This window comes from Cupressus sempervirens, chromosome 3 (genome assembly GCF_028749045.1).
Source record: "Cupressus sempervirens isolate cs-2001-9-10 chromosome 3, ASM2874904v1, whole genome shotgun sequence".
NCBI classification, from domain to species: Eukaryota; Viridiplantae; Streptophyta; class Pinopsida; order Cupressales; family Cupressaceae; genus Cupressus; species Cupressus sempervirens.
The window spans coordinates 711,543,109-711,615,197 of record NC_143120.1 but is presented as its reverse complement, the minus strand read 5'-3'; the positions used below and the strand labels follow the sequence as shown (position 1 = coordinate 711,615,197).

General features: G+C 34.9%; 2 protein-coding genes across 10 annotated transcripts in view; one reads left to right on the top strand and one right to left on the bottom strand.

Moving 5' to 3' along the window:
- HUA1 (floral homeotic protein (HUA1)) overlaps positions 1–17,616 on the top strand; it is a 23,077-nt gene extending 5,461 nt beyond the window's left edge. For all 6 annotated transcript variants that reach the window (XM_089821635.1, XM_089821632.1, XM_089821634.1 and 3 more), the window contains 13 exons: positions 1,935–2,179; positions 6,547–6,609; positions 6,730–6,840; positions 6,944–7,006; positions 7,124–7,357; positions 13,744–13,781; positions 13,936–13,982; positions 14,105–14,169; positions 14,382–14,447; positions 16,358–16,471; positions 16,548–16,697; positions 16,795–16,960; positions 17,184–17,616. In XM_089821635.1, the coding sequence (XP_089677761.1) occupies positions 1,935–2,179; positions 6,547–6,609; positions 6,730–6,840; positions 6,944–7,006; positions 7,124–7,357; positions 13,744–13,781; positions 13,936–13,982; positions 14,105–14,169; positions 14,382–14,447; positions 16,358–16,471; positions 16,548–16,697; positions 16,795–16,960; positions 17,184–17,248 (1,427 nt within the window). In that variant the 3' untranslated portion in view covers positions 17,249–17,616. The remainder of the gene's footprint in view (positions 1–1,934; positions 2,180–6,546; positions 6,610–6,729; positions 6,841–6,943; positions 7,007–7,123; positions 7,358–13,743; positions 13,782–13,935; positions 13,983–14,104; positions 14,170–14,381; positions 14,448–16,357; positions 16,472–16,547; positions 16,698–16,794; positions 16,961–17,183) is intronic.
- A 40,635-nt stretch (positions 17,617–58,251) lies between these two features.
- Positions 58,252–64,762, bottom strand: LOC149568742 (uncharacterized). 4 transcript variants are annotated; one of them, XM_089821627.1, is made up of 5 exons: positions 63,763–64,050; positions 63,518–63,569; positions 61,483–62,359; positions 59,633–59,805; positions 58,252–58,675 (listed from the first exon to the last, which is right to left on the bottom strand). In XM_089821627.1, the coding sequence occupies exons 3-5, from the start codon at positions 62,269–62,271 to the stop codon at positions 58,531–58,533; spliced, it is 1,107 nt and encodes a 368-aa protein (XP_089677753.1). In that variant the 5' UTR covers positions 62,272–62,359; positions 63,518–63,569; positions 63,763–64,050; the 3' UTR covers positions 58,252–58,530. The 4 variants fall into 4 exon arrangements, with proteins under 4 accessions (XP_089677753.1, XP_089677751.1, XP_089677754.1 ...); XM_089821625.1 differs by lacking the exons at positions 63,518–63,569; positions 63,763–64,050 and adding an exon at positions 64,232–64,762; XM_089821628.1 differs by lacking the exon at positions 63,518–63,569 and having other exon boundaries at positions 63,940–64,306.
- Between the last annotated feature and the right edge of the window lie 7,327 nt (positions 64,763–72,089).

Sequence of the window (72,089 nt, the reverse complement as noted above, 5' to 3'; positions counted from 1 at the left end):
AAAAAAACCAATTTGAGGACGGGAAATTCCTGTCTGTGCGTCCCTGTACTGTTCCTGGGACAGGAGCAGGGCAAATTCAGCAGGGGGCACGTCCCCATGGAGCATAGACTTATACAGATATATCATAAATACATGATATGTTCATATTGAAGGTTGTTTCTAAATACTCTGATTTTTTACCATGTATCCCTATCTTATCAAATACATATTGTCCACGAAGTGAAGCAGAAGATTTGGAAATTATTTAAGAATCTGAAGGATTTATTTAGCACTTATTTTATGGCTTTTATTTGTATTTCTTTTAAAGTATTAGTAATATTTAATTATTAAAGGAAGAGCGTGCTTATGTATCTGTTTTTAATGGTACAGAAATTGCTTATTTGATATCTCTTGTAAAACGTGGATTGGAATATGCAGGTTATATTTGATGACAGTTCAATAGTATTCTCAAAGTATCTTGTCATAGAGATTGTAATGCAGAACTAATGAGGATTCTTATAGTAGGACTTACCTAACATTTTTGCTCAGAATTGTAAAAGCCTTTTTTGATGTCATAGTCAGTCACTAAAGTAAAGAATAGAATTTTCAGGCTATAACACATTTCAAAAATTACACTTCATTATGATATTATAAGACTTGCAATGTGTTGCCATAGATGATATAACAGAGTGATTGTGATGAATGTTATCATATAGATTACAATAGAGTTGGTGGATGTTCCAGAACTGTGAGGCAGTGGCAGTTGCCAAAGTAGCGAATTTTTAATTATTTGCTATCCATACAAATTGAGTTGGTGGAAGTTCCAGAACTGTGAGGCATTGGCAGTTGCCAAAGTAGTGAGTTTTTAGTTAGTTACTATCTCATACACAAATGGAAACTTTTGTCTTCAAGGAAGTTTCTTGTACACACACCAACATTTATATTGATAAGACTTGAAATATGGTAGATTCTACAGTAGTTTTTCTATTATTTGTTGTTGTGTTAGCTGTTTGATGTTTTTGGGTTTTGTTTTCCAGAAATCCTCCTATTCCAGTCAAATCTAAAGATTAATAATTTTAACTAACAATTTTATTTATTTGTTTCATTTATAGTTGTTTATCTTTATTGGTTTTGGAGCTGTTTTGTGATATAATTCTATATAGCAGTCACAGGCCTCTATATATTAAATGATTCTATTTAGTATTGAATAAGCGTATGGATTAATAAGTTTATGAATAAAACACAAGTATTCAGTTGCTCCTGTAACTATACATGGATTGATTGCTAGCGTAACAAACAAATCAAGAGGCAATCTTTAGCATGAATTCCACTTGTTTTTGTTTTTCAGTTTCTTTTAAAGTATTAGTAGTGTATTTATTGAGCAGTATCTGCCATAGTATTAATTTTAACTTTTCATGAAGTAGTTTATTATTATAGTCATAGATGTGTACACCGGATATGGATGGAGAGCAAAGTATTACAATACTATCTACAAATGTAGCTTTGGATAATGATAAATTGCAATTTTGCCCTCTTAGGGTATTATGGCTGTAAATATGAATATACCTTATTTTTATTATGTATATTTTGTTCCTTATCTATTAATTATATATACTTAGCGCTAATGCATGGAGTGGAAGCAATTAGAGGTACATAGTTCTACTTATCTGACTGGTTTTTTTCCTGCTGCTGCATTGGTACAATAATACTATTGGATCTTGCTGGATGTCACGCTATACATATATGTTGGTGTATGGCCTTCACCCTACTGTGGTAACTAATTTATTTTTGTATATGTAAATATCTGACCTTTTCTATATCATCTCTTATCGTTTTATGTTACCTGGTTTCATTATTATTATTTATTTCTTTACTTATATATATTATCTACTCTCTATTATGAACATTTCTACCTTATTTTATGTGTCATATTCTTTCTACTATCCCACATATAGTTTCTAATCAGCAAACTTTGGGAGCCTATAACAAATATGGGCAAAATGAGACTTTTTCGTCTTTGAGTGCATTGGCCAAGCGGCCTAGACTGGACAGTTCAAGCGATCTCCCTCTTTACCCTCAGCGACCTGGGGAAAAGGATTGTGCTCACTACATGATAACAAGAACCTGTAAATTTGGAGCTGAGTGCAAGTTTGATCATCCCGCATGGGTTCCGGCTGGTGGAATTCCAGATTGGAAAGAGGTGATTGTTAACTTCTAGTATTGCTTCAATTGTTTTTGAGATTGATACTATTATTTAGTTAATTTTTTTTTATAAATAACAAGTTACAATAACATTGAAGTTGCTGTATGCTACACTTAAATACACATAGGGCTACCATTTCTGTATGTCCGTCACAATTCTGAGATATGAAGCTTGAGGATGGTTGCATAATATATATTTTATTCATTGAGACATCATTTCTGGCACCTGGGATGTGATATACCGTAAATCAAGGGCTTTTTCACCCATATTTACAGACCTTGGGATCATGCATGGGGTCTCCATTTAATGGAATGATCCAATATGGGTCTGATTAGGTTGATAACTGAAATAGTCAATTTAGTTTTGAGCACATAGAATCTAAATGCTCTTTGTTTTATGTAACAAAAGGTGGTTAGACTTAGTTGATATAAATATTATTGGGTTAAATATTGAAATTTCTATTAGTTTTGAAATTTGTCATACTTACCACGTGTCTGGAGCATATATGCTACTGCTAAACTATTAGTCCATTAAGTTTGAAACAGTAAGTGTTGTTTTGAACCTCTGAAATATTGATTTTATTAGTTATACCAGTAACTTCACAAAATTGGGTAAATTATGTTATGAAAATTACAAGTACAGGAAAATTCGGAGTAGAACAAGCACACAACACAGAATTTATGGGGGAAAACCTGGCAAAAATATACCAGCAAAAAACCACGGGCAAATGCCTCTCGATTTTATTTCTCAGGAATTTTCACAGTTCCAACAATGTTCAAAATGTATGAACAAGGCTTCGAGTTGCATATAACAACTGAGTTACAAAGTCCAAATTACAAACCATGTACTAAATTTAGTAAGTACGACTCCTACAACTACATGTAATACATCTGTCAAAATCACTACTTTTGGTAACTCACCAAAATGCGAGTCATAAAATCTTTCTAATATAAATACCTACATGAGCATCTATGATGACTCAACCCCTTTTGATGACAAAACTACAACTAGTGGTTAGCTAGGATGACTTACATTCCAACAAATTATTCATTGGATGTTTGCCTCAGTCATATGCGACACTAGCGCCTATACTTTGCAGTAATGCAAGCAAAGCTTCAGTTTATATAGATGACATTTATTGTCTGTTCTTACAATGGACTTTTTAGGATGAGCAATTTAGAATCTTGGTGTCTTTGTGTCTATTGGATCTAGGTCTTAACTAAACATTATGCACAGTGAATTTGGTCGTATTTGAATTTTTAAAACCTCTTTGGAAAATATAAGTTGATCTTGGTAGGCTTTGCTAGCATTGATCACTTGCTTGTTTTTTTTAAATGCTTGACACCAAGAATATTGTGGCCTTTTTAACTTTCTGCAAAGATGTGGGACTGACTTCAAAAGAAAAGTATCTTGCACCATTAATATGCAATACCAGCTGATGTCAGTATTTTGCGCCATTATTACGCAGTGCCAGCTGATGTCAGATATGATATGCGAAATGCTAGGAAGCTGTTTATAGCAGATATCCCTTTGCCAGCCTGCAAGCTCCTGTCAAGTTGTTATTTGCAAACAGTTAGAGCTGTATATCCATTCTTAACAAGTTATCAAATTTAATAATTTTCAGTTTTCATTAGGAACATTCCTCTAGGGACCAAGTGATGTCCGAGGGGCTTAGGTACTTGTAGGTTTTGCCTTTTTTTCTAGGTCTGAAAAGTCTGCTGTGTTTGGTACGTAAAGCTAAAAAGGAAACCTTTTGATGAAAAAATGCTATGTTCAATGTAGTCTTGGGATGTCGGTTTGGGGATGGCAATGGAATGGTAGTTAGGATGTTGAGCTCTGAGTGGGATAGAGGAGTGTTATCGCTAGTGGGGCTGAGGGACAGTCCCACAAACATTCATGGCAAATGCCATTTTCACAATTCTATCTATTTGTTTTATGCAATACCAAGTCCTCACTGCTTATGAAAGTTAGTGATTTGTAATGAGGCTTAGTTGCCCATTTACAATTTATTGGAGGACTGTTTTTGCAATTAAAGTATTTTACTTTTAAAATTTCAATCTGATTTGGTTTGTTTTGAAGTTATTTTAATATCTGTTTCCCTGCTATCCCAAAGTTTTGGGATCTTTTTATGTTCCAAAGACTGCATCCTCATGCTCTTGCATTTGCTCCATCCTAGAAGCATGGACAAACACTGAATTTTTTTTGAGGTTAGAAGACCTGATTACTTAATAGCAGCATAATCTGACAAGCAACATCAAGCTGCAACATCAAGCTTAATATGAGAGACAAGTATAAACAGTGTTGCCTCTTCTGCTGATGCGTGTTATTCAGGCCTATGTTATGATGTACCCCACTAGATGCCCTGGTACCAGAACATGAATGGTATGGGGAATAAACTGCTATTGGCATAAGATATTTTGATGAATTCTGAGGATAAGCAAGATCAACTTTGTGTCAGTGGGTAGTTGAATGTGAGTGTGATGGTCAGTTACTGTTTATTGGGGCAGGAGGTGATAGGGTGTGTTGTCAAGTTTTGATTGTTGGTAGGTGCACTGTGGATGGGATCCAATGCTTCACTGCCTCTACTGATCCTGTTGTTTTTTTGGCTCTTGACATCTCTGATTCCCTTCTTTGCCCATGCAAATCATAGTATAGATATAATGCTTAGGAGGATGGGCAATTTGAGCTCTGTTTTTTGTAGCTGAAAACCACAATTTCAAGAGTTCCCCAAGAGACCCCTGAACTTACTGATTAATAACATATATATCAAGAGGTCGAAGAGGTCACTTATTTTGACTTGTCAGTTGCAACTCATTTTTCCCGATCCTGAATGTGCATGTGCCTACACATACCTATATATTCTTATGTAAGTATTACTTCAGAATGTGTAGTAATTAATATGCCTACATTTTAATCCACACTTGTATTAATTACCTACCATTTTCATTGTGTAAGTATTTCTTCAAAATTTGTATTAATTAAGTAATCATTATGTAAATTTGGGAAACAATATTGATTACGACTTCTGATCTTGTACAAAGTTTAAATGCTTCCTATCTATGGCATATAGTATCGATTCTTGGCAAATATTTCAATCAACTTATTTCAAGTTTCTGTACATTTTATCAAGGAGTATGTATTGGTTTTGCTTGCTTACTTAAAAGTTACGAAACATTTTTTGGTCATGAATCATATTGGACATGTTTTTTTGTGTCATGATAATATAATTTGGTTCTATTGAACCCATTTTACCAGATTTGTGGGCCAAGCTGTTCGATCAAGGTCAGTTTAATTTAGATTCAAGATGATCCAGTTTGGTGCAGGATACGTCCGTTCAACTGTTTAACAATTTTATATTATTATTTGTTTTAAATTATTTTTTCCATAGTACTTGAATAATCCATTTATGTTCTGTAACCTCCGAAGGCCATGGCTCCTAATGATTCGGTCCCAGGCTGGTAGGCATCTCAGATTGTGATGCTGGATCCAATCCACTGCAAGCACCCATTCTTTGAGACTATATATGTTTTTCTTAAAAAATCATTAATGATTTTATATTGCAATTTGCAACAATATTACTATCTTATATTAGCTATATTTTTATATTATTATATAAAATTTAAATATATTTTATAATTAATTATTATATAGTAGGAATCTTATTAATATTTGTGAGGTTTGTCAAATTTTCTCTTAATGAAATAAAAAATACTAAAAAATATGTATGTTGTTTCTTCTGCAAATTAATGATTTCTACATGATTTTTTGACAGATGAACCTTCTTTTTTCAGATATATGAACCCTAAGCTGGATGTGAACCAGAATTAGTAACATAGTTTTAAACTGACAATCCTAGCATTTGCTATGAATACAGTTTTATAATAACAATCAAAGATTTTGCTTTGAAAATATGGTGTTAAAAACTAGAGGGCCCTTTTTTAAAAACACTTTTGGGACTCTGTGTCTATAAGATTTATAAGCCATAGTCAGCTATTGGCCTATACAGGTGATTTAATTATTGGTATGGTTGGCATGGTTTCTTCACATAGTTTATTCACTTTATTGTATGTATCCATGTGTTGAAATCTAGTTGGTATGAACAATCAGCAATGACAGGGATTATTGTTTTCATTTTGTCTGCTTTACATGTCGCAGGGTAGCCAGAGGCATGATGCTGTATTCATGTGAAATGAACTTTTGCATGGGTCTAGATAGGATCTTAAACTTAAAAAGAAAACAGTGTTTTTGATTATTTCGTTGATTAGGTTGTAAAATCAGCAATCTGCCAATCAATAATCATAGGAATTCTCTCAATATATTGAAATGACTGGATATGTGCCATTTCATTTATTGTGTGGTTACAGGTATCAACTGTTGCCTCAAACAGTGGTCCACCACCGGAGAGACCAGGCGAGTCTGAGTGCCCTGTAAGTTTAGCTGCACTGCATTGAATGCTTGTATTCTAGGATCTGTTCTTGTTTGTAATATTTTTAGAATTTTATTTGCCTATTTTCTTAAATAATTGGATCTCCTACGATGAAACTCAGTACTATATGAAGACTGGCATCTGCAAATTTGGTGCTAAATGCAAGTTTCATCATCCCAAAGATAGGATGGAAACTTCAAAATCATTGGAGCAGAAGGCAGATGGAAGTGAGGTGGGTAGTTTTGAATTTGCATTCTTAGCACTTATATTTATTCTTGGGCTTTGCAAGTTTGGCTTCTTTTTGAACTAAATTGAATTTTGCTGTATGATTTTAGGTGAAAACTGCTGAATCTAATGGTGAGCAATTACCCAATAGGCCAGGAGAGCCTGAGTGTGATGTAAGTATAAGCATACACTAAGTTTATAGTTATTGCCAACTTTTTGTATCATTTTCCTGAATTCATCTGATCTAATTCAACGCTGCTTGTTTCTCTTAATTCCGTTTGTGGATTAAGTATTTCATGAAGACCGGGAGCTGCAAATTTGGCGCAAAGTGCAAATATGACCATCCCAAAGATAAACGGGGATCTGGAAATGCTTCAGATCAGAAGGTTGAAGTTGATGGTGTTCGAACTGGTGTAAAAGATGAATCAGGTGTAGCTGGATCTGTTGATGGAAAAACAGATAAAAAATTTACTCCTGTGAAGCCTGCAATTGGTCAAAACTCTAAGGGCTTACCAATAAGACCTGTAAGTATGTGTTTATATGCATGAGCTGGTCTTACCGTGGGATCTAAGCAATGCCTGACATATTGGATTTTTATATATTTAGATAATTCATAATACGTTGTTACATTTTTCAGGAGGTTCCTAGCAATTGGAAAACCTGTCATTGGACGTACCCCAGGAAATTTTCTAATGTTCCATTTATTGTTGTTGTGGGTTTTTACTTATTGACTTTAACTAAACTTGATTGGGTAACACTGTTGGTTTTTAAATGATTGGAACATTAACCCTGTGTTCACAATAAGTAGTAGGCTGGAGCCAAGATTTTTATTATTAAATTGAGAATTTATAAATATGATTCCATTTAGTGTAAGCACTGGTAGGAAAGAACAGAATAAGAAAACCTCCAGTCTTGCTCAGGACTTGTTTAGTCCGGATTATCAGAATACAAATCCCACACTTTTATATGCTGGTCGGATGCTAAAGAGGATAGTTAATCCTCTTTTCACAAATCTATTGTTATTCAATTATAGTTAGAAATTCTTGTGTTCACAATATGCTTGAAGAACTAACATTACATAGTGTACCCTATTACTAGACAACCAGACAAACCCGGTTTATCACCAGCTAACAACAACAAAATACATCTTAAGACTATCCCTAATACTTGGAGGTAGGCACACTTCTTATCTGCTTTTAAATTACCTTCACAAAAACCTGCAGAAAACAAAAATACACTTCCTCATTTCAGACTTAACAGCACATCATGCAGAGTGAAGCACAATATATTTTACTGAGAAGAGATCAGTACCAGCTGAGAGAGAGAGAGAGAGAGAGAGAGAGAGAGAGAGAGAGGGAGGGAGGGAGGGGTATGTTTTTGACCAAGAGCATATCATAATTTGTAGGCTGCAGGATTGTGAGGTTATCCCTAATATTAGCCTTACCCTATCAAGGTCACATAGAATCTCTGCCTTAAATTACCTCCCTGCTAAGGCTAGCAATATCTGTTTGATTGTTATAAATATGCCTAGCCATTGCAGTGAGCACTTTTGCTATCTCTGGGATGGCCCTAAAACTAATCTTTGCAATTAACAAATTGATTACCTATTCACCTAAAAAGCGCTCACCAAATTACTCTGTTTTTAACATCAACAATCAGCCTGATTGCATCAATCTATACCTCTGCGTCAAACACCTCTGTCTATTACCTACACCCAATTTGATCAGAGTATCCGTGACCAACGACCTTAGAGCCACTAGAAAGGAATTACATCAAATTGTAGGAGGACCAGATAAATAAAAGAAAGATGGACTACTTACTGGAAAATGTTTGGAGAGATGATTAAAGCAAGTTGGCATTCAACAAATGCATTAATTGTCATAATTAAAAGCTCATGTTGTCATTTTGAAACTTCAAAGACGACACATTTTTCAATATATAGAAAATACCCCCATGTCAGCCATATTTGCTTTAAGGAGACATTCACCTAACTAAAATAACTCATGGAAATATATTCCCTACTTGCTAAAGCTTATATTATTTATCATTCTCGATCTGATCCTAAGCAAAAATAAACTACTAACATATAAATAACGAATGATAGGAAATGGGGTCAGCTAAAAAGAAACATGACAGGATAAAATAAGTAGTGTAAGATCCACAAAATATTCACACACACGCACACACACACATATGTATACAAAGGCAAAAGTCCATCATAATATATACATAAAGGCAAGAATCCATTTCTCTATATATATTTATATGTAAGAAAGAAAAAGGAAAAAAATTCGTAAAGGAAGACTATCTTTACAAGGAATATATAATACAATACTCTTTTGTATTTCAAGTGTTCTAGCCATTTTCCTATATGGAAAGCCTATTTTAAACATAAAGGGCTATAACCAAATCATCCATCTTTCGTAAAAGGGATAATTCTGAAGTATGTAGATTACTATCAAGTCTACACTATCTGTAATTGTGTAAGCTACACCATAATCTACTCAAAGCCAAGCTACACTATAATAGTGTAACAAGGGGACTTGCATCCCTCCCAAACTTCAAAGTACCTGTCCTTGAGACATCCCTGCACTGGGTACTTTTGTACACAAGTACCCCCCACCTTGCCATTTCACAACCATGTTGTCATTAGAATGTGTACTTGGATTTCTACTTGAATTTTGATTGTTATTATTGGGTACGTAATATGTTACTATGTTGGCTGTTCAATGGTTCTAGTTCATGTTGCAGTTTTTCTATGTTAAAGTATTTTAATTTGGTATGTTATATTGAAACTTCATTACATAACTAGCATTTCAAGTTCTATATATATACGATACAAAATCCCTCCCTGATGCGTCCTCCCCTTGCTGCCATCCCCCGCTGTCCCGAAAATGAGGTCCATTTCCCCCCCCCCCGTCTTGGAAACTCGTCCTGACATATCCTAGTATTGGAGTAACATTGCAGTATAATCAACCTAGAGCCTTGCCCTTGCCTGATGCCTTGGAATGAGCCTCATTGAAATTGGCCTTGTCATGTTCATTATCACTTTGACCTACTTAATTAGCCAAGAAACATGCAAGGCTTTTCCATTCCTTGCATGACCGAACATACATATTGCTTAGAAGAAAGTGCTAGTTGCTAGTAATAGTTGGAATCTTCTTCGCAAAAGCTGAGTAGTCGTTAATAATTAGAATGGGAGAGACAAAAACTGGATCTTTCCTTACCCCATAATCACTCCCCTTTGAGATGCATAGTTTATTATCTATATGGTCTAGAACATCATCCTGTTCTGTCAAAAGGAAAATTTCAAACAAGCTTTCATAGAGGTAAGCTGCTTTGTCCCTATCAACATGAGGATTATAGCTACAAACATGCTAATCATCTTTGTGTTTGATCTCTTGCCCAACGTCGAGAATTTCTTGCCCAAAACTCTCAATATAGCCCTTAGAATTTTCCTAAGTTTGATCTCTGTTATCTCACCCCTGAAGGATATTTGAGTGAGAGCATCCATTGTTAAAGATAGCCACACAACAGATTTTGAGGAGAAAAAGTTCTCTAGAATCAACCAAAAATTACTCATAATCCTCTAGAGAGACTAGTTTTGTAAATAATTGCCGATGATAATTGTGTGGGAGCCCGCATAAGGCAGATACTCATAACATAACAAGCTTCGAAAAAGGTGAAGATGATACCCTATCAAAGCATATAAATAAATAGATATAAACCTAATCAGAATTAAACTCATATTTATATTATAACAATATTCATATATTCTTATATAAGTAAAAATAGATAAGAGAAATATTCCCACCTATATAATAATCAATGAAAACATAACAAATTGGAAGTATATATGTATATGTATGAGTGTATGTTATATATATAAGTTGGATAAGATAATTCTAATGAATCTCCAACAGGAGACCACAAAGAGGGTCTAAGGGGTTGAAAACTTGCAACGAAGGAACAACCAACAATGGGAACACCAAAAAGTGCCCGAAAAGAGCAACAAAGCAAGAACCCAACAGAAGATTGGAAGCAGAAGCAAGTAGTCCATAAGCAATTTATTAGAAGGAAATTTAGGTTGTTCTTCATGCTTTTTACCCAACCACTAATCTACTTACTATGATAGTCATCCAAGGGGAATATGACAAACCTTAGAACCCATATTATGGTCAACCTCTTTTGCACCATCTTTATGAGACCCCACAACTTCCATAAAGCCCATTTTTTCCTTGGACGAGTCCATATCCTTGTTATTTAGTTTGGTTTCTTGGTTCATTAATATATCTGGATTCGAGTTAGAAATTCAATTTTACAATACACTGTTTGTTAGGGGCATTCACACCCTTAACATTCCATGTAAGAAGCATCATGGCTCCTTGGGAAGGACATTCCCCTTGCCAGCATAGAACAAGTGAGTTTGATTTGGCTTTCAGCAAACCCATTCTTAATTCATAGCTTGGATAAGGATTTCAAACGCCTCTTTTTATTTGGCTTGGCACATTCTGGGATCTCCTTGCTCTCATCTGATTGCACAATGCCTGCGAAGCCCTGCAAAGTCCTGCTACTCACTTTCCCTCTGATTCTGTTCTATCATCATTTTCTCCTCCTATGATCTGGTAGTCAACTTTTTTTGGAGAGTAACTTCTTCCTCATCAGCAATTTTGTGTACATATTTCTCCATAAGATTTTTGATCCCCACATTGCACACATAATTTAAAATAATGCTCACCTCTCCTCCACCTTGTCTTCTATCCTTAATCCTTCGTCCACTTCATTCATCGAATGGCTTTCGTCTTGCAATCTTCTCTCATTTACTGAAGGCAGCAACATGTTAATCTACATATCAATTACTAACTCAGAAGAGGCATCCATAGAAATTTGTTCTTGAGATTGCTTCTCTTATTCCTCAGGTACATATTAACCATCTTAGACTTGTTCTAATCCTTACCAGCTATTTCCCCTTCAACAGTGCTTTCCTCTGCAATCTTGCATTCAAAATTCTCCTTTATATTACCTACTACCTTATCTGATTATTCCCAACTGTCCCTTATATTTACTTTTATACCGTCAATATTATTTGGGGGATTGATAAATGTTTTTTCCTTATTGCTTTCCTCTAAAGTCTCAACAATCTCTCAATCTTCCATCTCTTTAGGTTGGGCAGAATGTCTTTTTTGACATCTGTTCATAGGGCTATTATTCCTGACAACAAATCCCCTATGTGGTCATTGAACCTCATGTTGAGTGGCTGAGCCTGGGGAGGAATCTTGATCAATTCTATTGCTAATTGAGTCCTTAAAACACTGGTTTTATATTACAATTTACAGTTTCAATGTAAGTTCTATAGATTTCAGAGAGTTGATATTATAATAACGTGGGGCCATGTCACCCCCTTTTTGCCACGCACATCGTAGACTTGGACGCACCGGGGACTTGGAGACTCCATTCCTCCGTCCCCAGTGGTGCGACCAGATTCCACCACCTCCTCTGAGGACTGGGGAATGTCCCAGTGTTAACTATTTGCTGTTTTGACTATTTATATTCAATGTTTGATATTCAATTCAATGCAATGTTCAATTATTTACTTGTTTCATCTTTATATCTTATATTGCAATAAATCTTTTCATAACTAGCATTTTATGTACCATATGTATACTATATACAACCCCCCTAGTCCCCACACTGTCGACCCCCTGCCATTACCAAATTAAGGCCCCTCTGCCCCTCTGTCCTGGAAATTTGTCCCCCCGTTCCCCTGTTCCCCTGTCCCCCAGGGTGGTGCAACTATGGTTAATATAAAACCATCTTTGCTGATATAGCACAGTCCGAGTATGAAAACATATCATCCACATATCCTAACAAATTCCCCAACTTATCGCATAATTTCTAAAAAATTAAACCTTAAAAGCTTAAGATCCCGGGGGTTAAAATTCAGATGCCAGTATAAGAAAATAAAATTGTGCTTTTCACAGTATGGGAATTTACTATATAGGAATTAATTTTTTAGTTTAGTGTTATAGGCTAATCAACAAAATGGTCCCGTAACATGTTAATACCTTCCTCTTATCCTGCTACCTCTTATCCTAGAGTCCCGTAGCCACCCCATCTAGCAAAACCTTATAGGTTTTGCAATGTCTATGCATACATACCTTCAATATTGGCATTATTGATTTCATTGGTGCATTTATCATTCTGTTCCACCTCGAGTGTTTATCTGCCTTTTTTGGTCTGATTTGATGATCCCTGGTGAAGCTGGTGGTGCCTTGGTTTCCTTGCCTTCTGGGTTTGAAAGGCATCTCTCTCTTACCATTTCTATTGTATTTGCAATCTCTATAAATTCCATTAGGGTTTTCTTGCAGACAATTATGATTGATTAGATTGTTCTAGGGAGCCAGTTTTAGGAAACCTTCCTCAAGATTTTGCACTAAATGATACTTGTTACATGAACGGGGTGGATATTCCCAGGATTAGCTCAAAACGTGGGAAACTGTAGGGACCATTGATAAATTCTATCAAAACCCCTAGCTCCTGCTTGTCTAGCCTCTTTGGATTTGACAATCTCCTATCCTTGATCAGTATTTGTAGGAGGAAGGGGAGCTCAGCTCCTCTGCAAAATGCAGAAGAATACTAGTGGTAAATAATAATGTTGGTTTTTTGGCTTCCTTGATGAGAAGATTGGGGATTCTGTTTGGAGGTTTTAATATACTTCATAGCCAGTTTTATGGGTCAATGTATGTAAAATGTTGACTCCATTTAGAGATATTTGTTTCTTCGTAACAGTTATCTTTGAAATTCTATATTATTGATTTTATTAGGAACATTGGATGTTATAATAACTATAGAATTAAATTAAATTAAATTATTTTCATCTATAATAATTATAAATTATATAATTTTGCAGGCTGAAACAGACTGTCCTTTTTATGTTAAAACAGGAAGGTAAATCTGTAAATTTTATACTTTCCCTTCGTAGCATATTTTACTGTTTTAATATAATTTGTTAACAATATGCTTAATTTTGATGTTTTTCGAACCAAAATGTTGAACTGGTGTACTTGTAAATTTGACTGGACTATATACTTAATTCATTCAGCTGCAAATACGGAGCGAATTGCCGATTCAATCATCCAGAGAGAACAAGTATGTTATTGTGGAAATAGCAAGGGAGATAATGAAATATATTTTATTTGATTTTCAAGGTTGCTTATTTGCTTTTTTAATGTCTGCAAGGCTTGTCATCTATTGGCTTGTTTTTTTGACAGTAAATCCAACATCTACTGTTGTGCCATTTATTGCCCAGAACCAGCCTTTAGTTGGTTATCCAGGGGTAAGCTAAACCTTTCTATTCGGTTGGTTCTGCTTTTGGTATGACAACTTTTGAATCTAATTTATTCTAATGTAATCTTAGTTTAATCAATCTGCTATTAGTATTATAGATTATTCAGTTGAAGTTTCTGTTTTCCGAGAACCTTTCTTTTGAGGATTATGAAGTGAATGGTATATGATGCTGATCACAATTCTTCTGTACAAATCATTCAGATGCTTCCACAACACCCCTCAGGAGTCAATATTCCCCCCCAGCGCCCTGGACAGCCTGAATGTACAGTAAGTACACTTCTTCAATATTTATTTTGTTTGAGTGGAATAAATATTTGCACTTACGCACTATTACTTGCATTTTGCTCTACATATATAATGAATGATTTTGGTTTTTGGTTGGATGCATGGAACATACAGTCAATTCATTTCTTCCTTTCCTGTTACAACTTAATGATCATTGTTTTGGCATTACTTGAGCTATTGGAGAAATGATTATTTTTGTGAAAACCTCTTGGGCATGAATCCTGATGTGCAACTGCTGTATGGTTGAAAATTTTGCTACATTATTAATTAATGTTATTATTAGGGATTGCTTCTACAATATTCCACGTGTTTTTCAGATTATCATAGCTGATCTTTATTTTATTGTGAATGGAATTCTGCATTGCTTATGTATTCTCGATTTTAATAAGTGACCTGTATGGAACCGAACCTTTCCTTTGATGTCATTGGATGTCCCATTAGAAAGGGGACTGGATGCATAATCTTGCCAGTTTCCAAGGCTTGTAAGGCTTATTGTTTCAAAATATGGTTGAAAATTTTGCTACTTATTAATTAATGTTATTATTAGGGATTGCTTCTACCATATTCCACGTGTTGTTCAGATTATCACAGGTGATCTTTATTTTATTGTGAATAGAATTCTGCATTGCTTATGTATTCTTGATTTTAATGAGTGAATGAAACCTTTCCTTTCCTTTCCTTTCCTTTCCTGTCATTGGATGTCCCATTAGAAAGGGAACTGGATGCATAATCATGCCAGTTTCCAAGGCTTATAATGGTATGATTTCATTTATTCATCAGTGGCCAAACAGAGTAAAATGGATTTCAATGGCTTGGGATTAAAATGTGCAAGTTCTTGGGGACCTAAAAAACTAATTTTTTGTGGTGCATAGCATGTAAACTTCCTACATTAAAACAAACTATTTTGTTTTTAAGCATCAGAGTTTATTTAGAAAACACAAGGTGGGAGTCCTAAAATAGTAAACCATACCACTGTGGATCTGACCCATTATTTTAGGTTTAGATTTGTGCTCCTCTAATGCTTTCATTTAGTCAAAAATTAGAAAAGAAATCTTCTAATACTTTTACTAGTACTAGTACAATTAGTTATACTAATACTAGTACTAGTAAAATCACCAATTTTATTGGGACCCCTGGCTTTTTATATATCCAGATGGAAAATAGTAAAAAAATGTTCTGTAAAAAAATTCTTAACGGTGTCAACTGAACTACAACAATCACTGTTCCGGAAATAAAACAAAGAAAATATAAGAAAATACTGCTAATAATTAATTACCCAAATATCAAATGAGTCACGAGTCATGACATGATGTAGCACACAGCTTTGTCCAGATGAAAAATTCTAAAATTGATGAATAACACTAATAACTTAAATATTAAATGAGTCACAAGCCATGACATGATGTATCATACAGGGTTGTATTATTGTTTCAAAATAGTATTAATAGATATCAATGATCATCGTTAAATTCTGGGGAGCCTGATCTGAAGTCTATTTATATCCTGTGTTTTTTTGCATTTTAATGCAGTTCTCCTTGTTAAAAGGGTTCACATTTACGTATGTGCATTATTTTTGCATTGTTTTAGCTATATGCATGCTAATATCCATCCTTTTCAACCAGTATGTGAATTTTCAAATTCAAGGGTTGGAAAATGGCTTATCTTTGCAATATGTGTTTTCTATTAGTGTTGAAGTTGGTTTCTTTCTAATACATAATATATTTTGCCATTTTTTTCCAAGAATGATCTTGTGAGTTTGGTGTCTTCTTTATGAGGCTCTGTTTCTCTGTATTATTTCTACATGCATGCTCTGTTGTAAGCAGACTGATAAATTCTGTCAAAATACTCTATAATTGTTATCGTGTGCTCAATGCTTGAATGCTTGTATGTAGTTCTATATGAAAACTGGTGAATGCAAGTTTGGGCCATCCTGCAAATTCAATCATCCTTTAATACGGCAGGAACCACATCAAAAGCTGACTCTTGCAGGCCTTCCAAGGCACCAGGTGCGTTTCCTAATCAGAATTTGCTGATGAAGTTTATCATGAATATTTGGCTCATATGATGCACTCTATTTCACAGGGTGAAACTATCTGCTCATTTTATCTGAAAACTGGTATCTGCAAGTTTGGTGCAAACTGTAAATTTGATCACCCCCCTCCAGCAGAACTTGACCCTTCATATGTTCAGCCGACTGTAAAGTTGACACTTGCAGGCTATCCTCGTCGTGAGGTAGTGGCCTAATCAAGCATGTGTGTTTATCTCTTGCACTTCAATTTCTTTGGCTATTTTTGAGTTTGATAATTCTCTGGAAATTCATCTCTTTTAGGGAGAGCTCACTTGTGAGTTCTACATGAAAACTGGAACCTGCAAGTATGGGTCAACCTGCAAATATGATCATCCGCCACCAGGAGAAGCGGTAGCCAAGGCTGTTGCAAAGGCATCGACTAATGGAAATGCTTCAAATGATGAAAATGAATTGGACACAGATCTAGGTAGGATTAATGACCTGTATTTGATATAATTTTGTTTCTGGAATTATATCAAGATAGTGTAACACTCAAATAAATGACTAGTTAACATTGAAAATTTATTGTAAGGAGTTCCAAATTTGTATTTTCATGAAGTTATAGATTGGATTTTCATGAAGGCATTTATCATTGAAAAGCTTTGTGCGATAATATTTCAGCATTTATAAGTAAATTTTGTGTTCATCAGGTAAATCTGAACCTAAACCCGAGGGAGATGCCCAAGATGACGAAGATGAGCAGAATTTGTTATAAGCTAACTAAATTTGGAAGTTGAAGCTGCAGCAGCAGAATTTAGTAAAGTTATCGATTTTGATAGTTGAAGAAGACGGCAAGTCAAACACATTATTAGAAGACTACTTGTTTCATCTATTGTTTAACTAGTCAGTTCACTGGCTGTGGATCTCGTTCATCAATACTCTTGGCTTTTGTGAGATTGGTTGGAAACTGTCTATACGCTAAAATTTTGATGGTGTGTTTTATTTTTTACTCTGATCTAGATGACTTGTTTGTGGTGGATATTTTTGTACCACGGGATACCTTTTAATCATGTATTTCTATATTACATGTATTTATGGTTTAGTTGATTACAAATTGTGTGAATAAAAATCTTGCTTATATAATTTTTGTACTTTATTACGAAATATCTGAATCTAAAAGGTTGTTCTCTGAGCTAGATATATGGGGACAAAGAGTGTCCAACCAAGGGGGGTTCTGTTTGTGGAAATAAAATGATATCACCACGAGCTGACTGAATTTCCATACAACTTCGTCAACTTGTTTGTGATAAGTTGATCTTTTACTTTTAGCCTGAAAAAATATTAATGATACAAATATTTTCAAATTATAAAAACACCCATGGTTGTAAGTAGAAGTCTTATGTAAAGAATTAGAGTCCGTCGTTTAAGAAATTGAGCGTGGTATTATTCTTATCAGTATTCAAGTGAAAATCACTTAGCAATTTTACAATGTTACTGTATGTTTGACATTTACTCTCTTTGAATTGTCTAATCAATGTTTGTCCATTCGAAGCTTGAATGAAGAAACTATAATAAGTGTGTATAATAATGTTAATAGAAAATGTTGCTGTTATATTATATGATTCTTACAGTTGTTGGCACAAATTGAAATATAGTAAGTAGAAAATCCAAAGACATTGAAATGGTAATGCAGTAGATTTTTTGGCCAAACTCATTGGCCCATCTTTTTAGAGTATTCACATAATTCATCTCATAGGAATGAATGGAATATAGTTCTGATCATAAGAATGAATGGAATATGGTTCTCATTATAAAGAACTAGCAATGAATGAGTGGAACATAGTTCTAATTATAAAGAACTAGCAATTGCATGAATGAATGGAACATAGTTCTCATTATAAAGAACTAGCAATGAATGAATGGAAATAGTTCTCATTATAAAGAACTAGCAATGAATGAATGGAACATAATTCTCATCATAAAGAACTAGCAATGAATGAATGGAACATAATTTTCATTATAAAATGAACGAATGGAACATGGTTCTCATTATAAAGAACTAACAATGAATGAATGGCACATAGTTCTCATTATAAGAATGAATGGAATATAGTTCTCATTTTCAAGAACTAGCAATGAATGAATGGAATATAGTTCTCATTATAAAGAACTAGCAATTGCACCTTGCTTGGGTGTACAATGGGTATGCCTAAGCTATGTGGAAGGGAATATATAAATATAAATTTTAAATTATTGTAATTGCCTGTATAAATTTCTAAATGAAGATTATTGTTTCAAATTACTAGAGATTTATAAATTATATGTAGATAAGTCCATAATAAATAAAGATCCATATTTCACAATTTAATTAATTTATTAATACTTAATATCAAAGTTGTTAAAATATTGAGGACAATCTAATTCCTACAATGAGAAAAAGTAAGCACATTAGAATTTATTAATAAATTAACAAATATTGAACTTATAAATTATTAGAACAATACAAATAATTAATAAAATATTATTATTTCAAACCTATATAAAACTTCTTGTGATTAAATAAATTACATATAATCTTAATAATATTTTATAACCAAAACCAATATATACTACAAAATCCAATAAGTAAATTAAAAAGCTTTATTTTCATAAAAAATAAATAATTTTTATCATTAAATAAACGTACAACTATATGAGCTCAAAACTTGAACTCAAAACTATAAGATGCCCTACTTGCTACCGTATTGTGAAGTAAGACAGTCATCAATACAACACTAAAAACGCATGAGCAGGGAAGCTGAGACTCGATTCCAAACAAACGACAGAACGAAATGGCATCGAACTTCCCAAATTGGAAAAAGCTTTGTTTGTCCATTGAAACATTTTTATATTAGATAAATGAATTTACGCAGCCACTCCGTCCTTTGGTACTTAGTACTCTAAACTAAAGTCCACGTTTCTCCATTACAACTGGTGTCCGGAAAGTAATTAAAAAATGTTTGGATGTGAGGTTTTGTCCAAACCATTGCGATGGTTCCACAATCAGCTGCGCGTCCTTCTCGATGCTCTGCCACATGCCCTCGTCAATCACGGGAAATAAAACGGTGACCGAGGATCCAACGACAAGCTCCTAGTCCTGGAGCTCCAGATGGGCATTTTTCATATTTGAACCCTTTCGGCATAATGAGTGACAGTTCTCAATGTTCATAGAGGTGAAGTATCAAGACTTTTTGGGAGGATACCCATCTTTCTTCTAAGATTAAATCCACCCATCTTTCTTCTAAGATTAAATCCATTTACTTTGACCACCATTTGTATAATCTTCAGCAAGTGTTGCGCCCTATAATATTTTTATTAGGACACCCCTTAAGCTCATCAATTGATAAACATCATATATTTTCGCAAGCCAAATTGTCATATTGCTGAGTTAAATTCATTAGCTTATTTTTCATAATCAGTGGACCACCATTTGCAAAATCTTCAGCAGTTCTTGTGCCATATAAACTTCTCATTAGGACACCCCTTAAGCTCATCAATTGATAAGAATGATATATATTTTCACAAGCCAAATTGTTATATTGTTTTGATTAAGTAAAAACAGGTTTTGAAAGGACCCAAAACTTTTTAATAAAGGACAAGAAAGATATATCAATGAGGATCTTAATACGACTATGGAAAACCACTCGGTACAACAGAGAGACACACCAAAGTTTCCAACAAGAGGGCAAACAGTCCAAGAAGCCACATACCATCAATATTTACATTTTGGTCCAATCTTTTGAGAACGTAAAGACATATCAAATGAAGGAATGGATGATTTGCCTTCTTTTTCCTTTGACTGATGTCCAACCATCCTCTATCTTCCTAGCAGCCTTCTACCAATCCCTACTGACCCCCCAAAACCCCTTCATCAACAGTGTTTTGGATAGAGTCAACAATAGTATCACCTAAAGTTGTCAAAGGGATAGTAGTAAAATCATCAGAAACTACAGCATGCGATGAGTAAAAAACAACATTTTGATTCAAATTTGTTGTAGGGACTGTATGCCTAAAATGTGGGCACACTTCTATGAGTCATTATATTCAAGATTTCTCAAAAATGAGGTCTTGAATGGCGACTCATAGCTCCCTATTCATGGGGTGCAGGGGTTTGTAATGGAGGCCCTCAGTCTAACCTAGTTTGTGCCCATGCAAGTACACCACGAAATAAGAGATTCAATGATCTAATATGCATTGAAATGGAAATGAAAAAAAAAACTAATCTAAATGATAACAATGCAAAACAATGCAATAAATAAAATATAATATATGAAAAGAAATAACAATGCAGATCTAATCTATGAAAGCAAGCTCTAAGCTAACATGAAAATCAAAGTATGGATCATGATGATGGAAGCCATGCATGCAAGATAGAATGAGACAAAAAGATAGAAGTTCTCCACAAAAGCTTTAATATTCAAAACTCCTTCTTCAAAAAATCACTCTCCAAACCTGCAATGTAACAATAACATAATAATGGGTGTTTCCAAAATGAGGAGAGGACTCTCCCTTATAAAGAAAATTGGATGATCTAGATTGAGAGGAAAAAGATTTAATCAAGGGTGGAGAAATAATGATCCATGTGAACTAAAGATCCACCAATGAGAAAAGTGGAGTGGTTGAGAAGAAAGTGGAGAAAGGATGAAGACAAGTCCCATATTAAGTGTAGATAAAAGATTTATTTAACTTTTTATTTGTTTTAACTCCTTTTTCATCAAAAAGAGATTTAAGTGGGATATTTTATTTAATTAAAAGAGAGCAAGTTCTTTTAATTAAATAGGAAATATTTAATCAAATTAAAAGAGGGGTTTTTCTTTTAATTAATTAAATGTAGATGAATTATTTAATTAAAAAAGAAGTTTTTTTTAAATTAAATGAAGACTTATTTTATTTAATTAAAAGAGAGCAAGTTCTTTTAATTAAATAGGAAATATTTAATTAAATTAAAAGATAGGTTTTTCTCTTAATTAATTAAATGTGGATGAACTATTTAATTAAAAGAGAGGTTTTCATTTAATTAAATGGGGACTTATTTAATTTAATTAAAAGAGAGCAAGTTCTTTTAATTAAATAGGAAATATTTAATTAAATTAAAAGAGAGATTTTTCTCTTAATTAATTAAATGTGGATGAACTATTTAATTAAAATAGAGGTTTTTCTTTTAATTAATCGGGGACTTATTTTATTTAATTAAAAGAGAGCAAGTTCTTTTAATTAAATAAGACTTAGGATAAAATGATCAACCTTAGAAATAAAACAAATTGAATTTGATCAAGGAAATTGATTTGAATTGATTTAATAAAATATTACACACCATTGATTTAAGAAATTTGATAAATTGATAAATTAAATAATGGGGGCCTATAGTCTAGGCGACCATTTTAGAGTGCGTACATTTGCCCCTCTTTGACTAATGTGTGATCGATTTGGGAACACATGTAGTCAAAGAAAGAAATTGAAGTGTGAGGTCGATTTGGGATCACAAAACAACCCAGATGTGTGGTCGAGGGAACACAACAGGAACAAAAATACAAATAAATTTTGACTTGAAAAAGTCAAGGATAAAATTGATAAAACTGAATCAAAGATTGAATTTGATGATTCAAAGATTGAATTTGATAATTACTGCCCCCTCGTGATCGAAATCGAAATGAGATAGAGGAGAAACAACAAATTGCTAAATTTGATCAAATCAAACAAAAGATAAGGTTCTTGATGTAAGATGAAAGATATAAGAATCATAGAACCAAGGTAGATCATCAAGCATGAAATATTATGCCCCAAAGGTGATTTAGAAGAAAAGAAGTGGGGAAAAAGAAAATGGAAGATAGAAGTTTGGAAAATATGGAAAGAAACAGAAAGTAGAAAAGAAAATGCCCCAAAATCAATCAACTATTTAAGATAGAAATTTCGATTGAGATCACGAAAGAAGATAAGGAAATGAAGATCAAAACGTGACCATAGTTGATTAAAAGTCCACAATAAAGATGAAAGGAGAACCCTCTCAAACTCATAATGCAGCTTAAAAATGCAAACTAACATGAAGTCTAATAATGCAAGCTACATGAAAATGCAAAGGTGTACTTGCAAAAGAGCAACTGTAACATAGGATTTTTGTGTTCATCATTCATTAAAGAATGTAAAAGAACTTATTTTCATCATTGGGCCATTATTAACGGACATCGAAAATCACACAATCATCACTAGTCACAAGTGCAACTATGAAGATATAAATGTGGAAAGATTCTAACATAAGCATCAAAGACATAAAGGTCAAGATGACTTCGATGTTAGCTTACCCAATTTAATGTAGCAAAACCATGCTCGCATCAAGGCATAGATGCCAAGATGACCATAAGAACAGTTGCGCAAAAACAATCAAGGATGATGCCTCAAATCTCCTAAGCGTTTCAAGGGGACAACAAGAGACACTCTAAAGTTTCAAGATCACACCTACAAGCAAAAAACAAATAAAAACATGTCCCATGCCCCAAGTCCTCTAGCGATGCATCATGGAGAGACTTATCAGAAAAGGACACTCAACAAAAATCAATAATATTCAGCACACAAAGAAAAAAAATCATGACATAAGTCAAGCATTAAGTGTTGCATTTAAAATTTAAGTGTGTTAACTGATACTGAGTTTGGAAGATAAGGATCAAATGCTTGTAGGAAGGGAAGATCACATGATGATACTAGGTAAGACCAAACCAACAAGTGTTGATAAATACTTGATGTCAAAAGTTGTATTGAAAAATACAATTGGGATGGTGTTGAAAAACACCATTTGCGATGTGTCTTAAAGACTAACACATCCAAGAGACCAAAGCTAACATAGTTATGCCCCCTAGACAAAGACCAATTCCAAACCAAGGCAACAAGGACAAGGCATGATGGAGAAAGGCTAAGTGTTGAGGACATGCGCTAAGAAATAGGGGTGCAAAGGCCTCAAGTAGCACCCGTTTCCAAGTATTCAACACTTGGGTTCTTTTTTCTTTTTCTTTTTTTTTTTTTTTCAGGAATTTTTATAATTTTTTTGTTTTTTTGCTACCAAGGCGCCTGTTTCCAAGTTTTCACCAAGGCACTTATTTATTTTTATTTTTTTGAAATTTTTGGAATATATATATATATATATATATATATATATATATATATATATATATATATATATATATATATATATATATATATATATATATATATATTTTGGAGATACATCAAAGTACCTATTGCTAGGTTGTCACTAAGAAGATCATTTTTTTTTTTAGGACATTTTTCAATTTTTAGACTTTTTTTTACAATATATCAATTTTTTGGATTTTTGAAATATATCAATTTTTTTTTTTTGATTTTTTCAGGATCAATAAATATATTCAAAGATGCCCCTAGACAGAATGGGCATTATGGATAGAACTTCTTCAAGTGCAAGACATTTATAGGATTAGGGTGCTGCTCTCCTTCTGTTGTAGATAGTAAAGAAGCACCAGAACCAAAAGTTGCTGTGATAATGTAAGGTCCAAGCCAATTAGGTTCAAACTTACCCTTTTGATCTCTATTCTGTTGATTCTTATGATTCACACATAGGACAAGATCTCCCACTTGGAACTCTCTAGGGTGAACCTTTTTGTTAAATGCTTTTGACATACGCTTTTGATAGACCCTCATATGGTCAAATGATCCTTGTCGTTTCTCATCTAGAAGTTCTAACTCTTGAAGTCTCATGGCATGGTAGTCTTCATCTGAAACTAGACCTTTGAGAGAAACTCTAAATGAAGGAATCTCAACCTCTAAAGGTAACACTGCTTCAGCACCATATGTAAGGGAAAAAGGAGTAGCCCCAGTAGGAGTGCAAATACTCGTTCTATAGGCCCACAAAGCTAGATTTATTTGTAAATGCCAATCTCTACCATTCTTATGAACTGTTCTATGCAAGATTTTAAGAATGGTTTTGTTTGATGCTTCTGCTTGACCATTTCCTTGCGGGAAATAAATAGAGGACCAATGTTATTTTATCTTGAACTTCTTACAGAGTTGCTTAAGGTCCTTATTTTTAAACCGACCTCCATTATCAGTGATAATCTCAGAAGGCACTCCATATCTACAGATAATATGATTCAAAATAAATAGAGAAACTGCCTTACCCGAGGCAACAAAAAGTGGGACAACTTCTACCCATTTAGTGAAATAATAAGTGGTAGTGATAATAAACTTGTGTCCAGATGATGAGTTGGGATGAATTTTCCCAACAAGATCAAAGGCCCAACGCTGAAACGACCAATGAGAAATAGAAGGAATGAGCTCCCTACTTGGAGTATGTATCAGGTTACCATGTTTTTGACATTTTTCACATGACTTTGCAAAAGCTACTGCATCAATCTGCATTGTGGGCCAATAGTATCCCGCCCTAAGCAATCTTCGAGCCATGGAAAGACGATTAGAATGTCCCCCATAGATACCCTCATGGATGTCAACTAACGCTTGATTAGATTCATTCTTTTCCAAGCATCTAAGAAGTTTTCCATCTAGACCCTTCCTATACAAATCACCAGAGATAAGGGAATGACGAGAGGCATTTCAAATAAGGTTTCTACGTTCAGATCGATTAAAGGTTTTAGGTATAATTCCATCACAAATGTATGAGTAAATGACACCATAACGAGATGACTCATGACCAACAAGGGTACAAATAACATGACTTTCTTGGGAATCATATATAGGGTGATGTAGCTCTTCCACCAAGAATTCAAATCTTGATTCATGTTGTTCTAATTGAAGAAGTGAAGCAAGTGTAGCCATAGCATCAATTGCCTTATTTTCTGTTCGAGGGATTTGTTGAAATGAGACAAATGTGAAGTAGAGTCTCAAGGAATCAACCATTTTCTTGTAAGGTACCAATTTATCATTTTTTGTTAGACAATTGTCATTGACTTGGTTGATTATCAGCTGTGAATCTCCATAGATGTGTAACTCTATAATTCTCCATTCTATGGCCATTTTAAGTCCATTTGTTAAAGCTTCATATTTAGCAATATTGTTTGTACATGGAAATAATAGCTTGTAAGATTTAGGAATTGTGTACCCATGAGGAGAAACAAACAACACACCAGCTCCTGAACCACTTTGCATAAAGGACCCATCAAAGAACATCTTCCATGTTCTTTCAGTCATATACATGAGGTGCTCATCTAGGAAATCAACTTGAATAGGTGCATCCTCTTGTAGTGGGAAATTAGCCAATTGATCTGCTATGGCTTGTCCTTTGATTGCTTTACGCTCAATGTACTCTATGTCAAACTCTGAAAGGATCATCATCCATTTAGCAAGTCTACCTATGAGGGCAGCCTTACATAGTAAGTACTTGAGTGGATCTATTTTTGCTATGAGGTGTATAGTGTGTGCAAGCATACAATGTCGTAACTTTTGGGAAGCAAACACAATTTCGAGGCACACTTTCTCAATACTGGTGTAATTAACCTCATATGAAACAAGAGTACGACTAATGTAATATATTGCTCTTTCTTTCCCATGCTCATCAAGTTGAGCTAATAATGCCCCCAAGGCAGATGCTGTTGCTAAAATGTATAGGATAAGTGGTTTCCCTGGGATAGGAAGCATTAAAATAGGAGGATTTGCCAAGTATTTCTTGATCTGGTCCATACTCTGTTGACATTCATCATTCCATATACATTTGACTTCTTTATGTAAGTTTTTGTTGAAAGGTTGAGCTCTATCTGCCAACTATGAAATAAACCTCCTTATAGATTGAAGACGTCCTTGAAGACTCCTCATTTGACTAATGTTTTTAGGAGGTGGCATATCCACAATTGCTTGAACCTTTTCAGGATCCACCTCTATCCCTTTTGTTGAAATAATGAATCCTAGTAATTTGCCAGAGGTGACTCCAAATGCACACTTTTAGGATTTAACCTTAGTTGAAATTGTTCCATACGATCTAGAATGACTTCTAAATCATCTAAGTGTGTATCTCTTTTCTTAGGCTTGGCCAAGGTGTCATCCACATAATCTTCCATGTTTTTATGCATCATATCATGAAAAATAGTTGTCATAGCTCGTTGATAGGTAGCTCCTGCATTTTTTAATCCAAAAGGCATAACATTCCAAAAATAGGTACCCCATACACAAGTAAATGCAGTCTTTTTTTGGTCTTCAGGAGCTATCTTAATTTGATTATATCTAGAAAAACCATCCATTAAGGAATAAATCTCATAACCCGCGGTCATATCCACTATCATATCTATATTAGGAAGTGGAAAATAATCCTTTGGGCATGCTTTATTAACATCTCTAAAATCTGTGCAAACTCGAATGGTTTTGTCATGTTTTGAAACTGGTACAATGTTTGATATCCATTCGGCATAGGCAATAGCTCTTATGAATTTTGCACCAAGAAGTTTCTCTAATTCTACCTTGACTAAGAGAGCTGCGTGAGGATGCATTTTTCTCAATTTTTGCTTAACTGGTTTAACACTTGGAGTTATGGATAAGTGATGCATAATAAGATTAGTGTCCAACCCTGACATATCTGAATAAGTCCATGCAAAATTAATCTTCTTTTGTTGTAAGAATTTAGTATAGGCTTCTTTTTCTTGTGATGACAAAGACTGAGCCAAATGTACCATTTGCGGAGCTTCATCCGTACCCAAATTGACTGCTTGTGTTGGTTCAATAAGTACTAAAGATCTATCTTGAAAATAACTAGGAGGAGAATCAAGTACCTCATCCTTAGGTGCCTCAGAGAGGTTTTCACCCTTGGATACGTCCTTTCTTTTTACTTTTTTTGGTTCTGACACTGCCACATAGTGGTTTTCACCATTAGAACTCCTTTTCTTTTTCTTTTCTTTTCTCTTTATTTTTTGACTAAGGTACTTGATATCTGGCTCTATCATACTAGCAGCTGGTTCACTGGTGGAAGAGACTACAGGTTCAATGACATTCAAATAACAAGCTATTTCATAGTCATTTTGAAATGTTAAGATTTCAGGTTCTTGGTTGCGTTGGGACCAATCAATTAGGTCAGGATGAACAAGGGATAAATCAATGACACATTCAAGATTGTGAATATGGATGATATCTCTAGTGATTGAAGATTCAAGGTCTGTCAAGTAACTTCCTAAACTACCCAAATCAAGATTCATCCTCAAAAGTGAAGAATCGTCCACTAAGGCAACATGTGAGTTCAAATCCTCTAGTCCCACACGTGACTCATTAAATAACTTAGGTTGAGAACTATATGTATGAACAACATCAACATCCATATCAACTCTGGAAGATTCTGAGAAAGAATCCCATTCATACTCGTTGGAATCTGTTTCAAAATCTCGACTAGGATGCTTACACCATGAATGCTTGGGATGTCTGGATGTGGAAGCTTTAATACTATCAAGAGTCACACTTTTTTGTTCTAAATTGGCAACTGTCTCATGAGATACTAGATTATCTAAATCTACCCAAAGGAGATTAGTAGAAGGGACCCAATCTTCACACATATCTTGTTGGTTTTCTGAATTAGGTATGTATTCTTGTTCTTCTTCACTATCTGACTTATCAAGAATAGAAGCAACATTGTTACTGTGATCCACATACCCTAGGCCGACTAACTTCTTAGACTTGCATCCAAAAAGTTGATGATCAAGGAGTTCAACTCTAGCATCCAATCTATTACTAAGAGGACCATGTCCATGATAACCCATTTTCTTAACAAAAGAATACCCTCTTCCATAAGCATTAGGTGAAGGAGTGAAATCTTCATTGTGCATATACTTCTCTTCTCTATAAATCCAATCTTTAACAACCACATCTTCTTTCTCATCTTGAATAGGCACTGATGACTGTACAAATGTGTCAAATAATGTCATAGCTGAAGAGGAAGGTTTACCATAAGACCTAGGTGAAACTGGTAATGCAGCGAGGGAGTTAAATTGATATCCCCCCATGCCAAGGTCTATGGACTTATACTTGTTCTTGCAATCAGCTAAAACTGGATTAAAATCATCTGCTTGTCTATTAAGGGGAACATGAGCACTTGCTGAAATCGAGTTGATAGACAAAGTGTTATCCCCGGGAATACATATCTCTATTCCATTGTAAGGAAACTTAACACACTGATGATAAGTAGATGGTACTGCTTGCATATCATAAACCCATGGTCTACCAAGAAAAATGTTGTATGCAAGGGGTCCAACATCAACTATTTGGAATAAAACATCTTTTTCCACAGGGCCAATCCTAACAGGAAGGACAACCAACCCCTTTGAACTTCTCTCTGCCTCATCATAAGCTTTGATAGTAATCTTTCTTTTGCTATCAATAACATGCTCAAAATAATCCAATGTTTTTAAAAGACTCAAAGAACAAATATTAATCCCAACACCCCCATCTATCAACACATGCCTAACACGGGTCCTATGTATCATAACCTCAATATGAAGGGCAAGATTGTGTGGATGGCTCAAAGATTTATCATCTTCCTTCGAAAAGGAAAGATAATGAGGGCTTGCAATATGATTAACCATGTTCTAGAATTGATCAATGTCTAAATTATTGGGGACGTTCGCCATGCGCAAAGCATCCTCAAGGACTTGCTTGTGTCTCGAAGACAACTCTAAAAGCTCAAAGATTGAAATCTGAGCAGGAGTTCTTTGCAATTGATCAACAAGATTATAATTTGACTTGGGATTAACCACTGGTTTTGAAGGAACATTCTTGTATTGCACTTGTTTTGGCTTACTTGGTTGGTTTGAACTAGGTCCTTTGATAACAAGGGGACCTCGACTTTGCGTAACAACATTGAGACTTTGGGAAGACACTTGCTTAGGTTTACTTGACTGGTTTGAATTGGGTCCTCTAATGACAAGGGGACCTTGAGATGACTCTCTAGAGTGAGCACCCCTTAGTACCAAAATAGGTTTTTCACTAAAGGTAGGAGAGTTCAAATTTAAATTATAACCATTGGGATCTTTATCTTCCATCATGTTGACACTTTCTTCTACAACCTCAAGCATATTGACAACATTTTCTGCATTTGTATAAGTATAATTGATTGCAGCCCTACCATTCTTAGGTTGGGAAGCTTCCCCTTTCTCATACTTGGGAAAAGGCTCTTTGAATGCTGTGTGATTAGCATTGGTATTTAGTCCATCTATTTTAAGTTTTCCATTCTCAATTAGATCTTGAACAATATGCTTGAATCTCCCACATTTTTCAATATTGTGTCCAATGCCATTGTGAAGCTTGCAATAAGCCTTCTCATCCCACCACCATGGCTTAACTTCAGGTATGTAGAACTTTGCAGCATCATAAGGGTGTACAAGATCACTTGCAAGGAGCTTTGTGAATATCTCTTCATATGTCTCACCTAATTGTGTAAAGTAACATTTCTCTCCTTTAGACCTTTCTTGATATCTTGGTTTGTTACTTTGTTGATTAGCACTAGCCAAATGGAGAACAACTTGGTCTTTAGGGTTTGAGGAATCCACAACTCCATCATTGACCACTTGTTTGTTCTTATTCCAATTTATGTTCTTTCCTTTATCCTTGTTGTTGTTGTTGTTATTATGACCATTATTGTTGTTGTCTCCATTTTTTGTCAAAATACTTTTCTCTCTCAAAACATCCTCAATTCTAAATGCAGCTTCAATCATGGTATCAAAGGATTCAAAAACCATCTTCTTAACTTCATACTTCATCTCAGGAACCATATTACTAATGAGGATTCCAATCTTTTCTTTCTCAGGAATAGTCCTAGAATAACAAGAGCATTGCCGTCTCCATCTTTGCAAGAAAGTAACAAAGGGTTTTCCTTGATTTTTCTTTGTGTGACATAAGTCCAATAGTGAGACAGATCGTGAAAGATTGTATGAAAAGTGTTGAACAAATCTTTCAATTAACTCAGGGAATGTCTTAACAGGAGGAGTTATATTGGTAAACCATTCCATGGCTTGAGCCTTAAGACTCCTTGGAAATAATCTCATAAGATATGAGTCCTCATGATGAAACTCAAAACTCATAGTATAGAACTGACGCACACGATCATTTGGATCCCCATTTCCATCATATTTATCATGTTGGGGGATCTCAACTTTTCTAGGAAAATCTTTCATGTCAACACTCTTATCAAAAGGATTCGGACAAATTGAATCAAATGAAAAAGAACTCTTAGGTGCCGATATTTGCTTCATTTGTTTCTTCAATTCATAAATTTCTTCTTTCATGGAAGGATCATGCTTTTGAATCTTTTTATCCACATCAAAGTTGTAAGGGACCTTAGCACCCTTGTTGATCAAACGTTGAAATCATGCATCTCTATTTTGGTCCATATATGCTTCCATACGTCGCTGAAAATGTGGATCTTGTGGTATAGCCATGAAATCATCAGAATTATATTGAAATTTGGAGCTACCACCTCCATATTGTGAACCATGATGAGCTTGTTGTGAAGGTTTTCTTGAAACTCTAGGAGATGTTGGTCTCCTATAATAATCATGTCTTGAAGTTTGCCTTCCTCTAGGAGCAGGAGATTGTGAAGATGTTCTTGAATATCTCCCACTTTGTGGAGTCTTGGGAGGGGTAGATGGGGGAGAGTTGTTTCCACCACCAATGTGCACATTGTTGAATTGATTGTCAAGTTGTGAAGTCTTGAAAAAGTCTTGTTCTTCTTGAAGAGATTTTCTTTCCATCTCAATAATAACTTGCCTTTGTTCCTCTAGGCATTAAAATTGTCCTTCCTTCTTAGCTTGTTCTTCTAGAAGGGCTTTTCTTTCACGATCAATTGCTTTGAATCTTCCACTTGCATAACCTAAAGGTGTCATGAGTGGTGTACATGGTCTTGATTGTCTAAATCGGTTACCAGTAAATGTTGCATTCACATGAGCACTAGAAGGCTCACCAATTTGATCATCATTTTGGGCTTCCTCTTCTTGATAGGCATAATGTCTTCCTTTCTCATCCCTTTGATGTGCATCCAAATACCTATCCTCAATAAGAGGTGAAGTTGGTCTACTTCCACGAGTGGGATCACCACTCAAAAGGTCAACATTATACTCACTACTTTGATTCTTCTTGAATGGCGCTCTTGTAAAACTCATATCCATAGCTGAATGAGGTGATGCTAAGGGTGTACTCAACTCAATAAGATCACCACTAGGGTCACACAAAACTTCTGGAATACTCTCAGGTAATTGAATAGACACAGGTTCCTTTCCCTTACGTCTTCTACGAGTTTGAACTAAGGGTAATTGTTTAAAGACAACTTGAGGTTGCTTTCCTTGATCTACTTGATATCTTGTTGTAATTGGCATGAAAGAAAATGTACTAATTGATAGGATAACCCTAAGAAACGTTGGTACCAAACTAGGATAGTAAAAGCACTAACTTTTCCAAAAGAGATGTGATAAGATAGAATTTTGCAATAGGCATAAACCAACACTGCCACAGAGGTGCTCACAACTTTAGGTGAATACCCTAGCACATATGGACCAGGAGGATGATTTACCCAAATTATAAATAATCAAAATTGTTTTTTAAAATTATTTTTAAATTTTTTTTATGAAAGTGAATGGACAAGAGATTACTAAGACTCTCTAAGTGTAATATCAAAGGATCCAATTGTATCTCTTTCTCAACAAGGATGGTTTCTAACTCACCAACTCCAAACAAGGTCTCTTGTGAAATCAATGACTACTAATTCAAGAGGTCAAAGCACAATAACCTAAGGTGCAAAAAGGCTTCTAACAATGGGGTAAGTAGCCTAATCTAAATAGGATCAACCTAGGGAGACTAAAAATAATGGGATAACAAAGTTATTCGATCGTAAAGTCTCAGCTCAAGAACTCAGATTTTGTTCATTTTAAATATCCAACTAGATGTATGAATAGATTCTCTATCATGAACCAAGCACACAAGATAGCAATCAGGGATTTCAAGAAAACAGTCTTCAAACAATGAGCAAGGGGCAAAGCAACTTTGCGCATGAACAACTATAGTGACTTAGTATTTCTACTCCTTAAAGGTTCTACTTGTGTATGTTCTTAACAATGTTTTAGCAGGCACTTAGAACACGACAACACCTTATCAAGTTGTCTACAAGGATATACGTGGCTTTCTAAAATGAGTCCTTGATATACGCAAGGTACGTGAGGCCCAAATCCGTAGATGAGAAGAATCCAAAATCACACAGCCAGGGGGAGACGGTAACCCAAATCTCCTCCTTCACTTCTCAAAGGTATAAAGTTCTTTGAGGCTTAGCCAAGAGTGATATCAAACTCAATTCCCAAGAGAGGTGTCTTTGGATTCACCTCTCGATATTTATACTCCGCCAGAACACAATAGTTGAGGTTGTCCCAAGGGGTGATGAAATCCCCAAGTAGGCCTCCTAGAAATAAAAACTAAGTAATTCACTAACAAAAGTATTTAGAGCACTAAAGGTGGAACATTTAACTCTTCAAGTAAATGCGAAGTGAGTCCAAAAGTGGAACATTTAACCCTTTAAGATAATGTGAAGCGAGTCCAAAAGTGGAACATTTAACCCTTCAAGAGAATGTGAAGCGAGTCCAAAAGTGGAACATTTAACCCTTCAAGAGAATGTGAAGTGAGTCCAAAAGTGGAACATTTAACTCTTCACACCAACTCAAAGTGAGTCCAAGGGTGGAACATTTAACTCTTCGCACCAACTCAAAGTGAGTCCACACCTTAGAAAACAACTGAGTTTCAAAAAGCACAAAAGGGATGTCTAGTGGAGCAATCAACGCTTCTTTCCTGTAGACCCCTCCCCCTTAATGTGGCGCTGATCTTGCAACCACGAGGTGAAAATGAGGGGTCGACAGATTAGTGAGTCCAATAACCCAAGATAGCAATCTAGATCAATCACAAGTAATCTAAGACTGCTAATCAATACTACTCACAAATGAAAAAGGGTTGAACAATGGAATATTTAATTTTCCAAGTAAACATAGAGTGAGTCCACAAAGTGGTGCATTCAACTCCTATGTAAACAAGGAATGAATCCATGCCCTCAATCACTTAATGAGATATTTGATATTGGAACCAAGAATTACTTAAGGTTTAAACACAAGCATTCACTTACACAAACTTGTATGAAAGCAAATCTATGTTCATTCATTTCCTATTAAAAGCATCAATTGAAATATGTTTTATGAAAGCATGTAAAACACTCAAGCCAAATGCTGCAGTGGCAGAGAAGAGAAACGCTATAGGAGGCAACATTGTTGAAAATGTAATAGGAAATTTAATGTTATGTTTTAAATGCTTTCAGTTTTTGAAGTTTGTAATAACGTCCTACATGTGGTGGCATACCTAGAGTAGCAGTTTGATAAGCTCTCCAGACATAGCCACCTAGGACCAGGTGTGTGGATCTTAAATTATAATAGTTTTTTTTTAGTTCGTAGGTGGAGTGTTTAATGATTTTTAGAATCCAAGAATAGGTAATAGGCAGTTTTTTGGAATATTCCTGACTTAGAAAACGACTGTCTAATATTGGTAGAAAAAACGTTTCAAATTCTTATCCTTTTTTTGGATAGAAGACATTCTTCTTTTCTAAATAAGAAGAAAACGTTTCACATCCTTTAATTAGAAAAAGAGAGTCAATTTTAAATAAAAGCCAGTCGGCTATGTAAGAGAACGAATCGAATTTGGAGAGATATGGAATGTTTTTTTCATTTTTTCTTTGTGCAAGTTTTCTTTGGTCTGAGTTTTGAACGGATTTTTCTTATCTTCTCACTGGAAACAAGTTGATAGTTTGCAAAAGATTAAAAAGTTTTAGTTTTGGGTTGAATTCGGTATGTTTACAGAAAATTAGTCTCAGTACATGGGTAATAGCTCCCAAATGAACCGTTGGATTTCTCTCAAATTTTTATATGTTGTTTGAAACCTAGTTACGCAAAATATCAATGGTTGGATTGAGAAAATATTGTCTGGTTCAAAAGTTATAAATGTCTGTTCACGGGTCTATCTAAAGACAACAAGAAGCAATGTTTTGCAGAAAAATGTACTCTGATGCGTGGTCAATATCTCAGGTTTGAACCGTTGGATTTCTCTAAAATTTTTATATGTTGTTTGAAACCTAGTTATACCAAATCTCAACGGTTAGATTGAGTAAATATTTTCTGGTTCGAAAGTTATTCATGTCTGAGTGCAGGTCTATCCGGAGGTAGCAAGAAGAAATTTTTGGGGGGATTTATTTTCAAAGTTTTGAATCTAGTGGATGGTTATAGAAGTCTTATGAGTTGAGTCTAAGGTATCTCTGGTTGTGTTTTCATAATAATAATAATGATAAGAACAGTTGGTTCAAATCACAATGGGTGGTTATAATATATCGTGTGTGATCCTGAAGGTTGTAGACGCCCCTTGAAGCAACTTAGTTGAGTGACTGATTCCTCCTGAGTTTTCCAAGGTGTGGCTCTGCATCACCAAACACATGAGAGGTTTAATTTTAATCCCAAATCTAAATGTTTTAGAGATCAAACAAAATAATTGGTAATCCTTGCAATGCATCTTTTTTTTGTTGTACCTTTTGTTTACGTTTGAACGCTCGCTCACAATGAACAAAGCAACAAACAAAACACGCAAAACTAGAGTTAGATTTAAAAATCTAGAGTTAGATCTAAAAATATGATTTTTAAGAGTGATAATAATCAACAAGTAACCCAAATGAAAGCTCACATCATGCATTGATTCATTGTAAAAATTAAATGCAAGCTATTCATTAAATGCCATTTTTTTCAATTGATTTTTGACCTAGTCATAAAGATCGGATCTATATGATATGAACTCGGATCCAAAACTCAAAATACATGAAAAGTGACCCCTATAAAAAATCAGAGAGCTTTCCAAAAATGTTAGAATTTTGAAAAGATCTTTTAATTTGTGCCATAGGGAGTCACTTTGTTAAAATAGACCAGTTTTTGCAAATTGAATTATTGACCCCCAATATGACCTCTAAAATCAAAACACGAAGAACCAACTTTGTTTAAAATTCTGAGATCTTTCCAAAACTGTAAATTTTTCTAAAAAAATATGTTAATTTATTCCCAAAAATAATTTTCATGAAAAATCATAAAATATCAAAAATATTTCAGAAAAATCTAAAAATTGGATCTAAGCTTCTCTGATACATTAGAACCTTGCAAAAAAAAATTTAGATTAAAACACCCAGCCATTTGAAAGATATGATCAAATCTTTCAAATCTAGAGTTTTTTTTTTTTTTTTTTCTTGAGTCTGCAAACAGATCTGCATAAAATCTAGCAAGCAAAGGTGGGTTGCCCCACGGTGGGTGCCAAAAATGTATGCCTAAAATGTGGGCACACTTCTATGAGTCATTATATTCAAGATTTCTCAAAAATGAGGTCTCGAATGGCAACTCATAACTCTCTATTCATGGGGTGTAGGGGTTTGTAATGGAGGCCCTCAGTCTGACCTAGTTTGTGCCCATGCAAGTACACCACGAAACAAGAGATTCAATGATCTAATATGCATGCAAATGGAAATGAAAAAAACACTAATCTAAATGATAACAATGCAAAACAATGCAAGAAATGAAATCTAATCTATGAAAAGAAATAACAATGCAGATCTAATCTATGAAAGCAAGATCTAATTTATCAATGCAATATCTAAGCTAACATGAAAATCAATGTATGGATCATGATGATGGAATCCATGCATGCAAGAGAGAATGAGACAAGACGATAGAAGTTCTCCACAAAAAGCTCTAATATTCAAAACTCCTTCTTCAAAAAATCACTCTCCAAACCTGCAATATAACAATAGCATAATAATGGGTGTCTCCAAAATGAGGAGAGGACTCTCCCTTATAAAGAAAATTGGACGATCTAGATTGAGAGGAAAAAGATTTAATCAAGGGTGGAGAAATAATGATCCATTAGAATTAAAGATCCACCAATGAGAAAAGTGGAGTGGTTGAGAAGAAAGTGGAGAAAGGATGAAGATAAATCCCATATTAAGTGTAGATAAAAGATTTATTTAATTTTTTATTTGTTTTAACTCCTTTTTCATCAAAAAGAGATTTAAGTGGGATATTTTATTTAATTAAAAGGGAGCAAGTTCTTTTAATTAAATAGGAAATATTTAACCAAATTAAAAGAAGGGTTTTTCTCTTAATTAATTAAATGTAGATGAATTATTTAATTAAAATAGAGGTTTTCTTTTAATTAAATGGAGACTTATTTTATTTAATTAAAAGAGAGCAAGTTCTTTTAATTAAATACGGAATATTTAATTAAATTAAAAGAGAGTTTTTTCTCTTAATTAATTAAATGTGGATGAACTATTTAATTAAAAGAGAGGTTTTCTTTTAATTAAACGGGGACTTATTTAATTTAATTAAAAGAGAGCAAGTTCTTTTAATTAAATAGGAAATATTTATTAAATTAAAAGAGAGGTTTTTCTCTCAATTAATTATATGTGGATGAACTATTTAATTAAAAGAGAGGTTTTTCTTTTAATTAATCGGGGACTTATTTAATTTAATTAAAAGAGAGCAAGTTCTTTTAATTAAATAAGACTTAGGATAAAATGATCAACCTTATAAATAAAACAAATTGAATTTGATCAAGGAAATTGATTTGAATTGATTTAATAAAATATTACACACCATTGATTTAGGAAATTTGATAAATTGATAAATTGAATAATGGGGGCCCATACTCTAGGCGACCATTTTAGGGTGCATATAGGGACAACATTCAAATAATTAGAAATAGCAACAGAATCCTCAGCCAAAGAGAGATCAATATGCGAAGAATTAACCGAACCATCCACCTCCATAGATACTTTATTAACCGTATAGTGATCATTTAAAATCCCCAACCACCAAGAAGGTGATTTCTTTGATCTAGCCTTGTTAAAGGAGCAACGCGTAGCGAGATGGCCAGTCTTATGGCATTTCTTGCATCTAAAAGGAATACCCTCATAATTAAGCAACTGAATCTAAGAACCATTTGGAGAAGCCAACTTCAACATTGCTGGGAGCCCCTTAGAGGTATCCATCTCCACCAGAATGTGAGCATACATTGTCCTAAAGACATTGGAGGAAACCAAATCAACCAAAATGAAGTCCCTAAGGGCATCCTCAATAGCCTTCAAGATTGAATCCTACCAGAAATGAAGGGGAAGATTCGACAACCTCACCCAAAGAGAAATCTTATTAAAAGTTTCAGTAGTCAGATTAAATGCTGCATACCAAGGTTTGGCCATCAAGGGAAACCTTTCCTCCCAAGAGAAACCACAACCTAGAATGGCATTTTTGTCATCAGTATTAGCAAATTTCACAATAAAAAACCCCTTGCCACAGGGTAAATCTGCACTACATTCAAAATGATTGGTTCCCAATGTTTGGAAATCCAAGCATGTAAATCTGAAAGAGAGGGCCAAAACCCCTAGAATGAAAAATAACAACCGTATTGGAGTAATCCACCACATATGAGTCGATCTCATCAACAACATCTTGTTCAAAATGAAGCACAAGTAGATTACTAACCAAGATAGGCACAACCGAACGACTGACAGAAGGCACACTCGAATGGATCCCCTTCCTCATAGGATCTAAAATACTTGCCTCATAAGCGGCCACATTCGCACAAGAGAGGGCAGATTGAACAAGATAACCCTCCACAAAAAGAATAACATGAGCTCCGGGAACAGGACTGACCCTAGCTGTAGTAGTCATCGTAGGAGGAGTCTTAGTAGCACCATGGGCAGGTAGAGTCGTCATAGAAGCTAGCATGGTAGCCCCATAAACCAGAGTGGGAGAAATCACTAGACAAGTGGGAGAAATCGCATGAGCGGGAGCATAAGTTTTCTTCATTAGCCTATTTTTCATGATTAGTGGTTTACAAGACCCAATTGTTTGTGCGAATGAATAGAATACTTAGCTCTCAAGTAATTTTAAATATATTTAATTTAAAGCTGTGTGTGTTGTTGAAGATTTGTATATTGTTGAGCAAAAAGGTTGTCACATAGATGATATAATATAAGTGAAACATCTTTTTTGGTGCAACTCATTTTGATTAGTTCAAATGCTAAATAAAATGATGGTTGATTATAGTGTTATATTGATTTTCACTGAGTTCTTTGAGGGGAACATATGTGGATACATGGGCCAAGTTTGGGGATGATGGATGTTAAAGGGATGAAAAAAATGAAATTGACATATTAGAAAAATAGTGTAATTATACATATAAGAAAATAAAATAGTCAAATACTACTAAATTCGACATGTAAAATACAAAATTGGAGATTTTAGATATATTCAAAATGTTGTAAGGATGATTCACTATATCAAGTTAACAATTTTATCTTGAGCTAAGGCCTCTATTTATCACAAAACTCATCATTTCAATTAGTGGACTCCCCATGGTAAAGCTTTACCAAAATACTATCAACTTGTGCTAATTTTGAAATTGTAGCATCCTCATCAAATTGTGTTGGTTTCTTCGGCCTTGTATCCCATAGTGTTGTTAGACTCTTTGTAAACAAGTAGGTGTTGGATCCTCTAGCACTACATCTTGTAGTATGGTTAGACTCTTTGAATATGAGTATATCAAGGTCATTGAGATGCAAAAAGCTTTCCATACTATAGAGATAGACTATTTATTGTTATTATTGGAACAATGAGGACCCTAAGATAGTAATTAAATGACAATTCTAGATCTTTATTTATGGAAGTTCTTAGATAGCTAGACTGGCGGTCAAAGATCTTTGTTCATGGAAATTCTACACTAAATTTTGGCCTCTTGCAATATAGTCCCCATATTCATCTTTGCATACTCATAAAAAAAATATCGACAAATTTGCCAAATATTTTTATAAATTGCTCCAATAAATTTATTAGAGTCCTTGAATATGTGTCATATTTGTTATTGTATCTAGATTGTACCATGCAAACCGAAGTAACTATGATATTACACCATTTTACCTTATTCCTTTAGCTTGATTATATCACTCTTCTCCTCTACAAATAATTTTTAATACTTGAATGTTGATTGTATAATGCAACTAGATAAATCTAAAGATGCAATTCAAAGATGAATGCTGAAGATATTTCTTATGATAATGCAAAATTATAGGATTGATGTTCTATATACCATAATAATGATAATCAACTATGATATCTAGAAGCTAACATGTACTAAAATTTAGTGAAAGATACTTTCAAAATATGAAAATGCTCTCAAATGATCTAATTTTCCAAGAGTAGAAGATTGCTAAAAGTGTAACTTGTCTAAAATGAAGGAATCATGGCTCCTTTTATAGGCTTTGACATAGATGTTCCTCCTACACTAGCAAGATGATGTGGAGGATGTGACACCTTTCACCAATTGAGGTGGATGGAAAATGAGCTTAAGGATAGGAAAGGTGGTAAAGGATCAGTTTCATGAGGACATATTAGGCTATATAGCCTTTTCCTTCCTTTTTAAATAAAGACACTTTGTTGAAAAAATATAGTTATTTATTAATTTAAATAAATTACTTTCATAGTCTCGGGTGAGGAGGATGCTAGGTTGGAATAAGAGACCTAGTCATATAATGACAAGGTAATTAAATGTTTTTTAGAAATATAATTTATTCTAATGTAATCTAGAGATTTAGGATTAGAAGAATAATAGATACTAAAATGATTAAATAAATTAAATAATTCATTTAGCACTAATAGAACTATTAATTAAATAGTTAATATTGAATTATTCATCTCAAGTATTTTTTTATGCATATACATTATGCCCATCTTGAAATAATGTGCTTATAATGGTAATTTAAAGAAAAAGCTAGTCAAGTTTATGCCTTTTCCCTAGGCACCATTCTATGTACACTCCTTGAGAGATTGATCAATACTTTTTCAAACTGATCAATCTCACGATAGAAAATTAGCCAAATTGAATGAAATTGAAGCGAAAAATGAGTTGACAAAAAGGTAGGTTTATACTCCCACTTAGACATGTCCAATTAGGAGTTACACGAAAGTAAATAGGTATTAAAAGGTCAAACAATTCTCATTTGCACACTTGGCTATAGTGGACTAGTGAGTGTGGAGATGAAGGAGAGCTGGTTGTTGTAGCAAAAATGGAGTTCTAAGTCCATGGGTACATGTTTGACTGTGTCTTCTAGGAAGTCAATCGATGCAATCAGTATTGTTGCACAATGCTAATGGACTATATAGGTAAGATAATTGATGAAATTACATTAGGTCTAATGTAATAGATTAAATCACACTAGGATATTGGTCATATTGTTGATTTCTTATGTCTAATTTTATGGATCAAATCACATTAGTATAAAAGTTAATTTTGATATGTAAATTGATAAAATTGATTTTATAATTTTATAGAACTTGATTTGTTGGATAACTTGCATGATGTATGCATTAATATTATGATTTTGATTTGATAACATTTGATTAGATAGTTTGCATGATTGATTGGATAATTATCTTTAATCATGCTTTGTCAGTTTGATAGATTAGATGTGATTCGGTTCAATAATTGTATGATATATGCTCAAATGATATGGATGTTGGTATATGTTTTTAATAAGAGGGATTGTCTGATGCAATTGTGTCCAAGGAGAGATTTCTTGTCATATAGAGCATGGGACCATTACCTTAACTGGCATATAGGATTATGATAGGCTAGACTTATTTGCAACATATTTTATATATGCCTTAGATTAGGCCAAATCTAGGTATGTTGAATGTTGATTATGAATTTTACAACTCAAAAAGATAATATGTCTTATGAAAAATTCAAATGGCACAAGACCAAAATGCTACCATTTTATACCACCTCTGAGATTGAGAAGTTGACTCTTCATGAATAGAGGGTTCAGAAAAGGGGAGATAACTAAAGTAAATCTAAATTAAAAAAACTAACTAAGCTTGATCATATAAATTAAAAAACATATGTTCTATTATGTGATATATCATTTCATAACAACTAAAAAAACTAACCAAGCTTGATCATAAAGATTAGAAAACATATGTTGTATTATCTACTTGGCATAATATACCAAATTTGAGACATAGTTTATAATTTTATATCATTTCATATATGCATCTAAAGAAGCCAAAAAAATAACAAACACTTTCAAAACAATCCCATTCATCTAACTTTTAACACTCTTGTTAAAGATCTTAAGAGCTTCTATTAGGATTTCATTGTCCGTATGTTTTAATTCATTATAGTAACTTGTAATAGTGCTTCTTTTTGTGTGTTTCATGATACATTCTCAATATGAATATAATATTAAGAGATATGTCTCTTTAGATATATAAACTACAATCATTCACACTTCCTCTTGGCTAAGAAGGATACTTTCTACCCAAATAAAACAACAACATAATGTGAAAAGATATCACTTTAATGACATTGCTCACAGATATCTTAAATTTGGTATGGTTGGTATGCGATCTCCTTTTCAGTTTTGACAATTTGTAGCTCCAAGATCGAGGGGTGAAAAAAAACACATGTCCTTGCAACAAGTTGATACATCATTATTGCACTAAGACTTCCTATAGATGAAACTGATATCTTACTTTAGAACAAAGGTTTGAATGCAAACATTATTTCTCTTCATTCACAATGTAGAGTCTTGTTCTCATTTCGACTTCCTCTTCGGCTGTTGTTGTTTTGGTTGGGGGACCTAGGTTGGTTTTTTCCCATGACTCCGACTTCCTAACTCTGCCCTTATAAGGGTTCATTCTGCCCTTCCTAATTCATCCATTGGGGATGGGTTATGATCAGTTGGTGGTCTCTCAATGGTGTCTCCACCTAATGGTGCCGATAGATCTGTAATATCTTACACTGATGTTGTCGCTTATGAGGCAGGCATTAGAGAAGCTTTTGTGTTCAAGGTTTCATGTTTTGCTATGCCAGTTGTAGTTAGTAACCCGATAATGATAGATTTAGAGCTAGATATTGTTGATAAGGTCTTTGTTTATGTGGATGATCTCTCCTCCAATGCTACTATCTTTCACTTTAAGGGTTTCTGGCCCTCTCTGCCAGAGCTACTCACCTGGATCACTCGTGTTTAGAAGCCATTCATTTAAGGTATAACTTAGATATACCCTGTTACAAGGGGTTTTTTCATTGTGAAATTTGAAACTACTGAAGACAGAAATGCCATCCTATGCCGTGGTTTCTCATGGGGGGAGAAGTTTCCCTTGATGGCTAAACCTTGGTATAAAGAGTTTGACCCATCGACAAAATATTTTAATAAGATCCCTCTATGGGTCAGGTTGCCGAATCTCCCCCTTCACCTTTGGGTGGATTCTATCATGGAGGCGGTGGGGGAAACCCTCGAGAACTTCTTGTTGGTAGATACCACATCTTCCAATGTGTTTAGGATGACATATGCCCATATCCTAGTTCAGATCGACATCTCCAAGGGTCTCCCTAGAATGATTAAGTTAAAGTCTCTGCATGGCCCTTGGAACCAACCTCTTGATTATGAGGGCATCCCTTTTTGTTGCAGGATATGCCACAAGACCGACCACCTTGCTACCCGTTGCTCTTCTGAAAAATGTAGACCGAGGAAGTCTCTTTCTTGGTGGAAAGGAGTTTCATATGATCACTACACAGTTCAAAAAGATTCTTCTCTTGGGAATGGTGACTCTTCTTAGGACACTTTGGTGGCAGACTTGGCTGCTGTTTCTATTGGCACGACTGTCCCTTTGGTGGTGACACCTTTTGTCTCTAGCGATTTGACTATTGTCCCACCTATAGCTTCATCTTTGTATATTGCTACCCCATCTCTGGAGGTTATTGATCATTCTTCTGCTGCGGTCTGTTTCTCGACTTTGGGGGTTTTAGGGGATGGTTGTGGTGTTGTTGACTTTGGTTAGCAGAAGGCAGTTGGTTTGGTGGAGGATGGATGGACCATAGTTAAAGGAAAAAAGGTCAAGCCCTCCACTCCTTTTGATATGGCTTTATGTTATCAAAAGTTAGGACCAAAAGGGAAAGCTTGAGTTGTGGTTGTCCCTTTCATTGGTTTTCCTAGCTGTTTTGGCTGCTTGTTTTTTGCTGTCTGACATGGTAAGGGACTTATTGTCTATTCCTCTTTTTTACCATGGGGCTTCAAGTGCCCGTTCAAAACCTATTTGTGTGGCTAATGAGTATTGTATTATTTGCGATGCCACTCTAGTCACTGTCTCTTTCTGGGTGATTTGTGTCACATTTGTTCTATAGTTTTGTTTGGTTTGGGCTTCATTGAAAATTTTATGATTTGTAAAGGGTTTTAGGCTCCCTTCAAAACCTGTTTTCCTTAATAAAAAACGTAGGGCCATGATATCTCATACAACCATGGTATTTAACAAAAATGAATAACTAGTTTGCACATTCAAAACTTTAAAAATACCAAAAGCAATATAATCTCAGCCTTTGTGAATGAAGGTTCAAATTCTCCTCTTAAAAATAAATGGTACAAGAATCCACACCAAGAAATATGGAGCTTTGCACAAGGGGGTCTCTTTATATGTTGTTTTAAGATGAAGACCCTACAGCTGTAACATTCACCTTCGTGAATTCTAAATTCCTCCACAAATCTCAATATATGTAGATCCCAACTTCATTTAAAAAAAAGAGTTTCTTCATGAGTCAAACTGCCTTCGTCTGACCATGACTTTGATACCATGTTAAATTCTTAAGAACCTCTGACAAAGACTTCATTTGATAAGTAGGAGATAATTTCCATAGCAAGTCAAATTGTGATATTGCTATCAGGATTTAACTGTGTGATTTTTGAGTTAAACTCATTGACCCATGTTTCATGAGTAGTGATTCAACATGAATCCATCTCTCATGAGAATAAATGGAACACTTAGCACTCATTGGATCTAGGTGATGCTCACAGGGGTGAAGCACTGAGACTTCCTGGGAGGTCACCCATCCCAGTACTACTCCAGCCTAAGCGTGCTTAACTACGTAGTTTCCTCCATGGTTAAACCCAAAGCTTGCAACCCCATTTCCAAAACCTTCACCAAGTGTTGTGCCTTATGAACCATTCATTAGAAAGCCCCTTAAGCTCATCAATTGATAAGTAGGAGATAATTTCCATAGCAAGTCAAATTGTGGTATTGCTATCAGGATTTAACTGTGTGATTTTTGAGTCAAACTCATTGACCCATGTTTCATGAGTAGTGATTGAACATGAATCCATCTCTCATGAGAATAAATGGAACACTTAGCACTCATTGGATCTAGGTGATGCTCACAGGGGTGAAGCACCGAGACTTCCCAGGAGGTCACCCATCCCAGTACTACTCCAGCCTGAGCGTGCTTAACTAAGGATTTTCCTCCATGGTTAAAGACTTCATTGTCTATATATTTAATTCACTCACTCACTTATTCACTTATTCACACATTCACATATTATTATCAATAATACTAGTGCTCTATGATAATAATAGTGTAAGATGGATGTCAGATGTTTAAGGCTAACATGCCATTCAACATTTTATCAATTGAAATTATCCAATCTAAACTTCATCATAAACAACTATAACAGATTTGAAACAATTTCAAATATTAAATCACCCTTAATTAAAAGAAGAATACCAGACATAGTCTAAAATCAAAGACAATACCATAAATGAAAATGTTAGAATCTAAACAAGAAAACTATAACTTCAATTAACATAGACCTCTAAGATATTAATATTAATTCAAAACTCAAAAACCTAAGATGGGCATAATAAATCTTATAAGTTACTGTAAACAACATTGTATGCAAATAGTTTTCTTAAACAATATTGAAAGTAATAGTCTCTTGGATAATCCACTTAACTATTCTCCATGATCACTCTAACCATTAACAAAAAAAAAAACAAATTCCCCCTCTTTATAGCCAATCTTCTAACTAGAAAATAGTCTTGAGTCATGATTGTGGATCATAGAAGAGACCATCCCGATTTGTCATGTCTTTGACAGTTAGAAAAGAATTGCCATGAATGAGCTATACTAATAATAGCATTTTGTAGTGAACATGCATTCTATGATAAAAGAGAATCTCCTAGCCTTCACATTTCCATTGAATGAACAACAAAAACTTTTCCTCGAACCTTGCTTATGATATGTGTTTCAACAATGAGATTTCTTACAAGAATCTCCATTCCAGTGCCTCCAAGGCTTCGCAAACATGATACATGTCCATTGGGTGACAAAATCTATGAACAAGAGGAAAGGTGGTACTTGTAAAGATGTGGACAACTTAAATATCATAAACTAAGGCTTGATTTCTAAAAGTATTAAATAATGAAAGTCGACTTATTTTTCCAAGCTTGATTTCTTTCATAGTGCATGATCTTTAAGGGTGACCATAAAAATGAGGGTGGAGGATTAAATGACAAGAATATAGGGAAAAGGCACCAGACTACAGAGGAGTCCAATTTAGATTATTTGGAAAACTGTAGAAATAAATTTTTTGGAAAGCACTATAGTGTATAATCTTCTCTTGAAAAGAGAAACCAATTAGATTGGTACTTGTTGGGTCCAGATTGAAACAAATATTGGTCACGCTATTTAAGATCAATTTGACTGGCTATTCTTAAACATCATCCACTAAGGAAGAAATTAACCTTGAAAAAATTAAGTCAATTTTGACTCTTTAACACTTTTAGCCTAGGAATCAAGCCTTAGTGTGATACGTTTAAGCTCCAATTTGACTTGGGCAACCTAGAATCATGCCCTAAGATTTGTTCATAAGAAAAATCTTATGTTTTCTTCTTAATTGATTGCTTTATCTATCTTTCTTGCAAAAATGATCCATTCGACAATGGTAAAGGAAAGCTCACTTGTATGAATACACTAATTTGTATTTTCTTTTGTGAAATAGAAGGAACAATTCTTCGAGATAGCCCCAAGTATATATGCAAATGCCTCTCTACATTTAATGAACTGTCTGATATTTACTATCAAAAGCCTTCAATTAGTAATACCACTAGATGAGTGGTGCCTTCATGTGACACATATAACTTCATAAGTAGGCTCAATTTGTTTCTATGATTCTATTAGTGATATTTTGTAGGGTCACCTCTAAGGCATTCTCTATTTCATTATCTAGCATAATTGCATTGACCATATATTTGAGAATGAGCATTAAGCTTAGTGTAGATGTCTTGCTCCTATTCGAGAAGGACACAGATATGTTGCATCAACATGACACAATTTTATTGAGGCAAGGCCCAAAGCGAAGATCCACAATTGCTAAATCTAGCCATCTTTATCCATCACAACTTCTTGTGGCTGGGAGATTTGTGCTTGTATATTCACTACTTTGTGTTGACACTTTGCCAACTCCTTTTGTCTTATCCGCATAACATCTAATGCGACATGGTTGTTTTCTTATTCCAACTCTAATTCTTTCGTGACATTTTGAAGTTTGACCTAAGATTGCACTTCGTGCACTTATAGATCCTCAAATCTTGTTTGTTGAGCCATGCTTGACTCTAGCTCATTGTCCTTTTGGAACAATTGTCTTGAAGGGGACTAACACTAGGTTTGACTCGACATAAGTGCTAGGAGATGTCAATATCAACGATCTTGAAAATAAAGGGAAAAATGGAGGGATGGTCTTGACACCTAAAAGGGAGTCCGTAAGATAAGATGATATTAATGTCCAACAAGATACCACAACATGGGTCTATGGGATTGGGAGCTTACAACTAAGAAGATAGCATCAAACAAAACACCAAATGGCGCCGAAAAAAGAGCAAGCACAAACCTAAAATAGAAGATGAAGAAGAGAGCAAGAGTCACCCTGAACATGATTAGGGTTTAGGGATCCTTCCTCAAAGGGAAGAAGGACAACACTAAATGAGATGGACGGGGGCAACTAGGGGCTCTGTTTTGTTGATGAGTGCTGTAGGAGGAGTGTCATTGGCGAAGAGAAACACTACAAGGTTTCATTGATATGGAGTGGCCAGTGTTAGGGAAACTATATGATTGCTTCGTACTCCAGGCATGAGATAACGATGAGAAGAAGCTCATGATAAGTTGTACCTAGGTCTAACCCTTGTAGAAAGATAGCTGCAAAGTATGGTCGTGAAGTTGTATGGATTCACAAAGATAGAGTGCAAGGCAGAGCTGATCTGTGTACCTGAAGAAGTCTAAGAGGGATCTGCACTCTTTAAACAAATAATAGAATCTCCCTATGATCTTGTAGTATGTGGGGCATTTGATGGGTCTCATATTTTTCCTCCACCATGGTACATTAAAGTCTACAACTCAATCCCCTCTATCGATATGGTGGTCGATCTAAATCCAGAGTTGATGAGAGCCCACACTAAAGGAGCTAAGGGAGATATGTGGGGCATGGATCCATTGTCTATGTAAGTAGTTTGTGCACCAAATGATCTTGTCTCAAATATCCAAGAAGTGTTGAGCATAGAATGCAATCTTCAGACGTAAACCCCCTAGAGGATCAACTGAGGTCTGAATAATATATTATCTATAGATGTCTAGTATAGCATATTTTTTCAACTGCTGTCGAGAGGGGAGGAGGTGAGCTAGAGCATCTAGTGAAAACTAGTAGGGAGGGACACGGTTGATGCCTATCTCGATCGATCTCGGTAGGATAGTAGCCTGAGTGTACCGATAATGGGCCCTAGAGGCCAGATTAGAGTTTGTAATAGAAAATAAAGAACAATATGCCAAGTGAGGGTATCCATGTTGTCCTTCAATAGAGTTTGCAAAGCCACAAAGGCGATGAAGGAACTAGATCAGGTAAAAAATTACCACTATTCTGAAAGGGTAGGCATCAAACTCAGCCAAAATAACACTATGGAGGGTGGGTCTCTGGCATCTGATAATTCAATGGAAGAGTAAAATCTGGATACACTCAATCAAAGCTTGATCTAGGTCTAAAAGGGAAGGTCCGCATACCACCGAACCATAGAGCACTGTGGGTTTCCCTAAGGAATCCAGGAGGGATAACTTAGTCGAGGGGTCCTGGAAGTGATGTGTTAAGCACTATCTCTCAAGCATGGCAAGGGAACCCAAGGCTTTGCATATTCGAGACATAGAGTCAGAGATTGGAGAATCTGACATAGTGCAAGGTAGGAGAATCCCCAAAGGAGATGTTTAAACCCTCAGCAAATCACCACACAATAGAATCAGAACAACAAATAACAAGAATGTAAGATCTAATACCAAACAACTTCTTTATTCATAAAATAACTGATTACATGCAATATGCTCGGCTGTAAGGCCTTCTTGGTTAGGGCCAAATGCAAACAAAAATTAAAATATTAATTTTGCAAGATCCCACAAGATCCAACTTACAATCATAATCCCATATAGTATAGATCCACAATTGGATAAGAACACCAAGAAGAATCTACACTTGTACCCTCAGGTCCACCAAGCAATCCTTTGGTTCTCAAGCCCCAACTACTAGCTCTTCCAAATTTTCATCCACCCTTCATTCACTTCTCCAATCTGGATGATCATAATCATGCCAAAAGACTCTACAAAACCTTCTACTTATACCCAACTAAGCCACAAGTCGTCCCAGTTCATTATAAACTAAATTAAATCCCTTACATTAAATATATGTTGAACCACAAGTCAGATACAACAAAAATTAAATATTTTTACATAAATTAAATGCCAAAAGTTGGCTCACAGACAACTCGACACCAATAGGAGCCATGACCAAGCTGAGTGTCAGCATTCAACCAAACATAACTGAGTTCTCGCAATGACCAAGCTAACTCAGGTATCATTGCAACATGTAGACCAAGCCAAGCTCGCCAGTGCAAGTCGAGCCAAAGAACACACCAAGTCCTCTAGAAGCAACTGAGCAATTTGGGCAACACTACAAGCAACCTTCATCGAGCTCCCAGTGTGTGTTGAGCTCCCCAAAGCATCATCAAGCGCCTTTGACAATTGAGTGCCCATAGTACATGTTGAGCACAGTATCTACCAAGAAACTATCATATGCCAAGCAAACAATACATACCAAGCACATAAAACCACAACACCAAGCCAAATACCTCCAACCATGCAGGATTGCAAGAAAGCCTAGGATGCTCCTACATTAGACACCTTGGGTTCGAAAAGATGTTCTCAGTAGATGGAAGAACATCTTCTGGGATTCAACACATAAATCCCAAATTGGTTCTTCACATACATATCCTCCAAGTCTTCAACATGTACACTCTTTCCCTTGTTCTTTTGCTTCTTCATATCCATCCTCAATGTGCTACATGTCCACTTTCCATACCGAATCTCTAACCTTCTCAGAATATGCCAACTCAACTTAGCTACCAACACTTAGGTTCCTCCCACCGAGCTCTTTATTTTGTAAAGAAATCAAGGAAAACTTTCTGCCACCTTTCTCAATAGTAAACACATTCTTCACACAATCATGCATAACCCTGCAATAATACTGACAAGGTCTACCAAGAAATGCATGACAACTATTCATGTCCACAATGTCACACAAAACTTGATCCTTATATTGCCCAATCTGGAAATCAACAAGGCATTGCTCCCTCAATTCCAAAGCATGCTCACCTTGAAACCAACCAATCCTATAAGGATAAGGGCGTCTCACTCTCTTCAAACCAAATTTTTAAACCATCTCCTCAGCAAAAAGGTTATTAGTACTACCACCAACCACAATCACCTTGTAGACTTTACCACCAAACTTACAAGTCTTGAACAAACTAGTCCTTTGTCAAGAATCCAATGTTCTTTGACCAACCACTACCCACCGAGCTAGCAAACTCTCTCCTTGCTCAGGTTGATTGTTTTGGACTACAACCTCATTCACAACAACAACTAGCCTAGCATGCATACATTCAAAAAATCTATGCCCTTCTTTCTCACATCTAAAAATTACCTCTGAACACACCACCTGTCCTCCTTTTTTGATCAACAAGTTTTGGTTCACCTTCTACACTCAGTTTAGCTTGTGTCGAGCTATCCTACTTCTCCTTCCCTCTAGCATTACCTTGAATTTTCCTCTTCAACTTATCTTCTGCCTTTAGAGAATACTGATAAGCATCCTCAACTGAAGAAATATTCAACATACCAACCTCATCCTGAATATTGAATCTCAAACCATTAATGTATTGAGCTACCTTTTCCTTTGACATTTCTCTATAACCAAACTGAATAATCAACTTGTAGAATTCCTCACTATAATCCTTCACAGTCATATCATTCTACTTCAAATTATGAAACCTTTTAAACAAATCAAGTTCAATCAATAGGAATGAACTTAGCCTTCAACTTAGTCACCATTAATCTCCATCTAGTAATCTTCATTTCACCTTCCTCTCTCTGTTTCTTTTCAATTCTTTCCACCAAAGAGCAACATATCCTTTTAGCTTAGTTTGTGCCAACCTCACTCTGAGCATATCCTCAATATCCTCAAGGTCAAAGTAGTCTTCCAATTCACCAATCCAATTAATCAAGTCTTTAGGAGTCAAAATACCTGAGAAATTAGAAACCTCCATCTTATTCTTAAGCTTTAACTGAGATCTAGGCCTAGCAAACTGACCAGCCCTAATTCTAATAGGTCTCTCCACACAATCAATTCTATCCTCACCACTCGATCTAGTAACTTCAAAGTCTTCAACAACTTCCTCATAACTACCTTCAGTACCCACATGCCTAGGTACACCACCTAAAGCACTCACAATTTCACCAATCATGTCACTCTTCACCAATGGAATCTCATATCTAAATTCTACTCTAATCTTCTATAAGATCCTTTCTTCCACAACATCACTAAGACCATCAATTGCCCTAGGGTCTAATTTTCTTGGAGGCATCTTCCAAAATTTTCACAAACCCAAAGCAATAGATCCACTAATCCAGAAGATCAATCAACTCCACAAGATCAACCTTCTCCAACTCAAGATCCTGGTGAAAACTACCACAACTTCGATGATTGGTTCGCTTACTCAGGAAAAATCTTCGCTCTAATATCATCTAACATAGTGCAAAGTAGGAGAATCCCCAAAGGAGATGTCCAAACTCGTAACAAATCACCACACAATGGAAACATAACAACAAATGACAATAATGCAAGATCTGGTACCAAACTACAACTTCATTATTCATAAAATAATTGATTACATGCAATATGCCTAGTTGTAAGGCCTTCTGGGTTAGGGCCAAATACAAACATCAATTACAATATCAGTTCTGGAAGATCCCACAAGATCCAACCTACAATCACAATCCCAGCTAGTCTAGATCCATAACTAGATAAGAACACCAAGAAGAATCTACACTTGTACCCTCAGGTCCACCAAGCAATCCTTTGGTTCTCAAGCCGTAGCTACTAGCTCTTCAAAATTCGCATCCACCCTTCATCCGCTTCTGCAATCTGGATGATCATAATCATGCCAAAAGACTCTACAAACCCCCTACTTATACCCAACTAAGCTACAAGTCGACTCAGTTCATTACAAACTAAATTAAATCCCTTACACTAAATATATGTTGAGCCACAAGTTGACTACAACACAAATTAAATACCCTTACATGAATTAAATGCCAAAAGTTGGCTCAAAGACAACTCGACACCAACAAGAACGAAGACCAAGCCGAGTATCAGCATTCAACTAGACATAATTGAGTTCTTACACTAACCGAGCTCAGACGGGCATCATCGCAACATGCAGACCAAGCCGAGCTCACCAATACAAACTGAGCCAAAGAACACACCAAGTCCTTTAGAAGCAACCAAACAACTCAGGAAACCTTGTAACCAAGCTTCACCAAGCTCCCAATGTGTGTCGAGTTCCGTAAAGCATCGCCGAGCACCTTTGATGACCAAGTGTCCACAATGCATGCTGAGCACAATATCTGCCAAGCGACCATCATATGTCGAGCATACAATACACACTAAGCACACAAAACCACAACACCAAGACAAATACCTCCAACCATGTAAGATTACAAGCAAGCCTAGGATGCTCCTGCATCAAAATTGGGGTAGACATGTCATGGATAGGGGAAACCAAAGGCACTACACCTAGAGAAATCAAAGATTGAGAAGAGAGGAGGGTAGAGAAAACACTTACCCAAGAAATTGTTGGCACAAAGATGAAAACTTGTGTGCTTATAGTGACATGTTCTACTTTCTCTTCCGATTCACTTTCATTGATTTTATATGCTCTCCTGCATTTATTAATGTTACCTTTATTGTTGTGTCTTCTATCTTGCTTTGAAAATCATCTTTCCTTTGAGCTTTTGGTATCTTGGTATGTCTCTATGATTTTTTATTGTTTACCAACTCAATCTATCTTCCTTAGGGAGGGCTTGAAGGGTAGGGAACAAACTCTCCATGTTTTGAACAATTAGAAGTTTTTGAATGCTCAACATCCTATAATTTCTCAAACTCTTCATTAGTGATAGTACCATTGTAGGTAAGATGTCCTTATTTTATTTCCTTCTTGTAAATCTAGAAGGAAACCATCTTTTCCTCAATCCAATTCTCCTTATTGAGAATAGTCATCAAGTTCTGAGACATCTTGCTTGTAGGGTTAGGTTTGGGCTTTGACTAGTAGGAAATTAGCTATGAGGGGTGGAAACTGACATGTTTGGAGGACAAATAAAGAACATCTGGCTATGGATGAATTAGATTCCTCCTATCCTCCTAGTATGGTTTGGGTTAGTGAACATAAGACCTGTTGGAAAGACAATTGGCAAAATGAAAATCCTAGAGATCATACAACAAAAACAAACAAATATGTGCCAACTTGGAACTCAACATGGATTCTTCTTTTGAATTATTCAAAGTCACATCATTGTATGAAATTGGCAACTTATAAATCATAGTATTATTCTCGCATCCACCCATCTTTTAATCAATATTAGAGTTTTTCTTGAAAACTTCTAGAGTTAGGACTTTGTTGGGGACTATGGTGGAAAGAAAAATCATTCCTTAGTAAAACCATGAACTAGGTAATTATAACAAATTTTTATCCATACAACCAATCCATAGAGAGATTGCACTGTTGAAAATATTGAATTTAAGAATTTGTAAGTGTAATCTCATCAAATCTATCTAAGAGGGTCTACAATGTTGAGCATAAAAGACATTATGCAAAGAAGTCATAATCATGAGGCATATTAAGAATATGGGTTGATACAGGAGTGCATTTTCTTTGGTGAGATAGGTTTCACATCTCGAAAGACATAAAAGTTAGGAAGAAATAAATACTTTGGATTAAAAGAATAAAGACCATTAACGATGTGTACCTAGAAATTGAAGTAGTTGGTACTCTTGCAACTACTAATTTATACCCTTTGAAATGACCTCTACATACCAAAACAAATATTGTGACATAAATGCCTCTTCAAATGATAGGCAATTGTTTCTTGAAACTCCTCAACTACCACATCACTGCCCATTCCACATGTGAAAGCTAACATAGGAAACTTATCTTTTGAACTTCCCTTGAAAATAACACAAGTCATTGGAATTACTAGGAGAGTAGGGAGTTTTGTTTGTATTTCCCTTTATAAGATCCCGAGGGAGCTAGGAACATGCACCCCTTGTAATTCCAAATTTATCTTGTTGAAGGGTGTTGTATTATCTAAGTAATGAGGAAAACAAAGTATACTCCTCATCATGGCCAGGTTGATGAAAACCCTTAATTCTCCATGTTGGATAATGCTAATATTTGCATCAAAGTGCTTGACCATGAACTTAATAATCTCAGGGCATGTATGAAGGTTTGATACATGTACCACCTTAAATTGGAAGCAATCCAACTTAGTGAAGATTTAGCACCCATTCAATGCGATTATATCATTTATTTTCATTTATCTTCTAATTTTCCTCCATTTAAATAATTAATTTCATCTCATTGGACCTTTTATTAATTTAGAATTAATATAAATGGGTTGGACCATTATTTCTCTTATATATTGTATCCTCATTTATGAATTAAATTAAATTAAATTTTAAAGTTGGGTCCTGTCTTAAATAATATTTTTTATCTCCTATGTTGGTTTGAAGTTAACTCTCTGATAAATAGTCATCATGAAGTTAACTCTCCGCTTACCAATCAACTTTAAGTTAACTCTCCCTTTCCTAAGTTGGCCTTTAATTGTTTTCGCACTAGAAAACTAGTACAAAAGGAGGCTTGTGGGCTTTATTTTAGCATCAACTCATTATGCATTCACAACATCAAGCACTCACGCTTAAGCACTTAAGCATTCAAGTCTTCAAGCATCATTCAAGCAATTCCTCCATTGAAGATCAAGGATTCAAGCATTCAATCCGTTGAGGGAATCATAATCAAGATCTCCTTCATTCCATCCAAGATCCTTTGTTGCATCTTCCACATCCATTCATCTTCATCTTCTTGATCCAAATCAATTGGTGAAGTGAGCACACTACATTCAATTCAAGAAATCCTACTATTGTAAGGTGAATTTGTACATTTGCTTTACATTTATGCAATTAAATTATTTCAATTCAAGGTTGATTCCTAAATTGGAGTTTAACCAAGGAAAATCGCCCATCAACAACAAAAAACCTTTTTTTATTGCAGGTTACAGATCTCAATGCCCTTTTTGGATTTTTACATAAAAGCAAAATCAAAATCAAAGTCATAGTTCACCCTTGATTGGTGCAACTTGCCCCTGATTGGCTTCAAGTCAACCCTGATTGCTCTATTTCGACCCTGATCAGGGAGGTCACCTCTGACATCTCATAGAACAATTTCTATGTTTTATCCGCAATGTAGTTTTTAGTCCAAAATTATAATAATTAACCCTTTTGAAGGTCGTTTGACAATCCATTTTTTAGGTTTTTCAAAAGGTATATCATTTTCCCTCTCTCATTTCAAGACACTTCAACATTACTCAATTTTGCATTGCACATCTACTTAATTTCTCTTCATATCTCTTGCAACATTAGGGTTTTAAGGACCTTTTTAATCCTTTCTCCAATCCTATAACAATTAGATCTTTATTTGCATTAGTGTTCCTTTATCACTTGGTTGACACTAAACTTCCTAGGTCTAGTTACATTAGAGTTGAATTGAAATGATCAATCTCCTTCACTCCCTCTTAAGTATGGTTATGTGATGAACTTAGGGCTTTAGTTCCTTTATTCACATCTCCCCCTATACAACACCATATGTTGTGCCAACTGAATATTCCATATTTTAGACTCAATCTTAACATACTTGCTCGTAATACTTCTCCGCAAAGCTCCCTTTCTAAGGACTTTGGTATTCATGGACAATACTAGGTCATGGATTTCATTCGCAATATCATTGGCAATTGTTGAGTCCTTAGTTGCACTTAGTAACCTTTATTTTCTCAAGGTTAGGAGTTTGGGGGTAGATGCTACTATCATAGTCCCTAAATGATTTATGACTTTTAAGAGTTGTTTTTAAAGATTTGTAAGTAGAATCTTGGAGTAGACCTTTGGTATGAAGATATTACAACATATTCATATTGGGAGACTACCTCAAATAGTTTGGGTAGCATATTTTAGTTAACACATATGAGATAGTTTTTGGTGTGTGAGATCTTGAGGGTGTAGGCATTGTGGAGTGTGTGAGGATTGCAACTACCACACCTATAGAGGAAATTAATTATCACAGTGTTTCATAATAGCGCAAGGAAAACACAATGTTACCCAAGCAAGTCACTATTAGTATTGTGTTATCTTGCTCGAGTAAATGTAATGGTCCAGTCAATGGTAGCCCTCAAAATTTCCTCTTCTATGACTAGGCATAATGAAAGATGACCCACTCTACCCATTTTATTGTCATGGCTAAGGCATTGTAAATATTGAAATGATGACAATAAAGAATTGAAGGTTCAAATTTGTAAGTTATCCATTCATTGACAACACAGTGATAACATTGTAATGCCTTTATAAGCCTTCTAATTTCTAACTACCCATAAACTAGCTACTAACTAATTTGTATTAACAAAGAAAACAAAATATGATAATTTATCAATATATTCTATGCAATACATTGTAATTCCTAATGGCCCCTTAAAGGCTAACATATGGACTTTATTTTAGTGTTGTAGTATGAAAAGTTGACCTATATATGGTATGCACTCCTAATGGTGGGAAATATGCAAAAAAGAGTATACACTCAAAGCTCCTAAATTTGTGTAGGTATATGGTATTTATTAGTCCCTTGTTTATGTAGAGGTGCATAATATCCATTAATCCATTGCCTTGATCAACTTGAAATATAAAACATGTGGATAATAATTCAGTGAGGCCTCTTCTAAATCTTGCTTTAATACATATTAAATTGGTGACAACAAAGAGCTAAAGACTCAAAACTATTAATTATTCATTCATCAACAAAATATTACATTAGAAAATATTAGATTCAAAACTACCCAAAAACTAACGAAAAGTAACTAGAAACTAATCTCTACTAAAACCAAGATCTAATCAACATTAATGTGTTAATTTATTAACCAATAAATTTTAAAAAATGTATTATTTTATTATTTATTACTTTACTCTCTAACATACACTATAACTCCTAAGGAAGATTATTCAAAGAGAGCTCACTTGATAACTAGCAGCGAATAAGGTGGCTATAACTATTAAAGTGGTGATACATAAACAATTTGTTAATGATACATTTATTTTTTGTTCAACCATGGAAAAAATAAGAGATTTTCTTATTCAAGAAAGACTTAAGGCTACTAAGGAGATCACCCCTAACTTTACAAGTATACTACTGAACACAAATGTGTTAATTGACATCTTAGGTAATTATTTAGCAAGCTTAGCTGGTGGTTGCAGAGCAGCACCCATGATGTTCTACTTGTTTTCGTTGCAGGCAAAATCAATTAAGCTTAAATATGGTTTCTAGCTTTCCTACAATTTGTCTTCATGTTGCTAGGCATGTTAGATTGGAGATCAAATTATGTCCTCACTATAAGGTGAAGGGAATTAACCCTTCCTTTGGTGATGTCATTCTCATCTCTTTCAGAAGATGAGTACCACCATATGTCTTTAGCTGAAGAAGTTTCTGGTAAGGAAACACGCTTGTAAGGAAACACCTCAGGATCCTTGATACCTTTGAAGACTACACAATTAGCTACATAATGACAAAATAAAATTGCATAGTCGACAAACTTCCAAAAGTGTCAATTGACATGTCTCTGAATCATTATTTAGGATGATCAATTAGCACGTGGAAAAATATTACCCTTGATATTCCATCTTCACTGCAGGACAAATTGAGTAAAACAATCATTTCCCATCTTGTGGTTTTTGGCCTACTTATGGTCTTTGTTTTTGCCATTGAGGCATGTGGGATGGGAGATTAAATTATGTCCTCACACTCTCGTCCTTGGTGAGATGAATAAAGCCTTTGTTTGGTGCTGGCATTGTTATGCCAATGGTACTAGGTGACACATTTTTTTCTTCCAAACACTAGTACACAATCAATGCATACATCCCTTAAGAGTTTGTGGTTTTAGCGAGTTGCAAGGGAGATCAGAGAGGAGTTCAATTCAGCTCCCTAACAAATGACCATTTGTTCCATCTATTCTCTCTTGAGTGTTGCCCTTTCAACATAAAAGACAATGAAATTTAAAAAATGTCGAATTATGAGAATCTACTATTAGATCAATGTAATCCTTGGTTTACATCTAATGGGAGAGGCTCAATATTTTCAATAGTGACTCCCAAGGTAAATAGGCTACTGACAAACTAAAATTAAAACAAAATTTAAGAAATATGAGGATTTAATTAGTAGATCAGTAATCCTTAGCAGCAAAACTGTAATATGAGAGATGTGCAAAATTAGCACTGAGGTCAATGAATGTTTTGAGTGCCTCCATGGCAGCATGTAATGGGCCCTTGAGGTTTTTTATGTATGCCATTTTGCTTCCTGCCAAGTTAGGTGTTGCCAAACCAACAATTCCATGTGCACAACCAATACAAGGTAAAAGGATGCTTTTAGCGCCTTCACAACATGTGATGGCGCCTTAAGTGATCTTTTTGCTTCATGCCACAGTAGCTGTTGCTGGATCAACAATGCCGTGTGCATGTGGACCGCATGAGAAATTTGAAGGTTCCTGGTCTTTCTTTTCTTCTTCTCCATCCGTATTACTATTCCACAGGAAAGACGCATATGCTGCAAGAACATGACTGAAACAAATACAAAATAACAAAGAGGTTAGTAAGTATTTCATTCTAAAAGATAACCATTAGCAAATAAGCATATAAACTGTCATAGAATGATGATACCCACCATAAAATTTTGAACTATCTACATGTGTCCTATTTTGTATAAATAATTTGGTATTTAAAACACTGTAAATGAAAAAATGACGCAGAGACTCAAATTCAAAACCTGCTGGTCTTAATAAGAAAACTCAAATTGCAAATGCCAAACACAAAAAGCATCAGAATAATGTATTCCGCTCAAGATATTGTAGATAGCGATTGTGGGAAGACTATTAATGTCCAAAACCGAAATAGTCTTTAGAATTATTAAACCATGATATAACAGGTCTGTTTCTTTTATATATAAGCCCCACAACTTTTGTTTAATTTTGCGTAACTGTTTTGGGTAATCTCTTCTGAAGAATACATAATGTCCTCCAAAGGTCAGACAGCAGGAAATAGGGCAAAAACCTTGTTAACACAAAAGCTTGTCAGTAAATCATTTCCGAAATGCTTGTCCTCCATTTCAACAGTGTGCTTATGGTGCATTTTAGTGATTTTTGAAAGTACCGGAATTAACTAACCTTTAAGGGCTCTACCTCCCTAAATCTTAAGTATTTATGTGCAATATTTTCCAACTCTTCAGGGCAGGTTTCTCATCCAATTTCAAAAATCCCTTCTTAAATATTTCCTTATTTAAATGACAAAAAGGTAAAGGCAACATTTTAGGTCCCTTTCAAAATCCCTTCTGAACTAATCAAAGACATTATTGGTTTCATCCTGGCCAGCAGGTCTAATTAGCATGTCAGAGCTCCATCGTGGCAACAAGAGAACTATACAGAATTACAGAAAATTTACTTTGTTTATGTAATGCTCATATTCCATTAAAAAAATTATGATTGCAAGAGAAGAGATGGATCAGTAAGAGAGGAAGTTTACCAGTCCGAAGGGGAAGCCTGCACAGCTTGCTCAAAATAAGCAGAGGCCCTCTCTTCATCGCCATGGAGTTCCCATATCAACTTGGCATAATGTGCTAACACTTCCCCATCACCAGGTTGAGCCAAAATCGCCCTCGAATAATACTCTTCTGCCTTCAAATAGTCATGCTTTGTCTGTTGTATAACCAAAAACAGTACATTTATCTTTCAATTTATCAAAGACTGACATAAGTTCAAAGAATCGACTCTGCCAAAAAAAGCTGAAAATGCCAAAGGTTAGAATTGCAGGAAAGAAGAGATAAAAGCTTCTAAATCTATGTATCTTGGACCCCATGCATATATTAATACCCAATTGCAGTTTGAATTTTCAGAAGAATATTAAATACTTTAAATTACAAGCACTAGGGTTTATGGGAAGAGGTTGAAAACAGGCAGAAAACTACAAAAGCTATTTTACTATTTAAAAAGTGTCATATTGGATTTGATTGAGCCCCAAAATACAAATCCAAGAAGCATAGCAATTAGAAAGATAAGAGTGCAATCCAAAAAGTCAGCGGTTCTAAAGATTGGACTTTGGCCGTTATACATCAGAACAAGAGTATCTATATATAAAGAATATGCCAATCTGAAAGAGGTGCAAGAGTTATACAAAAGACACAGGAACAGACTTCTTATCTCATTAAGATTATGAAATCAATAAAAAGGGATGAAGGAACAAGAAATCTTCATTGAACTGTATCGGTAATACAAAGCAAGGGATCTCACTTGATGTCACTTCTCAAGCTTCTCAGCAGTGTTATACAGTTGTTGCATAGTTGTGTCAAATTGGTCAATATGCTCACTAATAACTAGCCAGGTGTGGTAAAATATCATGAGCAAGAAGCTCTACGAGCCATTTTTCAAACAAATGTTTTTTGGTTCTGCCACCTATAGCTATAAAACACTTCAGCTCATGAAAACTTTCATTCCCCCCAGCCAAAAATAATCTGACCCTAAACAGTAGTAGTTCCTTCCCACAGAAAACTTCATTATTTTTGCATTTTTAAAATGTAAAATGTTCCATGAAACTACCCATAGCTTAATACAAAGAACAGTAACCTCCTCCATAGAAATATTGCCTGAGTGATTTTCGCACACCATAAAGGGAAAGAAGAAATTTCCAAAGGCTTCTTTACACTGGCAAACTCCATATGGTATTAAGATTATTGTTTCCCAATTCAGATGACACAATCTTATTTCTGCATACAGTGATTCCCGCTATTGTAAAATATGAAAGATATTAAGAAGTTTTCAAACCAAGCATTAAAAGCCCAAAAACTGAGACAAAGTAGGACACATAAATTCACCAAACATGTTTTTTGTGAGTTACATGCAGGGCTGTAGTCTAGCAATCAGTTATGCATTTTTAGGGAGAGGCGCAAATTCACCAAACATATTTTTTGCGAGATACATGCAGGGCTATGGTCTAGCAATCAATTATGATTTTTTAAGGGGACATAATCTCAATGAGTAAAAGTTGCTTTAATATACTTATGGCAAATAATTTTTCTGTAAAAAACTACTAGTTTTGCAGTGGATTCAGCGTCCAAATAATGATTGATGGCTTGCATGCTGCTTCTATACTTTTGGGTTAATACCCAAATAGGCAGCAACTGACAAACATTTTTACAGGGAGCACAGAGGTGGATCATTGGATTTTAAAATTGACAAGACTGCGGTGGTTCTTCCTGGGCTTAGGTTGGATACTGAAAGACTACTAGTAACGGGCAATTTAACTAATATTTTGGTCTATACCTATCACCGAGAACAGATAATTTTAGAATTCAGACAATATAAAAATATAATACTTACTTCGTACAAATACTGAGCATAATTTCTCAAGATGAGAGAATTTGCAGGGTGACCCTCAAGCATTTTTTGATAGTACTCCTCAATATTTTCAGATCCAGCGCCATAACCATCTCCTCCACTACTACCACCAAGGAAAGTTTCTTTGGGAGTTGAATTTCCATGCCCACCTCCCACATCTGTGGAAGGTTCTATGATATCAATTCCAAGCCCCCGAGCCATAAACATTGGCTTTGCTGACACCATGTCCTGTTCATTTCCAGATATTGCAAACCCTTTCATGTTACTTTCCCTCATTTGCTCGTTTCCAAAGCTAAATTCATGCATGCTTGATTCCAGAGCATCTGCAGAATTTTCCAAGATTTCATCTTGGTTGAATTCATCTTCCTCTTTATAATAACATGAAAGAGATGCAATGGATTTCAGAGAAGATAATCGCTTGTGGGCAGACAACCTTCTAGGCCAAGGCTTATTCAAAGAAATGAGATTGAAATCATCAAATGAGTCACATTGCAACAATGTTTCAACAGGGCAGCCACTGCCGATCAGATTCTCCAGGCTGCTATCCGACTGAACTCGCCTGATATTGGACACTGAATTCACTTTTTTTACTTCGTCCGCAGAGCAAGTATCATAGTTAGAGTACAAATGAGTATGAGAATTTGTACTGCGGAACCCAAACCGGTTAGTATTTTCAGTCAAGGAATTTGCTTTCCCTACATTTTCCCGGTTGTTATCTGAGTGTAGAATCAGGGATCCCAGAATCGGCGTTGAAGAGCTGCGGAGCAACATTGTTTTGGAAATTGGAACTCTGCCCAGATAAAATACAGGATTCTGTTTACACTGAATCTAAGGTTGGGGTAGGAGCCTTTGGTTAAAACTGCACAATAGTACCAAAAATGTCAGTATATCTAAGGCAAATATTTGAAAGATAAAAATTCATTGCCAAGAAGCAAAAAAGAGCTGAATGAAAAAGCTTCGATTCAAACTGAAAATAAAAGCATGCATTACTCGGAACAACGCAAAATTTGAGCTAACGGAAACCAAGACTATATCAAGGAGTAAATATTAAACAGGATTGTTCCACCGTCTAAATATTAGAGTCAACGAAGCGAAATGGGACGCAAGATTCAATGACTAAACAAGGTTACTCAGAAAGGAAATTTGGAGAAAACGTATACTTGTGGCTGGCAAACACCAAAAGAAGCAAGCGCAATACGGAGCTGGAGAAAAAAGAAAGTAAACTGGAGAGCATAATTCCAAACGAACAAATATTTGATCATGTACAAATAATTGCAGTAAACAAAGCGTAGTGATGTCAAACAAAAATCTGCTGCGAAAATTGAAAGCCCACAAATCTGCTTGAATTAATTGAGCTAATGACAATACAAATCAGGCCAACAATGCAAAGTTGTTTTTAAAAACCTAGAGGTCTGGACAGGAATTAAACAATCTAATGGAATAAAAACTTTCAATTCGGCAGAATTAGGCAGGGGTCCCATGGGAGGGGCTTGGGCTCTATTTTTGTGGAGCCAGCTGTAGCTCCATGTTAATATTTTAGATTGGGCTAAAGCTTAAATTGGAATCTTTCCTACAAAATAAGAGTTTATCAATTTGAACCAGTAAAAATTGGGGTGTTGGATTTAGCCCCACCACCTTAGGAAAGATTTCTGTCATTTGTCAATCCTACTCTTCATTTTCTCACCAAAAATGAAATAATCACATTAAACAAATTTATGAAGAAATATATATTTTTTAAATGAAATAATCCTATTAAACAAATTTATGAAGAAATATATATTTTTTAATTTTCAAAATTCATGAGACAATCATCTTCCCTAATTTGATTCACATATAAATCCATAAGACCACTTCCTTTTTTAAATATGCTTTTAAAGAAGCCAGTGCCCATGGAACCCCAGCTTACATAAATGTCTTCGTTAAAAGTAAGAAGAAGCAGCATTGGGATCGAAGATAAAATCAAAATAATACCAAAATCACTGAAGAAAACAGAAGGTCTATATCAAATTAAGCTAACCTTGCACAAAGTCCTGCGCTACATAATGCAGCAAAATAAATCTTGCCGAACCCTGAAAATTACACGATAAATAAGAACAAAAATTGCAGTAAACACTGTAAATTCAATCCCCGAGCCAATATTGCAACGAAGCACTGCAAACTTCAGCTGATCAAAGCAGAGTCAAGCTAAACGCAACAAATACTGAAACAAAAGATCTTTATCAACCTAAAAATCTCTCACTTTCTGATTCTAAAGCTACTTGCCTGAATAAGAGTTAAGTATTCACAATCGAATCCAGAAATAATAGCAATTACTTGTCCGAATGTCAACAAAATTTCACAAATCCACGGCAATCTAGTTCTACAATCGATTTCGATTTAAGATCGAAGGTTTCAGCAACAATGCTGTACACGATTACAAAGAAACGCCCCTTTAAATACCTTAAATGCAAATAAAGCCGTCGCTCAAATATTCACAAAGCCTTCTCGAAGACTCTACGGCAAAAAACAAAGAAGAAATATTTTCACAAGCAAACTTTGCTCCAAATTCCTCTATTCGAAAAACGTAGTCGGTAGTCCAAATAAACGTGATATTTGAAAGATTCAACAATAAATAGCCTACGGCAATTTGCTCCGCAGCCGACTTGCACTCATATGCCCAAATTTCACGCAAATTAATCCGAGAAAACTTCCAAAAATTCAAGATCTGGAGATATTTCCAGCCGTCACCTACCTGTCCGCGAAGACGCGTCAGTCTGACCACAAAATTGCGCCCTTGGTTTTTCCAAACCCTAGACGGATCCTCCACAATAGGATTTCGTCCTCGTTCTTTTCTTTAGTTCAACCGCCGTAGTCTGCCAGTGAACAACACGTCACATGACATCTCCTGCCTTAAGACAGCCCAATCGAAATGGCGTGGCATGCAGCACCCACAATGAACCAATTGTAGTAATACGTCGATTTGAGCGTGTTTACAGGCATTAACTAGTGCAGTTTGGGAGGGATATCATCACTGACGTCAAAACAGAAGAGCTCTGTGATTTAAGCCAAATCATTGTTTTAATTAAATTAGTGTCCAAGTGGAGGCCCAAGAAATGGTTGACCTACTAAACCCTTCTTTTCCATGTTTTTCCCGTATAAAACAGATAAAACGTCACGCGTTCGAAGCCCGACCACGAGTTTGCGAAACAAAAAGGAAGGAAGAAGGGAAGATTCTTCTATATTATTATTATTATTATATTTAGTTGTCACATCACGCGTGTATACGCTGGTACGATCTTTAGGGGTTATTTAGTACTCTTTGGTTTGGGTTCATGATGATTGGATGGTTTATTATTAATTAAAGTATGAAATGGTGTATTTGATGTGGAAGTTCGGTATATATATATAAAATTAGCAATGATAAGGATGGTGGAAGGTGGTTGTATTTATTAAAGCATTAAAAGGTGTGCTTTGCATTAGAGTTAGTATACGATTTAAAAATAAAATAAAATATGATAAGAATGGTTGTATTTAATTGAAATGTACAAAGGTGTGCTTTGTGTGAAAGTTGACGTACTAGTTATATATATAAATATAAGTTGATATACTAGTTATATATAATATAAAAAATATACATTAAAGAAAGTTCATATCGATATTTTAACATGTAGTGATTTACAAATATTATATGCACATTATTATTATTATTTATTATATTTATAACAATTTACAATCAAAATAAAACATATAAAATTATGAATTTAGAAACTTATTTTGATAATAGTATTTTTATTTATTTTTCATTTATGCTAATTTTTCATTTTATATTACATATAAAAGCTGTCAATTTAGAAAGGTTGATAAATAATTTATATTAGTTCTATATTTAACTAAGAGTTTTATCTATATTTTAACATATTTCTCTTTTATTGTTATTCATATTAATTTATTATTAAAAAAAAGATTATACGAATTTTCTAAATTTTTGTAGTGATTTACAAATATTATATGCACATTATTATTTTTTATTATATTTATAACAATTTACAATCAAAATAAAACATATAAAATTATGAATTTAGAAACTTATTTCGATAATAGTATTTTTATTTATTTTTCATTTATGCTAATTTTTCATTTTATATTACATATAAAAGCTGTCAATTTAGAAAGGTTGATAAATAATTTATATTAGTTCTATATTTAACTAAGAGTTTTATCTATATTTTAACATATTTTTCTTTTATTGTTATTCATATTAATTTATTATTAAAAAAAAGATTATACGAATTTTCTAAATTTTTGTAGTGATTTACAAATATTATATGCACATTATTAATTTTTATTATATTTATAACAATTTACAATCAAAATAAAACATATAAAATTATGAATTTAGAAACTTATTTCGATAATAGTATTTTTATTTATTTTTCATTTATGCTAATTTTTCATTTTATATTACATATAAAAGCTGTCAACTTAGAAAGGTTGATAAATAATTTATATTAGTTCTATATTTAACTAAGAGTTTTATGTTATTGATTTAGAAAGATATTTTAAGATTAAAAAGTAGAATTTTTTTTGATAGGTAACAAGTTTTTTGTATTAAGTAAATAAAGATCATGTTCACAAAGATATGCCATAGCATAAAGTGACCCTTAACACACAAGCCCTCCTAACTTCCCTTCCCCATTGATGCTTGATAGTCAATATTTACAAAGGGCATACACAACCATAAGAAAAAAACCAAACCCAAAACATAGTAGTATTCAAATGCCATGGAGGACATTAAAAACTAGACAAAATAGGACCCAAAAAAAACCACCGAACGCTCAAGATTCCTTAGACCATTTCATTGCATCCTTCTTGGTGAAGTTTGGAATTGCTTGGTAATTCTTCACTAACACTCTGGTCCTTGAGGGCACTTCCAACCAGTTGAAATTGTGCTCGCCTTCACTTCGAGCAACATGTTGATCCATGCTCCTACCGCCGAGGTCTCCCCTAAAGCTCCCTTTTCTTCCCTAGCTAATTAATATCTCAACGGGTCCCCGACATCCTCGCACTCTTCCGAGGCATCATCTTCACAAAACCACTCCTCTCATCCTTCGTGACCAAGATCAATTCCTCCAAAAAAGTTACCACCTTCCACCAACCTTCCACAACTTTTGGCAAATGCACTTGTAATGTCCCCATCTTTTTAGCATCTCAATGGAGTTCTTACCCTTTACATTCTCTGAAGGCTCATTGGAGAAATAAGGGGAAATTGATTAAATTAATTTTTTATAAAGTCCTTAAATAAATTAAAATTAAAAGGTAACTTTATATTTAAGCAATTTAATTAAAAGTGAGTAAAGTTAAATAAATTAATTAAAAGAATCTTCTAGAAGGAGGAATTTAATATTATTTTATTTCTTCAAGAAGGAGGTCCATCTATTGGAGGAAAAGAATAAATAAGGAGGGCAACTTCATTGTTGAACATCGAATGTGTTGCCATCTACTCTTCTAGATAACTTATGGAGCCAAGTGTTTCTGTAGTTGCTACAGTGATCATTGGGAATGAACACTCTTATTGATTTGCATAATTGAGGTGGTGAAATATCTTTTGAAAGGTTGCAACTGTTGGAGAAGACAAATTAGTCTTTCATTGTGCCAAAATTTTGGCCTAAGGCTAGATTTTTGGAGTAAGGAATACGTTGGATATTGCTACAGTACCACTGCTACAATATTGCTGCTATAATGATGCTGCTACAATGTCATCGCTATAATGATTTGCTATAGGAAAATTCATATTTTTGTAACAATTCCAGGTTTTTATCTACTATACTTTGCATTGTTTGAGAGTAGATATTTAGGGCATTAGTAGGGTTTGTAAAATATGTTGTAATTTGATTTATATCAAAATTTGTTGCCCTAATGTCTTATTGATATAGATGCACATTTTCCTATTTGTAGTCAGTGTTATACAAAAATAATTGCATCTTCATTGTTAGATATTTGGTGTGTTCTTTGCAAGCATATTTATTAAAGTTTGGCATTTAGAAAGCAATCATAATTTAGATGTGCAATATATCTCTTGCTTGCAAAGTGTTTGATAAAATGTCAAACAAGTGAATTAGATAAGACTTTGTGTTTGATGAAGTTATAACTTGTTGGGGTTAATACAACACCCCTTGTGGAGATGCAAAAGACCAAATAACCAGAGGTTGAATCTCCATGGTTATAACACCTCAATAAGCCTCCATGGTTGCTACCCCATTTCCAAGCCAACACCCAACACGACTTTGTCAATTATATCATCAATCCCTAGTAGTCATTACGGGTCCATGCAAGCTGCCACAACCTTGTAGGCTTCTTCCTTTGTCTCGCCAAATAACAGAGCCGGAACCATAAAGAGAGACACAGTATTCAAATTGGACCTTCTCCTCCAATAAGTGTCCAGATATTCCGGCTTGAAAATCTCACGGATGCCACTCATAAACCCTTGGTCATCAAACAAGAATATATTCTTCAATCTCCTCCTTGGGATCCGCCCTTCATACGACTGGGTCTGGTTATCTGATTCAAACACAAAATTGGCCTCCATCTCTAGTTGCCAAGAAAAGTTCACTACTGAAAACAATTCCCTCCCTTCTTTAATCTCGCCCTCAAAGGATCTAGAAGCCCAAACTTTGAGAGGTGATGTTTAATAATTTCATATCCTCTGTTAGGCACGAGGGATTACTCCTTCATGAGTGCCCATCTTACCGAGAGCTCAAAATCATGATTGAGAGGTACGCACATAGTGGAGAAATTTAAACACACATAAAAGCCACTCCATCACCCTTAGTTCTTATTCCAAATTGAGAAGCCTAAGGTCTTCAAAAATTTCATTCTGGTTCCCAAATGAAGCATCCGCTCCCAAGTTGGCCAACTTATCTGCCACCTTATTTGCCTCCCTATAGACGTGGGTTATCCTAAAGACCTCAAACTCTATCAAAAGGAACTTTATCTGACTAATGTGTTTATCAAGGTGCCAAGACTCCATCTTCCCTTTCTTGACTCCATTGATAATAATCCCCAAATCTCCTTCCAGATGCACTCGACGGATACCAAGTTTTACTCTTAAAAATAAAGCCTCCTTGGTTGCTTTGCATTTTGCCACATTATTTGTGCCATCCCTTAAGCATTTTTTCACAAATGCTAAGGAATTTTCCTTGTGGTCTTCTGCTATACATCCACATCCAGATTTACCTGGGTTTCCTCGAGTAGCCCCATCGAAATTTAGTTTGATCCATCCCTCCTCTAGTGGTTGCCAACTACACATTTCTCTACTTTGGTTAGGATCAACCCTTGCAAGCCCAATAATAGGCCAAAAAATTAGAATTTTTATTAAAATTGAGATGAAAGGCTACGATCTTATATTACTCTAAGTCTATTAAGCTTTGATATATTAGGTGTGGTTCTTTTTTTTGGTAGGTCTTGTTGAACTTGTCTATTAATATTTAAAAATTTGAAATGATGAATTTAAATTAAATTGTGAAGGTTTAATATCTATTTTTTCTAATTCTTTTTACTTAGTTTTTTAATTTAAAAAATAATATTATTATATGAAACAATTAAAAATAGTGATTTTAAGCTAAAGCTTGAATATCAAACTTTTATCAATATAAATTTATGATTTTCTATGAAGAGATAAGTTACAATAATGGTAACTACATAACTTAGGCAAGGGTGGAAGTAAGATTGGAAAGGAAAGGTGGAAATATGAGTACAAGTAGGCTAAAATATAAGTTTAGTAAAAAATATTGTGGGTTTGCAATGAAATTGGGAGATACAATTGAAATTAGGTATTTAGCAATATCTTAATGAGACTGATGAACTAAAATGTGGATAGCAAAAACATGACTAAATCTAAAGTACAAGTGGATATGACTAATGTAACGATGATATGTTATTTAAATAATGGGTTAGGAATTCCAAATGAATGAGGAAATATAGAGTTAAATAAAAATAATGATAATTGCACTAAGAAAATAAATCTAAAATAAAATAAAATTTGATTGATTTCACAAGAAAGGAGCTCTAAAAGAAAATTGAGAAAACAAATGTGGTGGGTCTCCTAATGTACAACGAGGGATAAGAAATGAAAAAGAAAACGAGATACAAATAGAAATAATTAGAAATGGATGGTGATTGATGAACAAAGGTGTAATTAAAATCTAATTAAGGCACACATAAATTATTTCTAAAATAACCTTAGGTGTGGGTATTTTTGTTGGAAGTCTATTGAGGAAGCAAGACACCGAGAGGGTGGGGGGTGAATCAGGATCTATATAACTTTTATTCTTACAAACAATTATCAAACTGATATCTATCACCACTAATCCTTATCTCAACAATATCATAAATTACATAAACATATACTGTAATGATGTATCAGATCTATTCTACTAATCATAATCATAAACGTGAAAGTAAAATTATTGACACATAACACAAAAGATTTTGTAACTCAAAAACCCTCCAAGGTGAAGGTAAAACTGGGAGTGGGGATATACCCACAAATCTTCACTACTATAGTAATAAAGTTTTCCTATTAGGGCTACACTTTTGATAAGTTTTGATGATCTACCCTATGAGGGGTTTTCCCTACTAAGAGGTTACATATACTTATTCAGCCTACCTTGATTAAAGAATTTAAACTTACAATGAAGTAAGCACATTTTAGGAGATTTACAAAGGTCAATTTTTGATTAAGTAAAATAGGTTTTAACGGGTGCCTGAAACCAAACAGTTAACAAAAGAATCAAACATAAGTCTAGAACACAAAACAAACAACATAGAAACAACAAGCCATAGAAGGCCAAGAGAACAAGATAAACAACAACAACCTCTAGAAGAGCAAACTAGCCTAACAAAACTTGAAGCCAAAGGAAAACTTGAAAAGCCAGGGGTTCCAATCAGGAAGTAGTATTCTTAACTAGCTTAGCAACCTTGAGCTCCAACATATCCATAGTCTCATCCACATCACTGATCAACTGAATGTCATCAGGACAATCTTCCCTGCCCCTCTTCATGATGCTTGATCTATTCCTGTTGCTAGGGCCCTCTTCTTGGGGGTGGACCTCATCTTTTTTGTCCCTATTATGCTCATTTCCCTTCTCATTTTTGACCCCTGTGCTAATCTCTATCATATTGTGCAACTATTTGATATTATCATTTAATGTTTTGATAATTTGGAAGCTTTGGTTAGCAGTGTTATGGAGAGAGGTCTCCATTTTGTCCATCCTTTTTTCCACCTTGGTCACCCTATTTTCCAGATTGTTGATTTTGTCATTCCCAACATCCCCCTCCATCCTTTCTAGCCCGTGCAACCTATTTTTAATCTCCTTAGTCTTGTAGAAAATCCACTTGATTGACCGAAAGTTTTCCTCCATGCTATTCCTATCATTATTGAGGAGATTCATCTCTAGTTCCCTCACATTGTAATTGAGAATCACTATGGCCAGATCAATGAGCTCATCCAGATGAATTCTATCATCATTAGCCTCCAAAACCTTGGGATGAATAACTTATTTGACAATTCCCATTTTAACCATCTAAGTCTCAAAGTTTCTCCAGACTACTTTTCTCCCCTTGGAGTTAATTATACATGTGGTTTTATCCAAGCCATATTCCTCATTTTTCTCTTCCTGGATGTGAAGGGGGGATTCTTGCCCCTTGGGATCTTGACCCTAATCATTATTCTTGATGCCAATACATGAATCTTGATCAACATCTATGTCATTGCCTCTTCTCTTCTTGATTGGGCTATCCACCTTCCTATGAACTGGGAAATTGCTTGTAACCTCATTTTTCACATTGATATCCTCCTCTGTGTCCATACCCTCATCCTCCTCATTATAGTCACTTGTAGAATTAACGTTTGCTTTAATATTTTTAGGTGTTGAGCCTTTCTCGACCCTATTGATTTTCTTCTTGGGTTCACTTTTCTTCTTGTTTTTCTCCAAATTCTTAATAATCTTAGCAACCTCCTCATCATCATCCGAATGAAGCCTTATGCTAGCCTCAATATCAGACAGGAGATAGGAGCTCTCAGTGTCCTTCGAGGACTTGACTTTCTGGGCTATAGATCTGCCATGGGTTTGAGCCTTAAAGTGCTCATAAATCAACAAAAGAAAGCCCTCATGGAAAGCAAGGTTGGCATAAGATTTCTTTTTATTCCCCATGATATTCTTATTAATAGAGAAGAAGAGGTAGTTAGGAACAAAGGTCTGTTAGGACCACTCTATTAAGAGATTTACCTGGAAACACTTGCTAGAATGTATCAGTGTTCGATCCTTCAGTTAGCACTCTAATGCTTGATTACATATCTCTTCTTTCCACTATCTGATCCTCTCTCTGATATGATATAACTCTTCTTTGTACTTCATTTCTTTGCTTGGCCACTCTGCCTTGTTTCACCTTCAAAATTTTCTTTGTGCATCCAAACCTCACACACACATACTTACTCAAAATCTCTCTTATTTAGGGTTTGGATCCTCTCCATCTATAGAAAACTGATGAAGCTTCTAGATCAAGATCAACGATCTAAATTCATCTCTTTTTTTGTTTGTGGATTCCCTTTT

Bases quoted from the DNA above. Each gene is read 5' to 3' on its own strand.
- LOC149568742 (XM_089821625.1), bottom strand. From the start codon at position 62,271: ATGTTGCTCCGCAGCTCTTCAACGCCGATTCTGGGATCCCTGATTCTA. The intron at 59,806-61,482 runs GTAAGTATTATA...GTTATACAACAG, and splicing joins ATGCTCAGTATTTGTACGAA to ACAAAGCATGACTATTTGAA. The intron at 58,676-59,632 runs GTAAACTTCCTC...TATTTGTTTCAG, and splicing joins CAGGCTTCCCCTTCGGACTG to TCATGTTCTTGCAGCATATG.